The sequence below is a fragment of the Quercus robur genome, chromosome 4 (assembly GCF_932294415.1).
Source record: "Quercus robur chromosome 4, dhQueRobu3.1, whole genome shotgun sequence".
Classification (NCBI taxonomy): Eukaryota; Viridiplantae; Streptophyta; class Magnoliopsida; order Fagales; family Fagaceae; genus Quercus; species Quercus robur.
Window position 1 is genome coordinate 61436530 of NC_065537.1, and position 71760 is coordinate 61508289.

The 71760-nt window shown below is 35.8% G+C and overlaps 4 protein-coding genes, 1 long non-coding RNA gene and 1 pseudogene across 6 annotated transcripts; 4 read left to right on the plus strand and 2 right to left on the minus strand.

The window, feature by feature from the left end:
- Positions 1–11942: 11942 nt before the first annotated feature.
- Positions 11943–14986, minus strand: LOC126723234 (uncharacterized). The gene is made up of 2 exons (XR_007654196.1): positions 14957–14986; positions 11943–12519 (listed from the first exon to the last, which is right to left on the minus strand). It is a non-coding gene; the product is annotated as an uncharacterized LOC126723234 (long non-coding RNA).
- Positions 14987–15114: 128 nt separating this feature from the next.
- Positions 15115–21699, plus strand: LOC126723235 (protein mago nashi homolog). The gene is made up of 3 exons (XM_050426555.1): positions 15115–15452; positions 18282–18458; positions 21399–21699. The coding sequence occupies exons 1-3, from the start codon at positions 15222–15224 to the stop codon at positions 21456–21458; spliced, it is 468 nt and encodes a 155-aa protein (XP_050282512.1). The 5' UTR covers positions 15115–15221; the 3' UTR covers positions 21459–21699.
- Positions 21700–23162: 1463 nt separating this feature from the next.
- LOC126723236 (8-amino-7-oxononanoate synthase-like) lies at positions 23163–38923 on the plus strand. Of its 2 annotated transcripts, XM_050426556.1 has the most exons (19): positions 23169–23480; positions 26160–26271; positions 26395–27158; positions 27255–27345; positions 27517–27915; positions 28184–28978; positions 29079–29166; positions 29314–29618; positions 30523–30594; positions 30746–30846; positions 31060–31144; positions 31336–31408; positions 31853–31908; positions 33988–34226; positions 34313–34369; positions 36631–36718; positions 37061–37194; positions 38307–38689; positions 38869–38923. In XM_050426556.1, the coding sequence occupies exons 9-18, from the start codon at positions 30523–30525 to the stop codon at positions 38371–38373; spliced, it is 972 nt and encodes a 323-aa protein (XP_050282513.1). In that variant the 5' UTR covers positions 23169–23480; positions 26160–26271; positions 26395–27158; positions 27255–27345; positions 27517–27915; positions 28184–28978; positions 29079–29166; positions 29314–29618; the 3' UTR covers positions 38374–38689; positions 38869–38923. The 2 variants fall into 2 exon arrangements, 1 of the variants encoding a protein (XP_050282513.1); XR_007654197.1 differs by lacking the exons at positions 34313–34369; positions 36631–36718; positions 37061–37194; positions 38307–38689; positions 38869–38923 and adding exons at positions 32732–32820; positions 33240–33340; positions 33467–33579 and having other exon boundaries at positions 23163–23480; positions 30523–30611; positions 30746–30850; positions 31340–31408; positions 33988–34125.
- LOC126722322 (glycine--tRNA ligase, mitochondrial 1-like) lies at positions 38409–44128 on the plus strand (annotated as a pseudogene).
- LOC126722323 (factor of DNA methylation 1-like) lies at positions 41164–43693 on the plus strand. Its single transcript, XM_050425476.1, has 3 exons — positions 41164–41187; positions 42701–42892; positions 42995–43693. Exons 1-3 carry the CDS (start codon positions 41164–41166, stop codon positions 43691–43693), a joined length of 915 nt encoding a protein of 304 aa, XP_050281433.1.
- A 2184-nt stretch (positions 44129–46312) lies between the features above and the next one.
- Positions 46313–48376, minus strand: LOC126722324 (uncharacterized). Its single transcript, XM_050425477.1, has 2 exons — positions 47924–48376; positions 46313–47881 (listed from the first exon to the last, which is right to left on the minus strand). The coding sequence occupies exons 1-2, from the start codon at positions 48374–48376 to the stop codon at positions 46313–46315; spliced, it is 2022 nt and encodes a 673-aa protein (XP_050281434.1).
- Positions 48377–71760: the final 23384 nt, after the last annotated feature.

The window sequence follows — 71760 nt, forward strand, 5'->3', positions numbered from 1 at the left end:
CAATTTCAGTCCAATCAACCTTAATCAATGGCCAGCAATTTGCGCACTAAATGATAAGCAGTTATAAATAACACAAAATTTTATGAAGAGTTGCTTAGTCACACTTTTGGAATGCCATATCAGTAGATGATGTGGATGTTTTACAATTCATATATTCTCAGCCATTTTACTTCACATAATAAACAAGTTTCAAGCAGAACCAATCATGCTTAACAAGTACTGTAACCAGCACTAATATCATAATTAGCAAGCACTCTAAAAAGATTTGGAGTCACTGAGGAATAAACACATACTAGTTTATTAACCTCTAATCCCATAACAAGAAAAATTGGCTTCCTCTTATTACAACAATTTACAGTCATTCACAAACATAAAAACAAAAAAGTTAGGAATTAACACACAAAAACAAAGAAATTAGGAAATGGTATTTATATATTTCAAACTTACCTTGAGAACGATGCATGGCTTTACTATTTAATTCTCTTAAACTCTTCTATGTTATTAAAGCATCAATGTACCTGTGTACATATACAAGAGATTCAACTAAAAAGTTTTGTTCACAAAAAAGATTGTCATTTTTTGAATGGCATGATCGACCTATCTATATATCAACATGTCTATAATATCAAAATAATATTCATGTCTACAATATTCCTTTATGATCAGCCAAAAAGTAATACAAAATCATTTGTTCAAAATCCACAAAGAGTCCTCATTTATCAACAACACTACCCTGAATATATTAAACCTGAATATATTAAACACATCTTATTAGTAGTACATAACAATGCATTGCAATAAACACGTAATTTTCATTAAATTAAATGCAACATTTTTAATACCTGAGAAGGATATGAAAAATGCATAAGTGGGCGAAATTGGGCAAACATTTCTTTCTTGTGCAACATCATTTCTGTCATTTGCTCTTGATGCTTTGCATTTGATTGGGCTAGTGCTTTGGCGAGTTGCTCTTCATGCCGCGCATCTAATTGGTGGCAACAATCAAGAGTATTAAACTTCCATATACTATACATATATTGCTGATTGACCACACAATCAATGGATATTAGGTACAACATGTAGCAAAGAAGATTCTTTATCAGGAACAACTGCTGTCGAGAATAGCACAAACTTCACACTAAAAGTTCGAAGCATTTGAAATTGATAATTATAATGTTGTTTGGAAAGTGATTACTAACTGTCTCATAAAAGTAAAACCACGCATCTATATTGGATCCATTCATTCCTTGGTTCTTTCTTTCTTTTTTTCTTTTTTCTTTCTTTTTTTTCTTTTTTTTTTCATTTTTAGATAGCAAGTGCCATATTAATAATAATAATAATAAAAGATGTATGTTATGTGTTTGGTATATTCGTGGGGTTTTTGTTTTGGTGTTTTGAGAGTTTTAAATATCATTTTTAAATCCAAAAACTTTGTTTTGCAACCAGAATAAATTTTTTACAAACATTTATTTTAAACTCAAAACACAATTTTTGAACACCTTATACAAACATACCTTAATATATGAAACTATATATCATGAGAGCAATATATATATAAATGTAAATGTAATAATTATTGATATAGTAGGGACTAGGGATTGCTTTCAATGATGTAAACCCCTAATCATTATTAAAGAGCTTGAAATTTCAACCTCTACCAAACATGAAATGCTGCAACATGTCACCTAGCTCTAGCTGTCTAGCACACCTTGAACCTTAATGAGGGTTGGATGATACTTTTACATGAAGAAACAATCCTAAAAACTCCATAAACAAAGATTGGCCAAAAGGGACAATATATGGAGAAAATCTGAGTTTTGTCTAATGGAAAGTTCTCCAACTAAACAAATGCAAGTGACAATTATTGACTTGCGGTCCACCTCATTTACTACACATCCATTTCTACTTACATACCTTTCTCACTTCCTTTTAGGCTTCAACTACCACTAGAAAATGTGGTGCTTAAATAAGAAACAATTATTGACTTCTAAGAATTATTGGAATAAAGAAAACAAAAACAAACAAAAAAAAATTTGAGGGGGAGGGGAAAGCGATATTTCAACACAGAAAAAAATATTGCTAATGCATTTATGAAAAAAGAGGTTTAGAAGTAATTCCCCCCCCCCCCCCCCCCCCCCCAAAAAAAAGAAGAAAAAAGAAAGTAAAGAACAATGTTACATATATGACTTTTTACAACTAAGTTGACAGATTTTTATTAATTTTTTTTAGTTGAGCTTATTATTGATATCATTTTATTATCTATAGATAAAATGAGAGTTGTAAAATATCTTTGTGAAAAACTTTATGGACTCATGAAAGGAGTAGCAAAAGCCATACAAACAAGTAGTGAAGTGCACTATCAAGAATCTTGTGGCCATTAAGGTAGCACTGTTTGGTCTCTACCCTCTCTCATCTTCTATTTGTTGTAAGTAAAAAAAAGCACACACAATTTTAAAAAATGCAGAGAAAGAAATGTGTACGCACACACTACAGCTCTCTCTGCTACTTTATATTTTGGCACATGTTATGGGAATAATATCTTCCCCAAAACAAAAAATATAACAAAACATTTTCCTTTTTCATAATACTTTACATAGGAATCATCAGTTTTTGTCCATTGCCACATAACTATCGCACTTAATAGCAATTTAATAAAGATTAATACCACCAAAAGCACAAAACAACGTGGTAAAACTTTTTTTTTTTTTTTCACAATATCCATCTCAATACCCATCTGGAACGGGATTTTCACAATACCCATCTCAATACAAAATCATTAGAACTTTTTTTTTTAAAGAAGCAAAAATTGATTAAAGGGCGATCAAAACAAAGAAACCCAGAAACCAACATTACATTTTTCAAACAAAGATTAAAACTTTAGATCAATCAATCACTACTAAGCATGCGACATAAATACATACATATAAATAGATAAAAGTTCCAGAGAGAAAGAGAGGCTCACCAATTAAAGAGAGAGAGAGAGATGAGGATGAGGAAGGAGCTCGGTGATGGTGATGGACACAAAGAATGATGAGGAAGGAGCACAGTGAAGTGGATCGGAGCTTCGCCAGGGAAAGGAGCTCGATAGCTATAGGCAATGCTAGAGTTAGAGTGGTGACTGAGAGTGAGAGCGACAGATGAAGGGTGAGAGCTTCAATTCGGAGAGTGAGAGTGAGAGTTCTGATCTGCGATGGGAGCTAAAGGTCAGCGTTTGGTGAACAAATGGTTTGATTAGATTTTTGTGTTACTATTTATACCAACCCTAAAGCCACATTTTTAACCTGCAGCTATAGGTAAAGCTAATGCCACATTTTAAAAATATGGCTATAGGAAAACTAAAGCCATGTTTGAGAAATGCGGCTACAGACTAAATTTATAGCCGCATTTAAAAAACGCGGCTATAGGTAAGCTAAAGCCACATTTTCCAAACACGGCCATAGGTCAGATTAAAAAAAACAAAAACAAAAAAAATTTTGATTTGGTTGGTCCTATAGCCATGTGTTTAAAACGCGACAATAGCTCCTAACCAAAAAAAGGTGGCTATAAACACCTAAAAACGTGGCTGTTGATGTATTATATAGCCGCGTTTTAAATACACAGCTATTGTTGAATACTTTAAGCCGCATTTACTTAAAACACGGCTATAGCCCGCCTATTGTCACGTTTTTGCAAACGCAGCTATAACCCACGTGTTTTGTAGTGTATGAACATTATATTTTTTATACTAGTACCATGCTCATGCAATGTGTAAATTAATTAATAAATATAGTTATTAATAAAATCGACAATAAAAAGGAAACCAAGAAGGGTACCCTTGTCCCCTCCATAAATATTCATGTGCATATAGCACAGGAAATGGTGAAATCATATTATACGACATGTAACACTTATGCAAAGTCAGATATCACAAGCAAAACGAATAAGACTCATATTTTTATTATTTAAGCAAAAAAAATGTTGAATGTTTAAAATAAAATATATAATTGAACTTAATTATCTTGATTTATAGAGACTATTGATTAATCGGAGTAGTTTTTTTTGAACTTCTTGAAACTTTGCCAAGAAAGTATCATTTCAAGCAAATTGTGTTAATAATCTAAATACATTTTAACCAAACTATTTTTGAAAGAGATGCCTTGAATGTGATATCATCACTATCTCTAGCCCCAAACAACCATTGATTGGTCTACCACTCATACTTACAGGGCTAGGAGATATAGCTACTTTCCTTCTTGACTCTCAATGATCTTCTTTAATGAGCTAGTAGTTGAATAATTTGTTTTTATCTTTCTCTTTGGTCAAGTGCGAAATCCTCCTATAAGCTAAGCTTAGCTCTGGTTTGGAAGCTTACGTTTGTGATTAATTTCAAGGCGTAAATGCTCTTTTTGTCCCTACATTTTGGGGTCATTTCTATTTTGGTCCCTACATTTCTATTTTACCACTTTTAGTCCTTAATCCAATTAACGCTTGTTATTTTAGTCCTTTCCGTTACTCAACTAACAAAAAAAGCTGACGTGGCAAACGAAGTGCACTGTTGACATAGTAAATGTTGACGTGACGAATAAAATAATAATAAAAAAATAATTTATTATTTTATAAATGCCAAGTCAGCATAAAATAATAAAAAAATAATAATAAATGTTACCTCAGATCCATGTCAGTTTAGAATTTTAAATTTTAATTGATCAACACAGAAGAGCACAGAAGAGCACAACCCAGAAAAAATCATACAAACCTAGAATATCAAACACAAAGAACACAAGAAAATCAAACTCAGAAAAATCATAAATGAATATTGTACAAAACAAAATCAATCCACATATATACATAAACCAAATTAATAAATAAATAAAACTTGAATTCAGATCTGGTAATTCGTTAGTTTCTCCATTTTCATCTCTCTCTCTCAAACATAGAAAAGAAACAAAACAAATCTAAAGTTGGGCTTTGAATCTAACAACAACCCATGAATACAACAATTACAACCAAATCTGAACAAGGTGGAAACCCAGATCAACAAAATCATAACCCACAATTACTGAGTGAATCGGGTGAGTCCTGGACCAAGTTAGGGATCGGGTTGAGGAAAAGCACAGACTTGGCCGCCACGAGCTTCTTCCTCTGGGGATAGCGCGGGCCGTAGATCCTGCCGGAGAAGCAGGGGATACCATCGGTGAAGGCGTTGATCGAAGTTTGTTGAGCGGCAGCGTTGGAGGACGGTGGAGATGACGTGCAATGGAGAGAGATGGAGGAGGATAGGAGGTAGAGCGAGTTGAGTCGGTGGGCAGTGATTCGGGAGTCGCGGATTTGGGCTAGGGCACCGGGTTTGAGGTACTTGTGGAAGTGGAAAGGCTCAGATTTGGTTGGTGAGAAAGAGGAGAAGGGTTTGGTAGATGCTCTGATTCTACGGTTCATGGTGAATGAAGAGAGAGAGAGAGAGAGTGTGGGGCATTGAGGAAATGGAGTAGTGAAAAAAAATTGGGTTAAGTTTTGGGTTTGGGTTCTGAAATTTTGTCTAAGTAATTGTGGGTTATGATTTTGCTGATCTGGGTTTCCACCTTGTTCAAATTTAGTTGTAATTGTTGTATTCATGGGTTACTGTTAGATTCAAAGCCCAACTTTAGATTTGTTTTGTTTCTTTTCTGTGTTTGAGAGAGAGAGATAAAGATGGAGAAACTAACGAATTACCAGATCTAAATTCAAGTTTTATTTATTTATTTATTTTTAATTTGGTTTATGTATATGTGGATTGATTTTGTTTTGTACAATATTTATTTATGATTTTTCTGAGTTTGATTTTCTTGTGTTCTTTGTGTTTGATTTTCTGGGTTTGTATGATTTTTTCTGGGTTGTGCTCTTCTATGTTCTTGATGAAGAGGATGTTAGATCTAAATTTATGTGTTTTTTATTTTTAATTCTGTTTTTTTTTTTAAATTGATCAATTAAAATTTAAAATTCTAAACTGACATGGATATGAGGTGGCATTTATTATTATTTTGCTAACTTGGCATTTATTAAATAATAAATAATTTTTTTATTATTATTTTATTCATCATGTCAGTATTTACTGTGTTAACAGTGCACTCCATTTGCCACGTCAGCTTTTTCTGTTAGTTGAGTGACGGAAAGGACTAAAATAACAAGCGTTAATTGGATTAAGGACTAAAAGTGGTAAAATAGAAATGTAGGGACCAAAATAGAAATGACCCCAAAATGTAGGGACGAAAAGAGCATTTACGCCTAATTTCAATGAAGGTTTATTTTTTGAAATCCACTCCCTTTTTTTTTTAATGAGAAATACTATGTCCACAACATTTTTATAACACTTTCACAATAAATCCTAAGTAATAGGTTGTTATTAATTGTTACGAGTAGACAAAAAAACAATTAAAAGTATGGATTCAAATTAGAACTAATAACAACTTAGAGCATCCGCAGCCCAAATGCTATATGGCATATGTTGAGATATTTTAGCATTTCAGTCTTCAAATGTTGCTCCAACCGGACTTGCAAAAACTTCCAATTGTAAAAAATTTTACAATACTGCTACAGTACCATCTTATTTCTAAGATGGTACTGTAGCAACATTGTATAATTATAAATTATGATTATATTATCTAATTCTTCTCTCTCTTCCTTTCTTATTCTTTCATTTTCCTCTCTCTTGTTTGTTCTCTCCTCTTCAGACCCAAAACCATGGTGGACATGAACGCCATCACCAAACCACCATGGCCGGACTCACTGTCACAGGCCTTACCGCAAGCCACCTGACCCAGCCTCTCTCTTCTCTCTCACCCCCTCTCTCTCTTGCCATCGCTGCCAACGCCAAGCTTCTCATCTTCTTCGTGGATTGTGGTGGATCATCTTCTCCGTGGATCGTCTTCTCTGAGTTCTAGATTGGGGTTTTTTTTTTTTTTTTTTTTTTTTTTTTTTGGTGGGTTCATGGTGGTGGAGTTGGGGGTTGTCGTGGTTTGGTTTGATTTTGATTTTGTGAGTTGCCGTGGTTGCCGGAGTTTGTGGCTGGGGTTTCAAGAGAACAACAGTTTGGGTATGTTCTAGTAGCAGGTGGTTGTGATTTGGGTATTGGGTATTGGGTTTTTGTTTTTATTTGGGTTTTGGGATATATTATTTTATTGTGTGAAAATATTATTTTAATGAGTAGGATAGAGAAATAAAAGTTGGGATGTTGGGAGTATTGTAAAATTGAATTGTATAATCGATAAAGTGACTTTTTGGGATGGTAAAATAGGATAAGATGAGAATTCCGGCTGTGGATGCTCTTACCACTATGATTAGTTGTAAAAATATTATAATAATGCTGTGAATATATCACTTATTTTTTCCAATTGGACTTTGTTGTCCACAGTTTTGTTAGATGGGCCCTTTTATGTAAGAGTAAATGTTCGGTCAGGGCGTGGCGTAAAACCAATGTTTTTCGCCAGCCAATAGGAAGCTGCCACGTCATCTCTTTTTAAATAGCCCTCAGACCGAAGCTTGCCCGAACTCTCTCTCCTCTCTTATTTTTCTCTCACTCTCTCACTTCCACCAGGGGTTTTTCTCTCTCTACCTCCCTTTTCCTGACGCTCCTCTCAACCCCAACTGTGCCTCCAGTAGGGGCGAAGCCACGTAGTGGCTTGGGGAGGCCCCGACCCCTGCAAAAAAAAAAAAAAAAAAAAAAAAATTCCATTAGAGTAGGTAGAAAAAAAAATTGGGCCCCCCAATATTGGACAACTGCCTCCCCTGCCCAATTCTCAACAATTCTCCCAAGCCCAGCTTTAGTTTTAGGCCATATAACCTTATGTACTCCAAATAAAACAAGCTGGCCCGCTCAAGTCCAAACACTAAAAACAAAACTTCACTTTCTCTTCATCTCAAAAATCCACCCACTGACCCACGAAATCCCTTTCTTTACTTCTTATTCTTTTGTTTTGTCTTCTTTGATACACTTTCATTTGCATTGGTACCATTGCCTACCTACCAGCCCCCAAAACTCCAGTCCTCTATACTCACAGTCCCACAAAAAAAAAAAAAAATCCTAACCAATTTTTTCTTTCTTCATCAGCTCTAGTTTTGGAACTTGGTGACTGGTGAGTTTTTTTCTCTTTCTTAAGCATTAGACATTCATCTCTTTTTAGTGTCTTTTTTATTTATTTTCTCAACTATCTACACCTAAATATTCACATGCTTTTTATATTTTCATAGATTTTTAGAGAAATACATGATTGAAGGCATGGGTAGATTGTTTGTGATGGGTCTTGAAGGGAAGATTTAAAGTTGAAGGCAGTCAGGCAGAGGCAGTAGGCATTGCCACACGGGTGACTCATTTTTGCACTTTGTGAAGACAAAGTTTCTAAAGTAAAATTGTTTTGTTTGATTTATTACATATTTTTAATTAGTTAGATATCATGTGGCTGTGGATGTGGCTGTGGGTGTTGTTAAATTGTTTGGTTTATGTTGTGTACCAATACTTATGTGTTTAATTTCTATTTTTGTTTGAGGGGTTATTATTAATTAAAGTCGTATTAAAAATGGGTTGTATGTTTAAATTATAGTGGAAATTTTGTTTTTTCTTGAGTATGAATAACATCCATATAACTAAGTAAAAATTTCTAATTAAAATTTTATTTTTTAAACTTCTTTTCAAGTTAATTTTTGAGTCATATTCTTAAAGCTAAAAGAATTATGAGCAAATGAAAAACAATTAATGCATTCTTTAAGAAAAAAGATGTTAGCAATTCAGAAATTAGGACATCTGTAGCTGTAGAAACAAATGTTAATACTTCAATGTCTGATGAACACCCTGACCCCTCCAAATGTTCAAGAATTCAATTTGAAGAGATAGATCGTGATCCAAGATCACATAAACAAATATGTGAATTCTCTATCAACAAACAAGATGAAATCCGTCGAGCTTATCTCAAAGAAGGTCCATATCAACCTAAAAATATAGACTATCCATACAACGATGATACTCATCGTCGTCGATTTCAACCTTCATGGTTCAAATCGGCCCTCCTATGTAAAAATTCATGGCTACGCCTCTGGCCTCCGGCACAGCCATTGCTCCGCCTCGCCAGTTTTGACAAGAGCCGGCTTGGTCTGTCAGATTACCCTGAAACCCACAAATCTCTTTCCCCACTACCGCCCACACTATGCTCTGAAATCTTCTAAAAGCAGTAGATGGTGTCAATCAACTGCTTGTTGTTTGTCTCCGTTGAAGTCCGACTGTTCTTGGAGTGGTTCTTGAGCACGCTACTCTGGCTATTCCAGACAACTATTTCCCTAAGGTAGTTGTTCTGAAATTCATTGTCAAAGAATCTATTTAGCGGCTTTGTGCGTGTGTTTTTGGTAATGGGAAATGTAATGGTTGCAGAATTATGCTTATTATTAGTTCTAAGTTTGGAATTTTATGAGTTTTAATTAAAATTCAGTTTTTATATTGCCTGCATTTTTTGTCTATTGTATCAAAATGCTTAAATCCTTGTAATTTGTATTCAAAGGGTTATTATTAGGTTTCTAATGATGAAAGTTAAAACCTTTGAACAAAAACCCAGTTAAATCCTTGTAATTTGTTTCACACTCTCTCTTTGAACAAAAACCCAGTTGGAGTTTTGTAGTTTCAAACCGCCAGATCTATCTCTACAGTGTTAGGTACGTGTAGTTCTTGTTTTCTCTATGCTTTTCACTCCAATGGGTGTTCTGGGTTTTGCTAAAGATAAGATTTTTTTTTATCAGTTTTTATCTGGGCTTTTCTAGTTGGGTTTTTAAACTAGGAAAGTTATGAATTTTCTCTGTTAAGTGCTGCACATTTGGTTAATTCAATTATTTTGTGTTGGTGATTTTACCTCTCTTTTCTTCATTCTTGTTTTGGCCTCTTTTGGGGGTTTACAATTTATATCTCTGGAAATGTGTAGCTCAATGTTTGTCCTTTATAGCCCCAATGGCTGCGAACTTCATTTGTTTTTTGCTTTTCTTGTTGGGTTGTTTCCTTTTTCTCTTTTTTGTTAATAAAAAAGAAAACTTGCAGTTTCTGGGAATGTGCTAATTTATCTTTGTTTTGTGTTCCACTAAGCTTTTCTGCTGGACTAGTGGGTTAATCTTTGCCGTGCTTTGTTTTGGTAACATTTTTATCTATTTGGTTGGGGTTTTTGACTATGTTTTTCCTTATATTTTTGTTTGTCTTAAAAAAAATTGCAAGAAAATGGGGTTAATCTCCAGAAAGATTTTCCCAGCATGTGAGAGCATGTGTGTTTGTTGTCCTGCTTTGAGATCAAGCTCTCGACAACCTGTTAAGCGGTACAAAAAACTGCTTGCAGAGATCTTTCCTAAGTCTCTTGTTAGTTTCTTTTTCTGATCTGTTGCTTAAATGTGTTAATTTTTTATTATTCCTATGGTTTAATTTCTGATAGTGTAATATAAGCCTATAAGGTGCTATGTTTATGTTATGGTTGAGCTTACAGACATCCAAGGTAGCTAAGCCTTGATTAAGATTAAATCTAACTAGTGGTTGTCAATGTGACTATTAGATTATGTAGTACAAGTGTCGCTGTGACTTATGCTCTTATTTAACAAAAGTTAGTTGTAGTGCCATTATATTCTCATGACTAGGACAATATGCTTCCTTCTTTGAAGCAAAGAATATGCATGTCTTTTTCGCATATCACCCTTGGAATGGCTTTTTTTTTAAGAAAAGCTGGCCTTGACCTTCGCTACCATTTGTTTGTTTTGGAATGCTAGCCCTCTGATTGGATCATTGGATCTCGGAATAGGATCTGAAACTGGTTAATATACTTAAGAATGATGCTAGTCTTTGAAGCAAATATGTGCGTTGTCTCATCCTTGTGTGACATAAATGTGTCTATATTTTATCTTTCATTATCCTTCTTTCCACAAGTTTTTCTTTTTTTGTTTGGTCAAAGAAAGCTTGAGTCTTTAGTCCTACTCTATCTTAGTTATATAGGAAAGTAAATTGAGTTTAAGTATTATGAGTTTGATACTTAGCTACTTGAAGTGTTTCTTAATAGATCTTTTGCCTGGAAATTTAGTCTATTTTACTATTTCCACCTATCAATAACTAGAAAAATGATCAAAATATATCGCAGGATGGCCCTCCAAATGAAAGAAAAATTGTTATGTTAATATGCTACAAAAAACCCGGTTCGGACCCCTAACGTATGGTCTCTAAATTTGTTGTTCTACTTGTGTGTCTCCCAGTAAAAGTGACTTTCATTGAAATTAGTGAGCCCAGTGCTGAATATTTTTGGTACTTTTTTTTAAACAGATTGCGAAGTATCTTGAAGAAAGGTGCTACAAAGAACTGCGAGTTGAGCACATCAAGTTCATCAATATTGTGTGGGAAAGGTTTACAGGACTGGCAGCTGAGGTGGAAGCTGCTAAAATTGAGAGGGACAATTTTGAACGGAAGCATTAGAGCGGGAACGGATAGCCAAGCGCAGAGCTGAGAAGTATAGAGTCGCAGCCCGAACTGCTGAGGAGAAAGTGCACAAGTTTAGGATTGCTTTGATTACGTCTTGGGTTATGATTGGGTTGTATTTTGTTGTTCTTGCATAAGTTCTACCATTAAGAAGTATTGTAGAAATATATTTTTCTTTTGGATACATAAACTTCAACATTTACCTTTAGCAGCCACTTGTATGATTCAAAAATTGTTTTTGAATGGAAGATTTTGCTTGGGTATTATCTTATTCATTACACTTCGACTTCAACTTGCATCCTTACAGAATTTGTGAATGCAAGTCTTAGGTTCCTATTGAGGGAAATAAATCATTGCCCATGACTATGTATTAATTAGGGCTCTTGTTCTAATAGCCTTGTAATCAAAGTACACATTTCAATAAAGTTTTGTTCATTATTGGATAAAACTCTTGCATCAATTCATGACTGTATAGGCAACATCAAAATTGTTCAATTTGAAATATAAAGGCACACAATCAATTACATTTTAGTAGTAAAACTAATATATAAAAAATAAATAAAGACTAAATTTTATTACATTCTTCTTGGTTTGTACTCTAAATCCTTGTAAAAGTTTTTGTAAATTGAACAATGAAACTACCCTAAGAGTCAAAATTATAAAATACATTCAATATTTCAATGATGCTTAAAATTAGCCTATTGACAACAAGATATGGCTTCAATACATCATGGAATGCTTGTAACAGGTTCTACTTTGAAAAAATTCAGTTACAACCGAAGGCCATTTTTGATAGAGCTACTATTTTCCTAGCAGAGTACCAAAACTTCATATTCTTAACAGTTTTTATGTCAAGATTTATTCTTGCATTCCAGATTAGACGTAGTGGGCCATTGTTCTAGCCCCCTTTTTGACAGTTTCTCCACCATCTGACCAAAAAGCTGGAAAAAAGACAAGCACTCCATTGCTGCATTAGCCTAGGTCGACTTCAAGATACATGGTGCTTCAATTGATCATGGAATGTTTCAAAAGCTTTTCTCAAAAGATACATTAAACTTTTGGCCAGTAAAGGCCAAATTTTTTTCCTATTAACAAGAAAATAAAGGACATATGATCATTACTCCATATAACATTTCAGCCTCAGTAAATGAAAACATAAAACAAACTAGGCTATTCATATAATCAAAATCATTCCAATTTGGTTAAATGTAGCAATGAAAACGTGTAAGGTGCACAATAGAGGACTCCAAATTAGCTTTTGCTTATAAGGGGGCGAGTCAAGATGGAAGTTTCTGCTGGAAATAATTTCTAGAAATACAAAGAGGAGCCACCCGTGTCCAAAAAAGCAACACCCACAACAAAGGAAGCACTGCTTACAACAAAAGGAAGGTGGTGGGTGCTGATTTGGTTAGAGAGGGAGATGGAGAGTGAAGAGTGGGTTTTAGTCTGAAATGCTACTGTCGCTGGTGTATCAGAAACTACCTGAAACTCCTGAAATTAACTGGTATAGTCCGTTATTTTAGGCAGCAAGAAACATAAGGTTGAGGTATACTGGTTTTGTTTTTGGTGTTAAAAATACTGGTAAAACGGCTGAATTATCTAAATTAGATATCTTGGCACATGGGTTCTCAATTCTCATGACTTTAGTGTTAAAGAAAGATATTGCTTGATAGAGGACAGAGTGCTTGTTGGATAGAAAGTTAACATGGGAAAATAAGGTGTTACACAACATGAAAACAGAAAACAATCTAAATGGACAAAGTGAGCATCCATTGATTACCATCCAAGAAAAAAAGTCAATTATGGGAGATCGTTTTCTGCAATGTCAGCAAAGATAGAGGAAAAAAATTTCCATACTTCATTCATGTGTTGGATGGAGGACTGAAATATAAACTGAAGATAAAATATATACGACTATTCAAGTGGGGAACATTTTGGGATAGACCAAAAAACGGAAAATAGAAAATCTAAGAAGTGAGTATTGGCTAATTGCATTGATTACAGTCCAATGATGTTCAGCCCCATGAGCAAAAAGTGAAAAATAAGAGTTCCATGTAAATGAATTAGCATGAATTTATTCCAGTAAATGAATTAGCACCTTCATAAAACCCACATACACAAATGGTCTTATTTAACTTAATTTCACATCACTAACCCAGTGCAAGTTCACCAAAGGCCACAAAATATGTATATGAAAATCAATAGTTTTAATACTTTTTTGTCAATAAAACTTGAGCAAAATTTTAAAAACCTACTAATATGAACTCACGCACAATAAACATAAATATTGTGGTAAACTTACATAATCTCTCAAATTAAACCCTCCAATATATAATTAAACCGCAGTCCAAATAACTATCAAACACCAACCATTTAATTTAGTCCTGCAACTTAAAGATCTGATTCCAGCTACTCTTTGCCCTCAAGATCCAATCTTTAAAAACCCAAATCACTTTTTAGAGCAGTTCATCCAATCACTTGAATCTTCATTACTTATAACCACTAAAACCCTGTCAGAGTTCTTTTCTTCTAATGAGAGCTAAAAAAACCACAGGAGAAAGATTTTAGACTGATCAAGCTTGCGGATTGGGTAGAGATTTTCTTAAGTAGTCCACTTCTTTACCAAGTTACCATCATCTATCAAATATAGACAGGTCAAGAAAAAGTTAGCTGACTAACCACCAGGGAATGTTGAACCACTAAGCTGTTCTTAGCAATGGAATTGAACGTGTGGTTACCCACTATGCTTTAACAGATAATCAAAGCCATTCATCAACCAAAAAAAAAAAATTTGAAATTTGAAATTTTTTTAATTAATGTTTCACTTTTTAATTGTGAACATGACAAATTTTTAGATCGGTGTTTTTTCCTATGTGTCACAACATCATTAATTGTAGGAAAGCGAAAAAAGAATTTCTATGTTTTTTCCTATGAATTCAAAATTCAGGGGAAAGCAAAAAAAGAAATACAAATCTAACAAAAAAAACTTCCAAATAAAAATCAAACGTAACCTAAATACAAAAATCAATAAAACATAAATCAATTCAAATTTCAGGGGCAAACAAAAAAGTACAAATCTAACAAAAATCTTCCAAAAAAAAAAAAACAAAATCTAACCAATACAATAATTGACAAAACATAACTCAAGAAATTGAAAAAAATAAATGGGAAATTAGGGTAATAGGTGGCCAAACCTTAGGCTTTATTTGGCACAAAAAATTAGTATTCTGCTATTGGAGAGAAAAAGATGGAAGAGAAACGAAAAAATTAATTGGGAAGATGGAATATAATTACATCAAAACACTACCACGTTTAGAATTTATTTAAAAATGAAAAAAAAAAAAAACCCAATCCCTAATTTAATTCGAATACCCCAAACTAAAGCATTCTTACCCAGATACCTTAATCAAAATCAAATTTAATCCAAACACCTAAATCCATATCAATCCGACCAAAATAATCAAATCTAAATAATAATTAATCCATAAATTTTAACAATGAAAAAAAAAAAAAAAAAATTACCTGTGGAGTTACAGGAGTCTGATGGTGGTGTACATCTAAAGTTTTAACCGGTTAATTTTTTTTTTTTAACCGTGGTAAACTTGTAATCAGAAAAGGCCCACAATAAAGCCCAGCCCAGCCCAGCCCGTATCTAGAAAAACCCGTCTAGTAACAATAGTAGGGCCTGTGTTTGCTTCACACTGTAATTGCATCGCCAATTCGATTTCTTTCTGGCGGAGAAAGAGAAGAAAGTAGAGAGGGTAGCAGAGAGAGAAGGTGGAAAAAAATGGCAGGAGTGGTGGGAGGAGAGGAAGAGTTGGAGGAGTTCTACGTGCGGTACTACGTGGGGCACAAGGGGAAGTTCGGGCACGAGTTCTTGGAGTTCGAGTTCCGCTCCAATGGCATGCTTCGCTACGCCAACAACTCCAACTACAAGAACGACACCATGATTCGCAAGGAGGTCTACGTCACCCCAGCCGTCCTCAAAGAGTGTCGCCGTATCATCCTCGAAAGCGAGGTTTCTCTCTCTTCTCTAACTCTAACTCTAACTCTTAACTCTCTTTTTTAGGGTTTTGTTTTTTTGTTGATTTTTTGGTTGTGGAGTTCTTGTTTGGTTGCTGAGAAAATTGGAGGAATTAGTTGATGTTTTACTTCTAGTTGTAGATGATTTAGCTGTTTCTGTAACATATTTTATTGCAACTTGAGCTTCGGCCACCACAGTCCACGGCTACGAATTTCTGCTTCTTACTCTACTCTACTCTTTTCTATTTGTTCACAAGCCGGAATGGCCGAAATTGACCGATCCAAGGTGGAACAGGGGTTTCTCGTTCAGAACATATTTCTTAGACGTATTTAATTATTGGGAATTGAGGCGGCAAGATCGAATCAATTTATCTCATGTCCTTGAGAAGATTCGATTGCTGTTATTAACACTCCTATACATTTTTTTTTTTTTTAAGTTCCTAGCCGATACCATCAATTACCCACCCACCATCACGAAGTCGGATATTTGCAGAGTTAGAATTAAGTTTGTTCTTAGAAGCACTGAGAATCTCTCTATTTTGATACTTCTCCCTAGCCCTTAGAAGTTGGAAGGCTGGCTACATTGATGCATTCTGGGCAGGATCACTTTCAGATAGGCAGGCTATCTCGAGATATTGTCTTTTTTCTGGGAGGAAATCTTATAACATGGAAAAGCAAGAAGAAGAAGAAGAAGAAGAAGAAGAAGAAGAAAACACAAAATGTAGTTGTTCCAGTGGTTACAACACTTTCTTTTCTTTTCTTTTTTTGGTGGGTTTGCTTGGGTTTCATTTGATTGTTTGTGGGTTTTGTTGGGGTTTTGTTCATTTGTTTGTGCGTTTTGTTTCATAGTATTTTCAATGATTTGTTTTGGGTTTGTCTTTATTTTTAATTTCTTTTATCTTTTTATGGGTTTGTAATGCAAATTATGTGTTTGATGAAATGCTTCTATGAACTATCTATGAGTTGTGAAGTAATAACTAATAAGTAATTGAAGAAGGTAAGCAAATTATGTGTTTTACTTGAGGTAGCTGGAATATTATGTAGAAACAGTTTCACGATTGTAAGAAAAGCATCCCATTATCCCAAGAGATCTGAATGGTATGCGTTCTAATGGAAAATCAATGTAACAATAAGGTCTTGAAGTGCTTTCATTGTAGAATGTCCCAATAAAGTCTTCACACCTGCTATTAAGCTTTTTATGAGCATGGCTTACGGATAGGATTGCAGTCAAACATGAATCATATATGCTTATGTGCTTGAATTTGTTGGGATTAAGTTTATAGTTCAGAATCCTTAATACAAAATTTTCAAATTCACAGTACTAGAACCTTACAAGAGTTATCTAACTGTTTCATCTTGACATGATTTCTTGGTGTTAAAATTAGATACATTTGACTAATACCTCTGTCATATTCCTGTTTCCTTTGTTTTCTTTATAATTTTTTGAGTTATGGGTTTTTTTTTACTATTAAATTCAGTGAAAAGGTAGAAAATGCAAAATGGAGGCTCAAGTGTTCTGTTCCTCCCCATAACCTTGGTGTACTATCTTTTTTCTTCAAAAATTACCAATGCACTAAGTCAATTTTTTTTTTGATAGGTAATAACAAATTTATTGATAATAGAAGTACAATGGATTTACGATAGTAAACTCATTGCACTGAAAAAAATACAAAAAAAAAAAGCTTATTAGTGCACTAAGTCAATGAAACTATAAGCCCATGGGGACATTTATACTAATGCATTCACTACACTGATTTGCTTAGACTATGTAAAATAATCTGCTATTTTTTTTTTTTTTTTACTTATTTAGAAAAATGCAAAAGCGGGTGCTTATAAAAAACCCATTCATTTAGGTGTCCTTTCTAGTTGATATAAAACACAAGATATTTTTTTTAGTTTGCTATGACTAAAAATATTTAGTCATCAACTTGTCAATTGGACTATCAATATTACCTCATGTATTTAAAATTAAAATACAATAGGATTAAGAAAATAATAATTAAAAAATATATTTTATTGATCTTAAATCCAAATCCAAATTTAGGTATCCAAACAATGAAATTTCAAATGATGAATTTCAAATCCTTCATTGTTTAAAAAGACCCAAACAAAGAATTTTAAAATCAAAGGATTTCAAATTAAGGCATTTTAAATCAATGGATTTCAAATCCAAATCCAAATCCAAATCCAAATGTTGCCATCCAAACACAACCTTGAGGAATTTGGTTGAATTTGATGCTTACTCTTTTGCTGCGTGGGGATTAGTGAAGAGTCTTAGCTCTTTCGATGCGTCTATGAAAAATAATGTCTGTGTTCTTTTAAGGATTGATTAGAGATGGAGGTTTGAACCCACTGTTTATGCTTATCACATTGTGCTACTTTTGATTGGTTTTTGTAGGGTTTAGGGTTTCTATTGTGTGTGTGAGAGAGGGTCTAGTGTGGAATGAACTTCAGGATTTGATGTGTTTGAGGAATATTGGTTGAATTCAATGCTTACTCTTTTGCTGTGTGGGGATTAGTAAAGAGTTTTAGCATTTTTGATGCGTCTATGAAAAATAATGTGTGTGTGTGTGTGTGTGGACATATGATTAGAAATGGAGGTTTGAACCCACTGTTTATGCTTGTCATATTTATGACTAGGCTTAAGAAATCGGGGTTTGAGTTTCAAGCATTTTGTGCCTTTATAATGTGTGAGATTTGGTTGTACTTTTGTCTTGTTTTTTATTCAGAATCTGATTGAGTTGGGGGGTTTTTGAGTTATCATATAAATTTGATTATGTTTACGTTTTCCGCTTCTGATCTAGTATATGTGTTTTTTGTTCAGATTCTAAAGGAAGATGATAACCAATGGCCAGAACCCGACCGCGTTGGGAGGCAGGAGCTTGAGATTGTGATGGGGAACGAGCATATCTCTTTTACTACTTCAAAGATTGGATCCCTTGTTGATGTGCAGAGCAGTAACGACCCTGAAGGGCTTCGCATATTCTATTACCTTGTTCAGGTCAGCTTATTAGTACATTTATTTTATGTTTTACGGTGCATTTCTCTTTTGTAGTTTGTAATGTATATGTTTTGATCTCTAAGTTTCATTTCCTAGCTTCTTTCTAATTGTGGTTTAAGTCATGAATTGGTATCTGATACTAGTTTCCAAATCCCAGAACATCTTCTTTGTTATCCTTAGTTTCTTCACTTGTCATGGGTCTATCACAATTTTGGGTTCAGTTCTAAGCAGTCATATCGAAGGACTTATTATAATCAAGTCCACTTCTGGACTTTTGTTGGGATCTTACATGGAGTGAAACAAGGTAGTTAGAGCCTTAAGATAACATGGGTACACACGTATGTAGGTAACAATGAGTATGATTTTAGATAGGATAGAGTAGCAGAAAAGTATACATATGGTTGATGTTGATTAGTTTTAAAAAGGCCATAAAACTGACCATAATTTAATTTGGATTCAGGCACTTGAATTGAGTTATGTTATTGTGCTTACCCAAAAGAATGTCATCTATATCTGTGGTTTATGTTTATTAAGTGGGATGTGTATATATTTACTTGGAATTTTAGTTATTCTTTAGGAAGTAATTTTTTATTACTCATTTTATAATTAGCACTTATCAAAGGAAGATTTGAAACGTGTCTTTAAAAACCATGTTGATGGCTAGTCAATGATGCATTTTGCAAACATCTCTACTTCTTTTCTACCTATGTACTTGGGCAATGCCCATTCTTAATTTTTAACATTTTTTTTTTTTGATAAATCCATTCTTAATTTTTAACATACCCTTGTTTGGGGTAAATAAAAGTATCTCTACTTCTTCAACTGTCAATTTAGAATCATAATAGTCGAATCTCATAGAGACCAAACTCTGTCTGACTACTAAGAAGTAAGAACTGTTGTTCCCCAGAGAGTTCTACAGTAAATAAAATTCTAGGGTATATCTCCTCCTCTTGATTTTTGCTTATCTCTCAGGCCCATTAGTGGATGCCTCTGGAATTGCTGCTTCTAACATTTAGATGGGGAAAAACTGGTCTACGATTGTTTTTGGCTTTTAAGTAGAAGGTTTTGCTTTTAATCTACAGAAATTGTTTGGACAAGTTTTGAGGGTTGTAACTTCTTTTAAAAGGGGGGGGGGGGGGGGATTTGAGGTTTGTACTTGCCACTTTTTATGACTTTCATGTTATTATTTTGTTGTTGTAACTGGTATGTGAATATTACATGTACTAATTGCTAATCATCAAGGCAGTACACTGTTATATTATTGTTCATGGTTCTACTATCAAATGGAGTCACTAATCGATAGAATTAATGCCATTGTTCCTTGAAAAGAAATAAGTGAAAAGAAAAGGTTTGTAGCATATCATACAGTTAATAGAATGAAATAATGTCATCTTGATGAAACTTTGACATGTATCAGATTTTAAATGCTGTGTGAAACTGAATGGTGTGGGTTTGTTTTGATTGGACATTCAAATATTTAGTTAAAAGATACAACAAAATACAACATGACTCATATATAATTCTCTTCATTCTTTTTTCTTTGTTACCTTCTTTTTTCTCATTTCTCTGATACTTTCTTGTACATAGTTCAGAGCTATATACAGTGGACATGGCAGTGAGTTTTGTGTTTTGATCTGGAGAGGTTTTTTCTTGTGACTGAGATGTTTGGTCAAAATAAAAAATGAGCCAAAACATCAATTTGATATGAAATCAACCAGTGACTTGTAGGTGTAGTGGGTGCCGTGGGTGAACTAGTTTGGATAGCATTGAGAAAATAGGAGTTTAAAAATTCCTTTGGGCATTTCAAAACATGAATTGCAGAATCATTCACTTGCACATAGGTTGATACCATGTATCCTTCAAGTGTTTTAAAAAAATGTTCAGAAAACTTTTGTTCAATTCTTCTACCCTACCTAATGACTTAAATCTATGGTAAACATGAGAATTGCAAGTTGCCAAGGTTGTTAAGTAAGAAAGGTAGATGGCATAGCTCAACCTCAAAGTTTCTTTAGAGCATGGAGCACCTTGAGTTATGTAGTTTTACATAGTTCTTATTTATATTAGCATAAATATTTGTATCACGTTTACTATAAAATAATAAATATTACATGAACTCTAGTTACAGTAATACCAATAACTACATTACCAACGTTGTCCTTTTGCCATGTCCATGTCAAACTTTAATCAAACTATGTATAAATTTATTTCTGGAGTAGAATCGCCCCAGCTGTATTACTTTAGAATTCAACTTACATGAGCCAACAGTTTATTAGAAGCCCTCTAAAGTAGTCAACATGATATACATGATGTAATGGTTCAAGAATCAAGATTGCAAAAATATGGATAAAATTCCTTATACATTACCAACTTCTGCTTGTGACTACCTTGTTAACAATTTTTTGCTTTAGATTTTTGAAACGGAAAAAATAATCCATATTTTCTAAATATCAGTTGTGTCTAAAGTGGAAACAACTTACCTAGGGCGTCAACAGTTATAAATTTTTCTCTTCTTCATCCCTCTACCCATTTTTTATTAGTCGGAGTGCATAATTTGTGCCTTTCTAGGGCTTGAGAGATGTTTTGCACGGTGAGCTTACAGGCTCATAATCGTAGGGGATTTGGCCAGCATGTTATTTTCAGGAGAAATTTAGTTTGTGGCCCATGATATGAAGGTGCAAGTTTCATAGTCAATGGGTTCTAATTACAGGATTACAGTAGCTATTATCCTTTTGGATTTCCTTCTTGTTGTTTTTGTTGTTGTTCTTATGGTTATTGTACTCTACTCCTTTCCTCTTTCTGTTAGTTGAGATCTGGTCTTCTTTCATTCTCTATTGCTCTTTGGTGTCTCTGTTTTCTGATTATTGGATATTTATGTCATTACTGTTTATCCACATTTTTACATCCCTCACCCTGGTTCTTATGGGTCTTTTGTGGTTGCAGGACCTGAAGTGCTTCGTATTCTCTCTCATTTCACTCCATTTCAAGATCAAGCCAATTTAAGACGATAAATCACTAGGGCCTGGTGTTTTCTATGCAATGTGCATTGGAGTTGTGTTTGCTACTGTAACAGTACCCTTATTTTTGCCATTTGATAGCTTAGTACTTCAATTGTTACCACCAGTATGTTTGTGGGGGTGATTAATTGGATTTAGGAATATGTGAACACAAAGGTTGGAATGTTACAATATGTTACCAAAGCTTCAGCTTTCTGGTATACTAATTGTTTCCCATGGTTTTGCTATTTTTCTATGTTGTGTGGGTGGGTGTTACTTTTTGTTCAAGATTAACTATGAGGTGAAAGGAAAGCATGGTGAATGCGAAATACATGATTATGGTAATCCAGAAGCATTTCTGAATCAGTAGCTTCTGAGAAGTTTTAAGAAGCATTATGCTTTCTAGTTAAGCTAGCCATATAAAGGTTGTAAATCTTTCAGTTTCATTGCTATAACTGCCTTCATGTAGATGGTTAACATCAGCAACAAGGTTCTACATGAAATTCTACTTGAAAGAAATATGTGGAAAATTAGTTGGATGCTTAGGATTTCAATTAGCAATTGCAGAATGTTTGGTTGGAAAAGCTACACATCTGTATTCTACAGGAGCAAGAGAGGGGCAAAAAATTGAAATTAGCCTTAGTTTGTGTTTGGTATCTCTATTTCTTCAGGTTTTGAGGCATTGCAATGCAACTTTTCAGTTTGTTTGCTTGCTCTATTTTGTTGTATATTTGGAGAATGCATGAACACCCTTTCCAATAGGGGGTGTGCAGAAAACCCACCAACCTATCAAACCCGACCCGTCGGGTTGGGTCGGTTTTTAAGGCTTGGTGGGTTGGGTTGGGTTGGGTTACAAAAATTTTTTTTATGGCGGGTCAGGTTGGGTCCCATATTTAATATATATTTAAAATATATTTTATATTTAATATTTTTTTTAAATCAATTGTAGGGTACTTTTATATATATATATATATATATATTTAAATATATATTATATATTTAATAATTTTTTAAAAAAAAACCAGCTGTAAAACAGCATTTCCTTAGTTCCTCTTACTAATACTAATTTAATATATATATATATATATAATATATTATATAATTAATAAATTTTTTAAAATAGTCAGTTCTTCTTATCCTATATAAAAATCAATTAGTTCACACAAATCTTAATAAATTATTATTGTTGTTTAGTCATTAGTGGTTTGTCTTTAAGGAGTTATATTGATACTAATCTTTAGGTTTTTTTAATATATTAATTTTTTTTTTCTACTCAATTTAATAATAACAAAAAAATTTGTCAAACCCATGGGTTCAACCTGACCCAACCCGACCCATGTGGGTTAGGTTGGGTTGGGTTGGGTTGGACTTATGTGATGGGTTGGGTTGTGTTGGGTTGAATTTTTTTTGACCCACCATGATGGATTGGGTCAAAAAATCCCTTCAACTTGACCCATGCACACCCCTACTTTTCAAATAACAATAATATTTTAACAGTTTCGTTAGTTGCCCGGTTTTGAAACAATGTGTGAAATTAGTATCTCGAGTTTTAGAAACTTGAGATTTAATTAGAACTTGAGTTTCTAAAGCTCGAGTTCATGTTTTTGTGCTATCCTTAGCTAGAAATCGAGTTTATAAGACTCGAAATCTGCAAAATAAAGCCATATCCACAATTTCAAACGGCTCATTACAAAATCTCAAAGTTCAAACACTCACTCACTCGAACACCCATTCACACCGCCCTCTGAAACTCACTCTCAAACTCACTCACTCATTCATAAAGCAAATCCATAGTCCAGTGCTGAAGCAAATTCGTTGCCCACTGTCAAGAAGGTAGTCTCTCAAGCAATCGTAGCTCATTGTCGCCGTTCCCATTCGCACCGCCCTCTCAAACTCACTCACTCACTCACTCATTCATAAAGCAAATCCGTAGCCCAATGCTGAAGCAAATTTGTTGCCCACTGTCAGGAAGGTAGTCTCTCAAGCAATCGTAGCTCGTTGTCGCCGTTCGTAGCCCACTGTGCCGAAGGTACTATCTCTTTCTTCTCAATACTTTGTCGTTTTTGCTTCTTAGATTCCTCTGTCTCTCTCTCTCGTTCTCCAATTTTAGATTTTGGAATTCCACCGTGACCTAGGGTTTTTCGGATCTTTTTGGTTTTTTTTTTTTTATGTGTGTTTTTTTTGTTGGTGTTCTGAGAATATGGTTATGTTTTGGCAATGACATTAGTTTTTATGTGATTGTTAGAATTGGAAAAAAAAAAAAAAATTTAAATGTGGTATTTCAAGGAAACCCAAGTACCCATTTTTGGATTTGATTCAAAGATGGCATTTTGGAACTTTGATTCACTTTTGAGGCAAATACTTTGCTGAAATATTGTTTACTAAGCTTATTTGGTGTGGATTACTTTGCTAAAATACTTTGTTGGAATTGATCTTACTAAAAGAAAATTTTCATTAATTTGATTGATAGCTTCATGAGTTTGCTCTGGCAGCAACGTGTATATGACTGGGCTCAATGGACAGGAGTTCCTCTGCCTCCCAGTGACCAAAAAAATTGTTACTTCTTGCACAGGATACGAAACACCCAGATTAATAGTTATACATGAATTCTTTTAACTATTTCTTTTCAACCTGGTTCTTTGAAAATCTATATCATCTTATCTTCACAAGAAAAAGGAATTATCTGAAAGTTGGAATTTGAAACTCTGGATGATAAAATGGGGTATATCCAATTTTGTCTCCTAACAATGGACTTTGTTGATTCTGAACTTTATGCATTTTAGTAGAATATCTTTCAATGGAATTTCAATTATTGTCAATAGTTTCAGTTCGATGTTGAAGTTATTTTTGTTCTTTGTCATAATAAAACATATTATGAAGTGAGAATAATGGCATAATATTAGAATACATAAATGTCTGTTCTTGTGGCCTGTTTGGTTGCTTAGAAAGTATGGGTTAAGATAAAAATATTTTTGATAATTTTTCTTTAGAATATTATTGTGTTTCTTAGGACTCCCTCTAGGCAGCAATATGGCATGGGGAATGACTATTTTTGCTACATGAACATTCGAATCCAAGCCAATGGTTTTACCTTTTTTTTCCCCTCTGGTGCAAAGCAAAAAACAAGAAGAGCAACAAGATTGACATTTCTATTTGAATTGAAGTCCTCCCCCCCCCCCCCCCCCCAAACTGTCATCTTGAAAATTCGATTATCCACCATGTTTTAAGTCTTACACTCAAAATATGTCCTTTATGAATGGTTCTATGGACTTGTTATAGTTTTAATCTTTTCTTGAATGTCCTCCATGATCTTCTTGTGACATTTGAAGATTTCATTTTTTGAAAAATATGAAACAATCTTTGAAATATGAGAGCATAGATAAGATAATTGTAAGTTTTAAGGGCATTTAAATTTCTTTATCTTCATTTGTTTGGATTTTAAAAGTGCAAAAATCTTTCCTTTTAATGGAGCCCATTACAAATCTATGAATCTATTGAGTTTCTATGAAAGGTAATTTATCTTCTTCTTTAGTTAACTTTTTTATTTTTATTTTTGTGGCTAAGGGCAAAAGCTAGTTACAGTTTTATAAGTTGGGTTGTGAATATGATGCAGCGTTAAAGCGAAAGAAGGGTTAGTGTATGACAAAAATCTAAAACACCTTGAATCCACAAGGTTGATATCTGCTATCCACCTAAAAAATAAAGAATAAAAGACTGATATTCTATTGATTGTAGACTTCCTTCTTCTTTTTTACTGCTTAAGGGTCAATTTAAGGAGTCCAAAAAACCTATTCTGAAAGGAAAACAATTTTCAACAAATCTTATGAATATACAATCATATAAAGACTCCATTTTGCCTAAAATTCTCCTAAAAACTCTCCAAAACAAGGAAATAAAATCCTTTGATAATGTGTTCAACTAAATTACTTAAGATCCTTTGATATTTTTATGTTGTGTCATTCACCACCCTTTAAAGAACAATTTGTTGCCTGATTATTGTTTAAATAATCTGTATTGCTTCCCATATTGGGATGGAAATCATCCAATAGTAAAAGTTTTTAATTGCTTTTAGCATGGAGACTGCTTGTATAATAGCTTATGCCTTTATCTACTCCAAATGTCAATGGAGAAAAATAATGTGCTTTATGTAGGATTTGTTAATGGAGAAAAATAATGTGCTTTATGTAGGATCGGTTGATTTCTTGAATTCTTTGGAAATTATTATCCTTATGATTTTTTTTTTTCTTTTGTTTTCTTTTTTTTACTGTTTTAAATGCTTTTTCTTCATGATTTAGCTGTGAAATTTCAAATCCATCTCTCATGTAGATATTTATATGTGTATGTGTGTGTGTGAGGGATATATAAAGACTCCTGGTCAAATCCATTAAAGCATATTACATGTGTATGTGTGTGTCAGAAAAGGCTAGAGAAATAAAGGATTCCACTTGGATTGAGGTATTATTTTTAAAAATAACTTACCAATTACATAGGAATAGCAAAGATCAAGGCTGGATTGAATCCCCAATTACAGCAAAGTACTCTATTTAATCACGAGTTATAGATGTACTTCTTCTTGCTTTCCATTCTTTTAGCATCCTTTTTTAAATAATGCCAATAAGCTGCTCTTCAGTATAGATTTTTCTTGCATGTCGAATAGCATTCCTTTGCCCCCACACTATTAATGATCTCACAGTAGCACTCTTTGCAGTATGGAGCCTCGAATCGATGAGGAGCTAGAGATCTTGCACCCTGGTCTGCTTGAGACGTCATTGTTGACGCGACAACCATATCATCGATCAGAGGCCATTTGGAATGGCGAGGTGAAATTTCTAGTTCTAACAACCGCTTTAAATTTTACGTTGTCTTTGACTTTTAGTTAGCAAGTTCTTTCAAAGTTGTATTTCTAATTCTAACAACCGCTTTAATTTTTATCGATTTTGTAGGACCCGGGCCCACTTACATGCCGTGGTCACACTAAGGAGATGGCAAACGTTCAGATGCAAGATAATCGGGTGATTAACATTATCAAATTGCTAAGGCTGGAAAGATTGTTTAGAGCCCCTTCCAGAGAGATAGATCATTGTCTAATATCGGCCCTAGTTGAGCGATGGCGGCCGAAGACTCCTACGTTCCATCTTCCACATGGTGAGATGTCAATCACCCTACAAGATGTGGAGGTCATTTTCGGACTTCCTATAGACGGTGAGGTCTTGGTTGGGCCGACTGCTATGGTGGATAGGGATTGGAGTCAACTGTGTATGGAGTTGCTTGGTTTTACTCCGGCAAATGACAATAAAACTTTGGTGGGGTAAAGAATTCTCATCAGCTGCCTTGTTGACGCCATTGCAGTGCCACTGCCTCATGACACAACGGAGATTCAGATACACCAGTATGCTCGGTGCTATATTTTAGCGCTACTAGGGGATAAACTTTTCATGGACAAGTTAGGAGATAGGGTGCATCTGATGTTCTTGGAGTTCATGCGAAACCTTCGTGATCCATCACAGTATAGTCGGGGTAGTGGTTGCTTGGCTTGGTTGTATAGAGAGTTGTGTCGGGCAAGCGAGAAAGGGGCATCGCAGATTGGTGGGGCATGCACCTTGGTCCAGTATTGGGCATGGGCAAGGTTGCCATTCTTGTGCCTGAGGATAGAGCCCCCACCTAGATGTGATTATGGCCCATGGCCATATGCTCCACTTGCATTTAAGTAAGTCTTTTCCTGATATTTAGTGTGTTATGCAATGTACTCTTCTTAGTAACTAAATGGTATTATCGTTCTTATGTTATTTGCTCGTAACTGTAGGTGGGTGCGGGTGCCAAGCCCGAAGAGTAGGCCATCCGGCACGGCCTTGATCCACTATCGCAAGCAATTAGTTACAATGCAGCCGGACCAGGTAATAATATTCAAAAATTCTGTTTGGTTATGTTAATTTTCCTTAAGAATATGATTGCTTCATCCTTTAACATCTCTTTTGTTTTAATTTTTGTTTTTCCCTTTATCTATGTATTCTCCCTTGTTTCACATTTTAAGATGCTATGATAATTGTTTTTTGTTTCTATTGTAGATTGTGTGGCAGCCATACGAGGCAGACTTCGGCCACCTTCCTGAGTTCTGCGTTACAGGGAGGGATACGTGGACAGCAAGGGTGCCGCTTGTGTGTTTTTGCATAGTAGAGAGACACCACCCGGACCGTGTCCTTCAACAGTTTGGGTTGGCGCAGGAGCCGCCTGAGGATGTTGTGTGCGATGATAGACTGCATAGAATAGACTTACGTGGGAAAGTGGAAAAGAATTGGAGGGAGGAGCATGGATGGTATATCATTTCATGGGATATGAGACGACAACAAGTTTGTCATGCACTTCCTCAGATTGGTGAGATGCCCCGCGATCATGCCTATTACCGCTAGTACCGTCCGGTCACTCGAAAGTATGTTGACCGCAACAGCGCTAAATTAGATATAATGGTAATGTGTTCTAATTAGATTTTATTGCCTACTTCGTTTTACTTGAGTACATGTATGAACGTAGAATCAATTTCTATGAATTTTTCAGCAAATCTGGTTTGATTTGACTGACATCCAATTAAAGAGTTTCTGTTACATATAGTATTCTAATAAAACTGTTAGTTCTTAGTTGAGTATTTGAGTAGATTAATAAGTACTATATTATCCATTCATTAATTGATACATAAATGTCTCAAATCTGATTGTACTGGTTCTTTCTCCGTTTCAGATTCAAAGCCATTTAGCACTGTTAGAGATGCTTCTTGAAGGTAGCCAAGCTCACAACCATGTCCGGCGCGTCCTAAATAATGTGGTTGGGCTTGGTGGTGGTCCTGCAGCCGATGGCCAGGCAAACAATGGGCATGACACTGAATCAGCAGCTACTGTAACCCTAAGCACAAGCGCAGCACCCGTAAGTACACCGACCCGTGGTCTGCGTGCTACTGCAAGTCCAAGTACAAGCGCCGGTAGGGGCCGTGGTCGGCCTGCTACAGCAAGCCCAAGCACAAGTGCACCTAGGGGCCGTAGTCGACCTGGTACAGCAAGCCCAAGCACAAGTGCACCTAAGGGCCGTGGTCGGCCTGCTACGGCAAGCCCAAGCAGAAGTGCAGCTACGGGCCGTGATCCGCGTGCAACAACCCCTCGGGTTGTAACTACTCCTTTAGCTGCACCCATCTCGCATGCATCTCCTCAGCCCGAGGTCCTTTCACCCACCCCACCTTCGCAGCCCAATTTTGATCTCGGTATTAATTTTCATTTGACCCCTCTTATACACCCCGAGACACCGTCATACCCACCCACCTGCTCCAGTGCACCCACTATGCCCATAGACCCACCTACCTCATCCTCATCTGACCCTCTAGGACCTCTGGTTGGGATTGACACTGTACAGCCAGCTGCCGATGTACCGAACGAGCATCCCCCTCCTCAACCCTCACCCCCACAAGGTAGACCGCAATGTGCTAGAAGAGCACCCACTTGTGGGACAGGTGGACACAAAATAGGAGGTGTAGGCAGCTCTATGGTATGATAAAATTAATTACAATGTAATAATATATTTTGTAGTTCACTTTATTCTTATCATTACACCGAATATTGATTCTATGCATCTAATGTCTTTGCAGCCTAAGGATGATGCCCCGCAGCCTCCTCCCCCGTCCAAACATTACACGAGGGTTAAAAAACGCAAAATTGGTGAACCTTGAAAAAGAGGTTTGTTAACTTTTGCCAAAGCTCTTTAACCTTTGTTTTTGTTGCTGTTGTTGTTGTTATTCTTTTGTGAAAATAAGTTTTTGATTGGATCTATCAAATCCGATACCAAAAATAATAATAACATGTTTGCAAATATAATTTTAGCAGGGTGATTATGTAGGGTCCTTTAGGAAAATGTCGAGCACCGCGGGGATTGGCATGGCAAAGAATGAGGAGGGGTTAAAGCTGGTGCTAGTAAATGGAGGTTCCCGTGCCCGCAAAATGGTGGGGATTTGGCTTTTTGGGTCTGCTGCATGGGTGTTCAGTATGGTGCTACTTGGTGGTGTTACCAGACTCACGCGCTCTGGCCTGTCCATGACAGATTGGAAATTCACTGGTTCCCTTCCTCCCCTATTTGAAGAGGAATGGTTGCGCGAGTTTGACAAATATAAGCAATCCCCTGAGTATAAGCGGTAACTACAAGCTCAACCAACATTATCTATATATATATGTTTAGATAATGTTGGGCAATTGTGAATAGGTTTACAATTCTTTGAGGCAATGGAGAATCACATTTAATTTCCTATGTGCTTTTTTCTATCGAGGTCCCTCACCATAAATTGATGATCAATGTTTCAATGTATTAGAGATGAGTAGTAAGCATGGACATGGTAATTGCTAATGTTTATTTTACATTAAAATTAGAGTATGCTAGGATCTTGAAAGATTGCAAATTTCATGAAAAATGTAATTTCTTGATTGTTTGCTTCATTCTTTGTGTGTATCCATTATGATGTTCTTATATTGTCTTCATCGTATTTTGTATCATTACATCATGTTAACGAGCAGCACAATTTTGCATAACTGATGTGCAGTTTAGATTTCCTCAATTAGTTGTTAGTTGTTTCAAAGAAAATTTATGCATGATTGTCCCTTTGTATCTTAATGTCTATTTCAATACTCTTACAAAATAATGTCTATATAGTAATGATGGAATATACAGTGCAACATATTTCAAGATAATGTCTATATTCAAACTGGCATCATCATCAATACTCTTACAAAATGGCTTCAAAAACCTTTCCATTTGCAGTTCTAGCACATGGGTGTTTTTTGTCACACCCACCCACCTTAACTTCTAATAATAAGTCCTTTACTCCACAACCCATCAAGCATTTACGCTATCTCTGTGTCCATCACAGGTTGTGTGCAAAAGATAATGGACATATGTTGGATTCAATCCATCATTATTATTTTCTGTTAGAGCTAAATTTTATATTTTAACTTGAAAACCATCATCATGTTTGCTTTGCCTTCACCATTGTTACTTCATTAATAGAAAAGTTTTGAGGAATTTACAAATATACTGCAATGCAGATGGATCTACTTTTGGTTACTTATGGCTGCTGGGTGTGGACTTTCATTAGTGAGGAGGCTTTAAATATTTGGGTCTGTCCTCTTTATTGGTACTTCTGTTTCACAACCTCAAGTTTTTACCTCTTTGGATTTAGTACTGTTTCTGGTCTGTACCAAGTACCAACAGTGTCTAATAATTTAGTGTTGTTTGAACTTCTGAGTGACCTTTGGATTTAAATTTTAGGTTGGCATAACTTTAGCACGGTTGCTGACTTTGGATGGGACATGGCACTCTTTTGCTGAATCTTTCTCGAGAAATGCTCCGTACATAATATCCAGCATTCTGTGGGTATACTGCTCTATATTAACCTTAAATTCTTTGCAGCCATTGTTACATAGTCGACTTTTTTTTTTTCAAAGAATTGACTCGGGAAGTGAAGCCTACCAGTATCGTCTACAAGAATGCTGCTCTGTGCTTTATTGTAGCAGTTGGTGGTTTTTTTGCTGTCTGTCTACTGCACTATTTTGTTATTCTGAAATGTGACAGTCACCTTTCAGGGAAGTTTGCATCAGTGATCTGATACCATTTTTTCTGGGGAAGCTTTTCAGGCAATCAGGGGCATCTGATGATGTTTGTTCGAGGGTAAGTTCAGCTTGCTTCTGAATTTTTTTCATTCCTCAGCATGATAGATAAATACATCCACAAAATCCCATACATTTAGTATTATATCTATGTGCATATGAAGACTTCTTATCTGCAACTATTAAAAAAAAAAAAAATTGATTTACTGTTCTCATTCTTTGGAAATATCACAATCCTGATTATGACTGTAGTTAGGGATTGGCAAAGAGGAGGCCTTAAACATTACTCACATGGTGCAAAAATATCACAATCTCTCTGGCTTTGGTGAGCTCTAAGAGCTTTGTTATATTTATGTGTGATTTTATTAAAATTTTCAATTTGCATGTGCAGTCTCAGGTATCTCTCATGAGGACATGTTACCTGATTTTATATCTTACAATAATTGGCATTTCTTTTATAAAATTTATATGGATAACAGATTTTTGTTGCATTGTAATTGGATGATTCAGCATTCCTGTTAGGCTTTGAGCCTTTGACGGTACCCTTGTACATCAATACAGGGTCCACAGCAATATAGTCCCTACTCACTTAGCTGTCAATTTGGTTTTTTCATGTTTTACTCTTTAAACATGATTAGCTACTGTAAAACACAGTGGATATGTTCAATCAAGCACTGCATATTGTCAAGTGAATGCAGTGTGTATGGATAATGAAGCTTCTTTGAGTCATATTACTAACTTGTATGTTCTTATTCATTTTGATCTGCAGTAGAACGATTTTCCCTAGGAGTGAGAAATCCAACAGCTTTCCTAGCAGGGGCCATGGTTAGTATCACTGTGAACTTCTGACCTGTTACAATCTTTTGAACTTTATGCTTGTTTTGATACTTTGATAATTTTTTCTGTGCTCAAACATTGGTTTTTTAATGTTCATCTCTTACCACTTTACCACTTTGTATGAGTTGTCTAGTCTGGGTGGCATGGTAGGCTTGTTTATGTTTATGGGTTTTGCTCTTAAAAAGCCATTTCTTGATGTTTGAGAAAACATTGACTGATATAAAAATACTTAAGTCTATTATGTTTTGGTCTTCACTTGCATCACGTGTGTTCTTGATTGGCCGGGCATGTCTTCAATTCCTTAAGCAGATTTGTCAAACAAATATCCAGGAAATTAGATCCTACAATTTTCTTTTGTTATTATGTAGTTATATCAATTAGATGTTTTGAAAAAAAATAATTAATCTCCCTATGTCCATATGGGATATGCAAGCCTGCGTAAATAACTATAAAGTTGTCAGTTAGTCAATAAAATAAATGGTAACATAAATAAATAAGATTATCTTTGAAAGAAGATAATGATTTAAAAAAATGGAAAAATGTAAATTATGTTGAAAAATATGGAATTGAAGTATTTAATGATGTTGATTTGATTTGTATTTGAATTTGTGATGACCACCAGAAGTGAATTATTTGATCTTTTAGGTGTTTGACAACATAGTGATGATAAACATGTGTCCATGTAAGATTTAGTTGTAAATGATGCTTTTCAAGTTATAATGATTCTATACTCTTACTTATATTAACAATGAGTTAAATAAAATATTAGTGTTGATCCACCTGATGTAATTAAGATTTCTCCTTGTGCCAGAATGGAGTGCTGGATAGGTGCATTTTAAGTTGCTGATTCCTTTCTGTTCCTTCTCAGTATAAGGCAACTATAGAGTTTAATATACTAGGGTAAGTCAATAATTTTCTCTAATTGTTTTTGTTATGGAATTTTGAACACTTTTTTTGTTTTTCTTAATTTTTTTTAAAGACTTGCCATTTGTTCTTACTTTTGAAATAGTGGTCAGAAGGGCACTTATATCTACTAGTTTAAAAAATGTTGATTTAGTTATGAGCTACCTATCAGAAAAAATGATGGTTTAGTTATGAGCTTTGCTGGAAAAAGAAAAAGAAAATCTTAGGACATGTTTCTACGGTGAGCACTGGGTTTATCCAGAGTTGATGTTGTAAAAGATTTTCTTAAATATGGTTTCTACTGATCTGTAATTGCAAAGGAAAAATACTTTTTAATTTTCTGGTTCAGTAGAGTTTTTAGCCGTAGTTCATCAGTGAAACCTTTCCTAATTACAATATTTTCCTCATCAATGAAGAAGGAGCCCATCTTCAGCAGTTCAAAAAGCTACTTTTGTTCTGTGGAAATGATTATTTGGGCTTGACCTCACATCCAACAATTAAAAGGGCTGCTGTGAAGGTGTGCTTGATGATATTAACTTTATCAAAGTACACTTTTGTCACATTCATAGTTTTGTTTTGAAATGAAAATTCTCCTTTTCCCTAAACACACTCCTAAGCAATTATGAACATTATTGTAAACCAGGCAGCCCAAGAACATGGAATGCCCTTGGGGTTCTGCTCTAATTTGCGGCTATACTAATTACCATAGGCAACTAGAATCAAGTTTGGCAGATCTACAGAAGAAAGAAGAAAGAGGTAAGAGGTGTATTACAATATGATTACAAGTTTGGCAGATCTACAGAAGATTTTTTTCTATATTTTTGTTTGTTCTTATATAAACGGAATTGATCACAGCTATAGATCCCAAAAGTATTTAAGGAATTCTTAATATGTTGTCATGAGGTGTGAAAGAATTTCAACTAGAGTGTTGGAATTCTACATTCATGTTGATCTGGTTCCATTGATGATGATTATGTATGAATTGCAATATGTAATATGGTTGGTTGAAACCACAGAGATTAATCATGTGGTTGATCTCAGTGTTTCCTTGGAGGTTTAGTACTTTAGGTTGCATTCTTTTGATCACAATTTGTAATTCATGTATGACCTTCCGACTATTTCAACAGAAAACTAATGCATTCTTGTTTAAAATTTATGCCATAGGATTGCCTTCTCTGTCCAACAGGGTTTGCAGCCAATATGGCATTGATGGTAACAATAGGAAGTATTGCCTCTCTTCTGGCCGTGGGCAGAAAACCTTCAGAGGAAGAAAGGATTGCCATATTTTCTGATACACAAAATCATGCATCAATAATAGATGGTATTTATCTTGCTGAGCGGCAACAAAGTGTGGAAGTGTTCGTCTATCGACATTGTGACATGTCTCACCTTAATGCACTATTGTATGTTTCCACATGTCCTAAACTTACAGTGTCCTTACTGTTAAGCATATATATTAAGTATTGCAATGCATTTTTGGTTTTGACAGATTGAAATGCAAATTGAAGAGGAAAGTCATTGTAACTGACAGGTTAGTCATGTTATAGTAAGTGTTATGCTTGGTTTCATATTTGACAAGCTCCATGTGGTTGAAAACAAAACAAAACAAAAATGAGATCTAGGAAATCACAGATAATGATTTTAATACTTTCTATGAAATTCTAAATTATCTTCTCTTTTATTGATTTATTAATTTTTCAAACAGGAATTTAAGAAACTTCTATCTTGGATTGGATTGAGAATCATAATCAACAATTTTTTTTTTCCAAATCCATAGTAAAAGAGTTACAGCACAAACAAACAGAAACAAGTGGCTAATCTGAAAAAACTAGAACACCAATAAAGATTATTATGACAAAACATAGCAACCTGAAAACAAAGCAGAGTTAAAACCCAAAATCAGCGAGAACAATTTGTTCTTAGTAGTTCTATTTATCTTCTGCATACTGCAATCTATTCCTGACATCATTAATGATAACTTTCAGAAAATTCTCTTCACTTATGCATTTTCCACAATGAATTTTATCATCCCTTTCTCTCCAAATATTATATAGAGTAGCCTGGCAATGATGCTTTTGAAATTACCACCATGAATCTTGTTAAAGATATAGATATGAGTTTATGTGTAATGGCCCAAGAGGATATATTGTAAGCCCATGTAGGGCTAACCATATCCCTTATATATACCCTACTAGAGCTCTTTGTAACATACAATGCTTAATAGTTAATAGTAAAGATTTAGCCGCTAAGGGCTTTATTCGTGGACACAGACTATCAAGCTGAACTATGTAATCCTTGTGTTCCGCTCTCATCTCATTTACACTCTCTACATCAATTTCATATTCTCTTCTTTTGATTTCAACAAAGCTTACTGAACTTCAACTTCCCAGCATCCCATCCTTTTGTCATACAAGTGCCTTCTAAGAATGGCTGAAAAATCCTTCTAGGGAAGGGCAATAAAAAATGGTGCTCTTTAGACTCATTTCTACTCTTGCGGAACTGACACAGTAGATCTCCATTGAAGGCCCACTTAGCCAGTCTTTCCTTGTAGCAATTCGATCTCAAATATTCAATCAACTGGTAAAGCATGTCTGGGAATGTGACCTGAAAACCAGACCAATATCCACTTTTCAAATATCTGTCCTTTAGCTCTAAGCTCCTCTTAAGCAGAATCACAATTGAATACCCCATTTGACGTAGCTGTCCATAAGATTTTATCCATTTTACCATGAACTTGAGGGCACCTGACTTTAAAAGAGAACCATATTATTTGATCCAGCCGAGAACCAAAACCAATAACCATTAAGCATGACAGAAGCTAATGGCCTCTATGTTACTTCCAGCTTCATAAATAGCTCTATGACCAAAAGTAGGGTACAAAGGTCCCTCGGGAGGCCGTCTATTATGCCAAAGGAAAACAGATTTTTCACCACCCACTCTGAACTCCAACAATTGCGTAATAGTAACCCTCAGCTGCAGCAGTTTTTTTCAAAGCCCAAGAGCAATCCTAGGAATAAACACAACCCAGAAACTTTGACCCTTTAGTAAATAGGTTTGAAACTTATGCTATATTTCTCACCATTATTTGCTTATTCCAATTGCTCACTTCCTTCGGCCCAAACCACATTCCTTCTTTGGGAGAGTTAGAAGATCCAAAGACATAAGGGAAAAAATACGGGACCAACTCCAAATAAATGCATTATAATAAAAAAAAGATTATAACACTCATATTTACTATGTTCTAAATTTCAGTTGAATATGACCCCTCTAGGAATAAATAGTCTTACCATACAACCCTGAACTCAATGAAACCAACACCAAAATGAGATTTTACCAAAATCTTCTCCTAGAGAAAACCCTAATTTTTTATTACTTTATGTGTGTCTCTTGGCTAAAAGAAAAGCTTTCCTTATTTTTTTTCTCTCTTACACATGCCGTGCCATACTATCCTTCTCTTTTTTAAATGACTGTTATTACAGCTACTGAATCAACGCATGACCTCTATTTATATATAAATACCACGCTGGCTTGCCTAATTTAAGTCAAATGGGAAATCTGACATGATGCTGCCTCCTTTATTTGTAGAGGCGCATGTCTCCAATTTCATTGTCAGTCACATGGAATAACAGCCTCTAGCATTCAGTCATTATATTATATTTCAATGCCTGCACCTTAACATAACCTATGTTTATCTTCTAAACTTTCTTGTGACCTCATTATCTGTGAAGCCAATGTTTCAAACATGTGTATGTATGTGCATGTGCATTGTTAACTTTGATGGATGACTTCAATATGTTTTTATTGCAGTTTGTTTAGTATGGATGGAGACTTTGCGCCAATGGTTGAAATTGCAAAGCTTTGTAAAAAGCATAAGTTTTTGTTCATTGTTGATGATGTAAGTCACTTTTCTATATTGATTCTTATGAAATCAAAAGAAGTTCTTTGGTGCCTGTCCTGTCCACATGGTACTTTCTTTGGATTGAAGTTAACCCTTAAATGTAAAGTCTATGATACTTATTTGACACCTAAGGCATAGAGATAATGGACTTGAGCAATTTTCAGACAATCAAATTTATTTATTTATTATCATCATCATCATCTTCTTTAACTTCCAACTTGCACCTTGGTTGAATATGAATATGGCACAGGGAAAAATGGCTTCTTGCTGTATACCTACTTTGATGCATGTGTATGCTTTGAGCATTACAGAGTTACTGTTGTTGAGAGTTCTTTTCAGGCTCATGGAACATTAGTTTGTGGTAAAAATGGGGGCGGAGTAGCTGAGGAGTTCAATTGTGAAAGAGATGTCGACATATGCATTGGCAGTTTAAGTAAGGCCACAGGCTGCATTGGTGGATTCATAGCATGCAGGTAATTGTTCTAGTGTCCTGCATTCTTCCTTTGTGGTATTGACCCAAAAGAATAAAAATAAATCAATAGAAGTAGGGCTCATCTAGACAACTCTAGGGGATATAAGACTTTTCATTGTATTGGACATAGCATAACAAACCATTTTTCTTATTTTCTAGAGCTAGCCTTTATAGTTTATATAATGAGTTCCTTGAATGTTTTGTTTCTTGTATGTGAAAATATGTCTGACTTGGTATGCTACTTTCTGAATGATATATGAACAGCAAAAGTTAGAAGCAACTCATACAATCAAGGGGACGCTCCTTTATATTTTCCACTACTATGCCGATCCCTATTGCATCAGCTGCCCATGGTAAACCTTAGCAATCTGTTTTGTTGGGGCTCATTTGATGAAACATTAAATCTCATTTTTTTGTTTGATAGTTTATTAATAAACAATTGTTCATGGTTCTGGTACGGATTAGGATCTGCTATATTTTTTATGATAACTCTATTGTGGAGTTCTTGAAATCCTATTCATTAATTGTTTGACATTGCAAGTTGGCTTCTGTAGAACTACTTGGGGTATTATGAGCATTTAAGAGTACATTATAAGCCCTAGACACACTATGGTAATTTCACATGTTTAAAATGTAGTTCTAGGCTTATGAAGCAAGGAAACTTTATTTGGGGTGACATACCTGTGTCATACTAGTATCATACCTGTCATGTTATGTTTAATTTTTATTTTAGAAATTGTTCATGTCGCTGTGTTGTATCCGTAACCGTGTTCGTGTCCATGCTTCCTAGGTTCTAGCTGGGGAGGGCTATGTGTGTGTAGCTGTTATAATGAAACTGCAATAACTCTATGGATGTAACTCTACTTCTGGCTGAACAACATAAATTTGGCATGCTTGTATTTGTGCCTGATATTTCCTTCGCTTATACTTTTATTGATCACATCTCGCAGAGTTAGGGTTATTTCTTACCTTCCCTATGGACGAAACTTTTTTAAATGTTTGTTTCCCCCTTTAGTTCTAACTTTCCAAAAATTTTATTTTAACCCAAAACACCGCCTTAAGTTGTTATAAATATTAGTTCGTTCACATTTTAATTTTGGGTTTTGTTTGCAGCATTTCGTGCTTGAGGAGAACATGCCGGAAGTTGATTGCCCATGTGTCACACCTGAGGTTGTACTGAAGGCATCTGGGCATGTTGATAAATTCACTGACCTTATGGTCAAGGATGAGAAAACGGGCACCTGCTACCGTGCTGACCACTTGCTCAAGGACTTTTGCAATGAGAAGCTTCAGAAAGACCTTAGCATAACTGCAGGGAAGGCAGCAGAACTAAAACATGTATTTGCAGTCTTGGATGATCTCTCATCTGAAGAGCTGGGTGCAAAGATCAAGGAGTATGGCATTACAGCTCCAGACACAAAGAATCCACTGTCTGATCCGTATCCGTTCAACTTAATGTTTCAAACATCAATAGGCCCATCTGGCTTGAGTCCTGGGTGAGTATTTGGTAGACATACCTATGTTCTTAGGAATTATTTTGTCCATACCAAATAAGTGGGGAATGCGCTCACAATGAGGTCCTTTTTTTGTAGGGTGGGGGGTGTTTACATCTGATTGTATTAAACTCTTTAGATTCTTTTGATTGACTTTGATCATCTCTTGAATTTGTGTGCAGAATTATGAGTACCTACCCTTGGAAGCAGAGTTATTAATTATTTCATTTTCTGCAGGTATATACGTCCTGAAACTGCACAAGGCATATTTGTTAATTTTAAAGACTTGTACTATTACAATGGTAACAAGCTCCCCTTTGCTGCAGCTCAAATTGGTCAGGCTTTCAGAAATGAGGTAATTCTCTCCTTAAAAGTGAAAAGCGTTTAACAAATGAGGTAATTCTTTCAGAAATGCGTTTAACTTATTTTTCTAACAAATTGCTTCCAACTTTTACTTGTCAAATAAAAAAGAGAAAAGCTGTTTTTGTGCATGTTGTGTGGGCTTATGGTAGTATTTCTTTATGTAAATTGCTATATTGTGTGGAACTGAGAATGTTTCTCAACTCCTATTACCTGGGTCTTGAGTGTCACAGAGAGAGAAAGAGCTAATGTGATTTTTCATATGGGCAGATTTCTCCTCGCCAAGGCCTTTTGAGAGTCCGTGAGTTCACCCTTGCTGAGATTGAGCACTTTGTAGATCCTGAAAACAAGTCCCACCCAAAATTTTCAGAAGTCTCTAACTTGGAGTTTTTAATGTTCCCAAGAGAAGAACAAATGTCTGGCCATTCAGCAAAGAAAATTCCATTGGGTGAAGCAGTTTCAAGGGTTGGTTTGAAGAATATCTGCCTTTTTCCCCTCTCCTTTTTGGTTTGGTGCACCTTGGCTTGGCTTCTCCTCTCTCAATTGCTTGGTTGCCTATTTTTATGTGACAATGCTGTGGTTAAATGTTTATAGGGAATTGTCAACAATGACACTCTTGGCTACTTTACTGGGAGAGTTTATCTGTTCTTAACTTGCCTTGGTATAGATGAAGACCATTTACGGTTCTGGCAGCATCTCACAAATGAAATGGCCCATTATGCAGACAAGGGTGGGGGATGCTGAGATTGAGAGTTCCTACGGGTGGATTGAATGTGTTGGTATTGCAGATAGGTCTGCATATGACTTGCGTGCTCATACGGTAAGAATTTGATTGGTATTATTTCAGGATTCTTACAATAAGACAGTAAACTAGATGTTTTTGAAAAATTATATGCTCCAATCACTTTAATGATGAGATGCCATGATTTCTAAGAATAAAATGGATTGTTTAAGTTCATTTAGCCACATTAAGATAAAAACGGTTAATTTTGTTCTACTTCGGTTGGTCTCTTAAGGCAGCATTTTGGTCTAAGCTAACATATGCTGTACTTCCAAACACTTGCTGCTATTTCTAATAATTTGTGATAGAATTTTTGTGAGTGAGTCCTTATGTTCTTTGCCAAATGTTTTTATTTCATTGTAATTTATTTATTATTTGGTGAGGTGTGCTGAGGAGGTTGTAAATGGTTTTTCCAACATATTGGAAATAGGTACTGTAAATTCTATTAGAACTTTAGAATCTTTATCTATTTTTAATGAACCTATTGTTTGTTTTCTTAAAGTAAATGATTGTAATGTTTAAAAGGAGTCATTGTCAATGTATGTGGAGGTCATTTGTTTGAATCTTCCATTCTCTTCCCCCTTGTGGCAAAAAACTGCGTGTTATCAGAAAGATTGTTACAGTTCAGCTTAATTGTTAAGAGCAATATGAATATGCTGTAGTTTACTCCAATCACACTCTTTTTCTATTGGTCCTCTTTTACTGCTTCAAAATGTTTCAGCAAATTTTGATTTTTTTATCAAGAAGAAATTTGCAGCGTTTGATTATGCCAACATTGATAGTTGGGGGTAGGGGGATTTGATGACAATATTCCTGCTAGGGAATTTGATAATTGAAAGTAAGTCTCAGTTGGCATTTAGAATTTTCAAAATTTTATTGTTTGTATCTTCATGTATTTTGTTATTGGAAAATTCTTGACTGGAAATTTTTTTGCTATATTGTTTTTCTTTAGTTTGTGAATTTTACAGAACTTATGTCAAAAAATGTTGCTCCATCTCGAAAGAGACAGAATTTTCCCTTACAGCCTTGATGGAAATTCCTTCTCAGTATAAGGCAACTATAGAGTTTAATATACTAGGGTAAGTCAATAATTTTCTCTAATTGTCTTTGTTATGGAATTTTGAACACTTTTTTTGTTTTTCTTAATATTTTTTAAAGACTTGCCATTTATTCTTACTTTTGAAATAGTGGCCAGAAGGGCACTTCTCCCGGGAGGGTTCCCCTACCCACACCTATCTATGGTACAACATCTTCCAGCAGTTCCACCAGCTTGAAACCTTCTTATTCTTCCAGCAGTTATGAACCGACACCTATCTAGTGGTCAGCATGCAAGGACATGGCCTATGGTTGTGGACACCAGGTAAATTTTCCTCTTCCATTTGCTCATTCTCTTTAGAAGAGATAAGTGAGGGAAATGTATTAACATTTAACAAATTTCTTCTATAAATGTCTTTGTATGCGGACATGTTGCGATTGTGGAGAGGACCTTCAGATATGCCCAATATATAGGAGGAAAATTGAAACCATAGTAAGGCTCTACTAAATAGTGTTCTATGTCTTTCCAAATTTATTGTCATGCACGAAATTCTTTGTAGTTAGTCAATTTCATCATCCTTTGTAATTAAACATTTTAGAATTCTAAAAAATGATTGTAAATTGATTTATCAATGCCGGAAAGGATATAAAATGTATTCCGGCTAGATCTTTGCTAGTGATACCTATTAGTCTTGTTGGGTGTGCAACTCTTTTTTTGGGGCTAAATTGGTTGGTTTCACCTTGGATTCTCATCCATTTTTCAGATTAATTCACAACAAATTTATAAAAATATCTTTGGAAATGTGGCCTTGGAATCATTGAGTAAATGTCTATGCTATCTTCGTGTTTGATTGCTGTCATATTGTCACCAATTGTACGTGGTCCAATGTGTTTCTGCATCTAGATTGGAAACTACGCAATTTCTTCATGTAGTGTGGGGAGTGTTATTAAAAAGGAAAAAAACAAAGAAAACAAAAGAAAGAAGAATGGCACATGTCAACTTTCTTAGACATGATCATTAATTTAGTTATGGATGTTGAAATGAAGGTCCCCGTATTCCTAAAAAGATGAGGAAATTGTTCATTTTCAAGATTTAATTTCCCACATGCCTTTGTCCATTGATGTACGGAGTGATGCACAACTTCTCATATCTTTTCAGTTCTAACTTGAGGGAACTGAGACTTATGCGATTTGTTATGGATGGGGCTTTCACTATGTATGGGGAGGTATTTTTCAAATTATTCTAAGCATTAGTGAGGTTAATTGAAATCAATCAAACATTGGTTTGGCTAAGAAAAATAATAGATAAAACATCGTATTTTCTATCAAAATAGATGGTCAGTGCGAGCTTGATCTAGTTCACCAATTAATATTTGGCCAACTCTAATTTACTCTCCCGCCCTTCTCTCTCAATCTACACAGTCCATAAAACTCTAGCTTGTGTCAATACCATTTTCTGGATATTATATTCCAGGAAAGGGGTACACGGACTGGAGGGTAACATTGATAACTAATAATAAAAAAGGATTATGTGAAAAAAAAATATATATATATATATATATCTTATAAAATATTCAAATTTGTATGACATTTTCTATGAAGGAACAGATAAATTTGTGAAGGAAGGAAGCATATCATTGGCTGAGCAAGTGTGATCATGGGTTGGCACCTTCCATCATGGTTTGGTAGACTATAAGCTATGCGAGAGTTGTGCCAGTGTGATTTCTAGCGTTTTTATTTTCACTTCGAAACTTTTTGATAATTTCTAGCGTTTTTATTTTCACGTCGAAACTCTTTGTTCTTCTAACACTGATTTTGGATTTATTTATAAAATTCAGATGGACTACAGTTCTGAAGAGTCAGATATCAGTGAATCTGAGATCAATGATTACATCGATAAACCATATGAGGAGCTAACAGCTGGAAAGTTTAAAGTCAAAGGTTTGAATGGCAACCTTAGATGTCCATTCTGTGCTGGGAAGAAGAAGCAAGATTACAAGTACAAGGACTTGCTTCAACATGCTTCAGGAGTGGGTAAGGGTTCTACCAATAGATCTGCACAACAAAAGGCAAACCACCTTGCCCTGGCAAAGTATTTGGAGACTGATGTAACAGGTGAACTGGACCTTTAGCAACGTCCAGTTTTGCGACTACCTGTTGCTCTGCTTCCAAAGCTTGATGATCTGTACGTATGGCCTTGGATGGGCATTGTTGTTAACATTGTACGTACCAATGAGAATAAAGACATTTTACTTGGTTCTCAACACTGGTTGACAAGGTTCAGGAAATTTCAACCGGTGGAAATTGTAGTATTCTCGGATGAGAAGGACCTCATGGGACAGGCCATTGTAAATTTTAGTAATGATTGGAGAGGTTTCATGAATTGTGCTGAATTTGAGAAATTGTTTGAAATTGAGCATCATGGCAAAAAGGAGTGGAATGCTCAAAAAACAAATCTTGGCCCTAACTGCCATGGGTGGTGTGCACACGTTGATGACTATGATGCTGAAGGGCCGATTGGTGATTTCCTTTGCAGTAAAGGGCAGTTAAGAACAGTTTTTGACATTGACAGGGAAGCAACACAAAGCAGAATCAGTGTTGTGGCAGACCTGGCCAATGAAATCGATATTACAAATGAAAATATGAATGAGCTACAGTATAAATACAATGAAAAGACCATGTCCTTAAGTAGGATGCTTGAAGAGAAAGACAGGCTTCCTCGTGATAATGTTCATAGGATATTTGAAGAACAAGAAAAACTCTTGGAGACCAAGAAGAGGAGACTTGATTCATGGAGCAAAGAATTGAACAAACTCTTGCAAAGACATTAACTGTAGCTCAGCTTGCAAGTGTGCGGGAACAATTCACATTATTAGGTCCTAACAAAAATGGATTCATCTCCATGCAGAACTTTAAGACGGTCAGCTCTTTTCCTAATCTTATATTTTCTTATTTTAATACTCTATGGAGCCATTATAAATATTGGTGGATTTAGCAGGGTATGGTAAAGAACTCCACTGATGCAATGAAGGATTCTTGGGCCCCTAGATTATGCCAACATGGTAATGCTGTAAAAAAATCATAAGTTTGTTACTACTGATTTCCTTAATTTAATTAATGTATTTCCTAAAAAAATATGTACTGATAAGAATGGTGGCTGATTATCTACTAGTACATGTTACAGATTAGTTCTAGTCAATACAGAAAATGGATTTTGAAGAATTTTGTTGTGCAATATATGTTCACTACGAACCATCTTCTTGTTATCTATGTTTCAAATACAAATTCGTAAAGTTAAAAAATTACAATGTGTCTTATTTATAAATTCTGGTCCCAATTAACTGGTTTCTATGGTAAATTTCTCTCTCCTTTCTTTTTCTTTTCTTTTTCTTCTATTTCATGTGCCATGACTTTTTGGCTAACCAGTATTGTGCTGAGAAACTCCAACCTCGTACTTGCATTCAATTAAGATGGTAATATATAATTATTGACTTCCAGCAACTGAGCTAATTATGTTTCATGAACTGTGTTTTTGTTGTCTAATGAGCTTTCCCCTTGCACCAAAAATTAGAAGGAAAAAAAGAAAAAGAAAAAGAAGAGGATTAAGATCTTAAAAACTCCATAGAATTTTTATAATCATATCCATTCATATAATTCGATTTCAGTGCAAAATATGCTGTTGGTTTATAAGTTTTAGCCCATTAGCAATTTTAGTCCTTAAAACTAAAAGTGATTACATTTAGTTCTTAACAATTTATAAATATAATTAAATCAAAAAGAGAGGTTCTTTTTGTATGCACCTAAATTTTAAAGGCTAGATAAGCTTCTTATTTTCTTTACTTTTTTTTTTTTTTTTTTGAGAGAAAAATAAGCTTCTTCTTGAACAATTTTAGAAGTTTTTTACAAATAACAATATCATGATCAATAACTTCAGCCAGATGTGATTTAATCCTTGAAACACCTCCATCAAACTTATGTTCACAATACTTACATTTCAAAAAAAAGCTCATTTGTACAAAAGGAAAAAAAATATGAGATTTAAAAAAAATAAAAAAAAATCACAAAAATAATAAAAGATCTCGAGTATTTAAAATTCGAGATCCTCAAAAAATATTTGGCAAAGAGTCGAGTTTCAAAGACTCGAGTTCCTCTGGGAAAATTTTTTTCCTCAATGCTCTGTTTATTGGAACTCGAGTTTTATAGACTCGAGTTCCACTAGGGAAATTTTTTTTTTAATCCCCTGGACATGCAAAACTGCTCAATAGGCAAACCAGAAACTGGGAAATTGCTGAGAATGTAATCCATAAACACTCATTGAGAGGCAGAGAAGCTGAGAATGTAAATGTACTTAAATTACATCAAAATGCGCTCTCAATAGGCACCAAACTATAGAAACTGTTACTCTGCATAAACATAGATTTACAATGCAAATGCACTTACATCGCAGCAAAAGGCATTCTCAATATATCAACATTCCAAACATGCCCAACCACACTTAATTTGCAGTTCTAACCATACTACTGAAATCACAATCTTCATAGAGGTACATTGGATAGAGAATTACAAGTACATTCAACAAAAACCAAAAAGTTCACATAGAGCCAATACAACGTAGTCACTTTTCCTAAGATCAGCGGTCCGCACGACAAAAACGTCGTCCATGGAAGCATGCCTGAAAAACGTAGAGTAATCACATTAGGAGACAAGATAGTAAACATTAGGTAAACATCGAATGAACAACAATTATTTAACTGATGCATAACTTTTTATGATATACCTACCTACTGTGGAACATGACCGCTTGTGGAAGCGCCACAGGACTGCGGACATTTTCTGTGGTTATGCCCGAAAGCATGACACAGTCCATATGTCTGCTTGGGTTGACTCTCTATCAAATCTGTGTCTTCCCTTAGCCATCCCGGTTCTCAATCCTTATTCCTCACTCCATCCATCTCATTCCTTATTCTCGACTTCACTAGTCGACCTTTGGCCCGCAACAATGCTGGATTAGGCAACCACTTTGGCCCCATGGGATCTCTCCACAATGACTATGACTTAGGAACCACAAATGCATGCTCATAAGTGTTAAGGGTATTGTTCAAACCATAACATGGGTGAATATATGTGGTCAAATCAATATGTAAATAGTCACATACTCTAATTGCATGTGAACACGGGATCCCTATGTTTTGCCATTTCCCACAACTGCATTTTCTTTCTTGTAACCGAACTTCATAACTGTGGTTTCCCCCTCCTGCGCTACACGTGTTGAGTTGGGTAACTACTTGAAATATCAGCTCTTCATCGCTAAATGGCTTGAGATAGTGTTTCTCATATTTACGCTTATTTCCATCCCACGTGGAGAAGGCATATTCACTCCATTTCATACCCTCTGACAACTCATAATGGTATTCTTTGCGCCGGTCATGGAAATATTGAACAAGTTTGTTTCAAGTGAACTCAACCAACACGGCAATAGGAAGGCCCCGTGCACCTTTCAATACACCATTGAAGCACTCTAATATATTGGTTGTCATTGCCCCAAAACGTCTCCCACCATCATGCGACTGGGTCCACATATCCACAGACTCCCTCATTAGGTATGTGTATGGAAGATAATTTTGATTCTTTTCCTTGCCATCCTTCCCCGTCACCTTCTTCTTATTTCTAATGGCCTCAATTTCCTCCTGCTTAATGGTCTCCATTATGGTATCAAATTTAACTACCTGAGTAGCATATCCCGCTTTCAACACCGCTGACTTTAGAGTCGAGTTCTGAAAATGTGTGTTGAAGTTGCTAACAACATGTCGAAGGCAATATCTATGAAATACCCGTGTTCTTCCATCATCCCTTCTAGGCCAGTTTGCAATGGCGTTTTTTATACCGAGATATCGGTCAGAAATTATGCAAATGCCTTCGTTAGGTATCACGTGGCCAATTGCATCTTTGAGGCATTGTAAAAACCACCTCCAACTGGACCCTGACTCAGAATCCACAATAGCAAAGGCAAGAGGGAATACCTTGTTGTTAGCGTCGGTTGCCATTGCAACCAACAACTTTCCCTGATATTTACCATACAGATGGGTCCCATCAATACTGATAACCGACTTGCAATATTTGAATCCATCAATGGTTGGACCAAAAGACCAAAACACATAATTCAAAAATACCGTGTCATCTTCACCAATGGATGTGGTACGATAGAACACCTGGATAGTCGGATCTTGATCAATATATGCCATTAGCAACTTTTGCAACCTTTGGTAAGACTCTTTCCAATTCCCAAACATCTTCCCAATCGCCTTTTGTTTCGCATCCCATACCTTGTAGTAAGAAGGCTTATGACCCTCATATTTCAACTCTATCATAGATCTAAGATGCTTAATTGGGGTAGTGTGATCCTCACATAACTTCTTAAGGATGTCTTCTGCAATAAAATTACAACTCATCATTCTATCATTATTTCGCACCCCAATCCATATACACGTGTGAGGACCCTTGTACACGGTGACCATCCATAGTCTGTGGATATTGGGCTTCATGACTGCGCAGACATACCACTTGCATGACTCATCCACGCATTTCGCACAAAGTTTTGTCGTGGTCGACCTACTGATCATAAAATATTTATTTTCCTTGAGGGCACACTTTGTTAATACGCGCTGCACCTCCACTTTATTGGCAAAAGTCAAGCATTTGCACAAATTCATCCCCTCTCTCCAAGTAGACACAAATGGTGTCTCAATATGTGAAGGATCAACCATATTTTCCCAAGTATTTGCAGAAAATGACAAGGTAGGAGGTGCGTAGGCAGGAATTGTGTCCGTAATGTTTTGGACACTAAGAACATTGTCTGCATCAAGTTCACTACCGTCCAATGTCTCATCGTCATCAATGTCCCTCTCAAAGTCCCTAAAGTCCCCTTGTTCAATCCTGTCTTCAATTTCATCTCTATCGACAAAATCTTCACCATCAATGGCAATACTCTCATCAACATAGTCGTCATCATCATCATCATCCTCATCCTCATCATCATCCTCATTATCATCATCGGCATGAACATCATCATGCTCTATATGTGTAAAATACTCATATTGAGCATCCGGAACTGTAACTTGTAAACTTGTTTGTGTTTGTTGGATTTCCTCAATACCAACTTCTGCACGCAGCTCCAACTGTATGTACAACTCAATGTTAATTACTTCAGGTATTCTCTCCAACTTGTCAAATATGATCTTCACATGTTTGTCTGTTTTTATCGCCATATACTTGTAATTAATCCGGTGCTTCAGGATTTCATTTGGCATATGAAAAGTAATTTGTATGTTGTGCACAGCAGGATTCTCACACAACTCTTCTATAACCATCATCTTCAATTCGTCAAGGGTCTTCAACCTACGATTAATTTGGGTATAATAGCTCTTTATACCTGGCCCTTCAAATGGCAATCCCTTGTTTGCATTGGCATTCTTCAACAAACTACCGTGGTATAAGATTATATCAATTTCAGGCATTGTGAACCTATTAAAGTCAAGTTACTATGTTAGTTAAAAAACATTTTGAAGTTCTCTGATCTAAAAGAAACTTGAAGCAAGTCTTTAACTTTCTAATAAAAAGAAGCAGCCAAGAAATTTTTTTAATTTGATTTTCATGATACAAACTAAACATTTTTTTTCTAAAATTTTGGCTGTAGTATGACTATATTTAACAATTGGACATATACAAATCCATCTGTCCTTCCTATATACAAGAAGCTAATTACAACAGGATGGTATGAGAGGGAAAGACATGTAAAGCAAAAGATAATTGCAAACACAATTTTTTGTAACACATACAAAATTGCAAAAGATAATTGGAAAAGATAATGGGGAACTAAATAATTGCAAAAGATATATCATATAATTTTGTAACACATACACAGCCAAAATTTTTTGTAACACATACAACCCCCCCCCCCCCCCCAACAAAAAAGAATCAAGACATTTTTAGTATTTCCAACATATTTCATGCTTAAGACATCAGTATCAACTGAAATCCCAGTCAACCGTTTTATAAGATTCCAAGACTAGCTTTAATAACCACATCAAATTGGACCTTTTAGCCTAATGAACACACAGTACACACTCATTAGAAATTAAATCTGTTTCAAGATTGTGACTATTCTCAACAAAAGCCCCTTCGAAAAAGAATAAGGGAACCTCTGCTATTCTGTACAGAGCACTTTGGTAATGATTCCGTGAAAAGTCGTTACAAGATTAAAGTCCATAATATTTTTTTCACACATACACATCTATATTAACTTGTACTAGAAGTAGATAGCTTATTTTCTAACCTTTTATCAAAAAGAAGTAGAGAGCTTATTATTGAACAAAAGGAAGATAACAGAACCTTGATTACCTTAAAGTCTATTTTCTAACTTTGCTATTGGACAAATATTTACTTCTTACATGCTTGAAAGCAGGTTAAAGTTGATCTTAAGAGGAATTTCCAATACACTAAGGGCTAACTCACTAAGAGAAAACAATCAAAAGTTTTCCAATACGCTAACCCAGTATATTTTGCACTTCATGTTGTTCTTTTAGCATCACCTCTCCAGCCCAGAAAGATTTAACAAAATTAAAATTTTAAAAATAAATAACGATAGCAAATAAATAACGATAGCAAGTTTGCAACTGCTATGGAAAAGGCTGGCAGCATGTTTAACCCATTAATCAAATACAAAGAACCATTTGGTAGAAAACTACAACTAATACCCATGGACTGAAAGACACTAAGAACCATTGGAAAGTTTTCTTAGTGGCAAAACCCATAGACAACTAATACCAAACTACAACAACAATCAAATCAAAAAACCCTTACCTGAGATATGAAATTGTTGAGAGGGAAGAGTAGTGAGAGAGGCAATGCGGTGAGTGAGAGTGAGAGGTGTGAGAGTTAGTGAGACTTAGTGTATGGGTGAGAGTTGAGGATGCTCTATTTTTGGGTTAGAGGTTAGTGAGGCTGAGTGTAGGACTCTATAAAATTCTGTAGAACGCATGTTTTATTGATTTAGTCTCGGAGAAACTCGAGTCTTATAGACTCGAGTTATATTCAAATTTTAATTAAGAACTACGCGTGTGTTTAATTAAATCTCGAGTCTTAAAGACTTGGTTTTTGCTATGTAAAAATCGAGTCTTTAAGACTCGAGATCTACGTAGCTCGGTTAAGCCAACTCAGCAATTCATAGCAAGTGCAAAGCGAGTTTATAAAACTCGATTTTTAATTAGATCTCGAGTTTTTAAAACTCAAGATGCTCTTTTTCTTAAAATTTTCAAACGTTGCCTATCTTACTACTTTGAATCTCTATTAACTGCTACTCTGCAAATTCCCTCGAGAATGCATTCTTTCTAACCTCTACAAAATTTAGAAGGGAAGCTTTTCAAACTCTCTACTTTCGTTCTTGTTATGGCTAAAATTCAATGTGGTTTGGCAAAAATGGCCAAATACCATCTTTGACATGTAACTCAAGTTTCAAAAACTCGAGTTCTATAAAAAAAAAAATTGTTACGGTGGCATCTGCTGATCTGGATTATTTTAATTAAAAAAAGTCACACGGAACTCAAGTTCTTTGTAATGTGTTACTCAAGTTTATAAAACTCGAGTACCATGAAAATAAGGTCCATATCTCAAAAATTTAGGTCCTCATCTTTAATGGTAACATCGTAAATTTATCATAAAACTTTTTCTTGCCAAAGTGGCCGAATAGCCTTCCTTTTCCTTAGTCTATTTCTTTTTCTTCTTTATCCTTCAACTTTTCTTCTTTCACTTCAATGTGTCCCATATGCATAATGTCACATCTCATTAAGAGATGTCTAACATGAAGTAAAACTTGTGAGACAAACTCGTTAAATGAGTCTTTGACTTGTCTACTCTAATGGCCACACTTGCTCTTGAAAGATGGTGTGGTTTCAACTAAAACTTGGGTAAAGACAATGAAATGGGAAAAGAAAAAAAAAGAGGTATCAAAAGCAGATTGAACTAATCTTCCACTTGTTCAAATTTTTAAAGAACTCGAGCTTCAAGAGCTCATTTTAGATTACAAGGAACTTGAGTTTATAAAACTCGAGTTTCAGGTGGACTTTTAAATTATAAAATGTCAGATTAGCTTTTGCCACCATGTCACATTTTTTTGGAACTCGATTTTCATAAACTCGAATTCTCTAAAAAGAGTGCTAGATTGCTAAACAATGGTAGAGATCGAGTTTCATGAGCTCGAGTTCTGTGAAAATAGTGGTAGAACTCAAGCTTAATAAACTCGAGTTTCAAAATAGTAATAGATTGCTAAATATTTCGCAAACAGTAGTAGAACACAAATTATTTCAGCTATTGGACCATTTTTGTCCAACTTTTTCTGCATATACGCGATTTCATTCGTAACTACTCTACTTCCATGATATTTCTACCAGTGTGGAACCTCCCCAACAACCAAACTACTTATTCCATCACCACTCCACTTCTGAAATGCAGGTCAACTATAGGGTTTGAGTTTTAAATGTTCTAGCAAGAACTTGCACCATTGATGTGTGCATAAAATTGAATGCATAATTCTAGTTGTTACATTAGTTGTAATAGTGACTAAATTTGCTTTTGTTATATTTTAGTTGTTTGATAATCTTCTTTTCAGAACTCAGTGTGGCATTTCTTGTTCCTTATGTAAAAATCTATATCTATATATATCTAAAAGCTGAAACGTAACATTTATTGTTGCTGCGCTCCAGTTGAACCACATCAGCATCCATGTCATTATCCTTTTTCTTTCCAATTTTCCTATAATTTTTTTTTTAACTTTTTTTTTTTTTTATAATTACACTTTCTCCAACCTTTCTTCTTCACTTACCTTTTCATCTCCCTACCACCCTTAATCTTAATATCATTATTCATCTTTCCCTTCATCTTCCTTTATTTTGTCTCTTCATCTTTCCCTCTCTTACCTTTCATCTCCCCACTATCCTCAACCTTAAAATCACTATTCATCTTTCTCTTCATCTTCTTTTATTTTGTCTCTTCATATTCACATCATCTTACTATAAATTTTTGTCATTCTCCCTTCCATTTTTTGCATAGTTTTCCTTCACAAAAGTTTCTTACTCTCTTTCTCTCTCTCTCTCTCTCTCTAGATATTTTTTAGAGTATTTTTTTTTCCTGCATCTCTACTTTAAGTTGATAAATTTTGTATTTGTTATAACTCTATTTTGGGTTGATGCGATTTAATTCTATATTTTAAGTTTTTTTTTGTCCTCTTTGATTGTTAAATGTTATCCTATTGCATTATAAAAAAAATTAAAGATAATATATATGAATATAATATATATGAATATAATATATATTATTCTATTACATAACATGATTTGGGTAATTTGGTGTTTATTTTTTATTTTTTTTACATTTTTTTTTCTTTTCATCTTATTTTATTCAATATTTAAACTCAGCCACATCCTTCATATAATTAAATTATTTATATTTTCTTTTTAAAAAAAATTAAACATATAATATGTTATTTAAATTAAAATAAATAAAATTGTACTCATTTTTTTAACATTTACACTTTCTCTAACCTTTCTCATTCCCTTTACATTTTCATCTCCCCATTACCCTCTATCTTAATATCACTCTTCATCTTTCCCTTTATCTTCCTTATAATTGTACTCATTTTGTTTCTTCTTATTATCATCCTTTTAGTATAAATTTGACATTCTCTCTTCCATTATATGCATAATTTTTCCTCACAAAAAAGTTTGTTTCTCTCTCTTTCTCACTCAATTTTTTGGTGGATTTGTTTTGTTTTTTATTTTTTTTTTTTATTTATTTATTTTTTTTGCATCTCTACTTTAGGTTGATAAATTTTTGTGCTTTTTAGAACTCCACTTTAGGTTGATGTGATTTAATTGTGTTTTAAGTTTTTTTTTTTTTTTTTTTTGTTCACTTTGATTGTTAAATTTTATCATATTGCATTATAAAGAATTAAAGACAATATGTAAGATTATAATATAATTGTATTATATTACATTGCATGATTTGGATAATTTGGTATTTATTTAGAGATAATTAATTTGGTGTTTATTGTTATATATATATTTTTTTTACTTTTTTTTTTCTTCTCATATTATTTTATTCAATATATTGCATTATAAAAAATGATAAAACTAATTAGCTACTATCATTATGGAGTAGTAGTCTATGGTTTTATATATATAAAGAAATGGAATATATAGAGTTTATATTTATATATATATAAATTCACATTAAGGAAATAATATATATATATATATATATATCTAAAAGCTGAAATGTAGCATTTATTATATATATATATATATATATATATAAAGGTTTAAGAAAAAGTATATGTATGGTTTCTGTTAACTTAAAAGATAATGAAAAACTAACTATTAATAAATAATAAATAAAACAATAATATTATCACGCGTAACGCGCGGGTCTGCGACTAGTTAAAAAATAAAAATAAAAAATAAAACCAACCCTCAAACTGTTCTTCATGCTGTTAGAAATTGTGCCTGTGCTAAGAGTTGTTGGATAAGTTGGGCCTTCCTGGCTTGTGTAGCTCCTTTTTTACTGCCAACATCACAACATGGAAATTGCAAGTCAGATGACAGAACTTCTCTATGTTACTTGCCTAGAAAACTTGTATTTCCCAATTAGAGTATGGGCGTTATGGCTGCACAGAAACACAAGTGATGTTCCAATTTCAAAGGCAAAACATTAATCTTCATTGTGAGATTCTACAGAGGGCGGTAGAGTTTGCCCCTTATGTGCAGGCACTAGGATTGGCAAGACATTACTAGAAGAGTGAGATGTTAAAAGCCTCATATGGGGTGGTTCGACTTGAATTCAAATGGGGTCAATCTGTGGGTAATCTAGGCTTGGCAGGTGGTGAAGATTTGATCAGAGATGCAATAGGGGCTTGGGTTTGAAGTTTTTTGAGAAACAGGCAACGGAGCTTTGGTCTTTGAGGAATGGACCATTGATCTACTAAAGCTATTTTTTAAAATAATGGTTAGAAATTTCCTAAATCTACACCCCTGCCCTTGGGCTTGGGGTCTTGAACTTGAGATCCCTATCTCACCTAGTACCTAGTGTGGCTGTGTAGATACCTACCCGACCCATGCGGGTCCATTAGGTGAGTGGTTTGGATTGGATAGGTTAAACCCCCAAATTAGCAGATTGGGTCAGGTAATGGATTGAGAAATTACCAACCCACCATAGTTGACCCGATCCGCCCATTCTAGGCAAACCATAAAGTAAGTTCCCTTTTTCTATCTTGTATTGTATAATGTTGTATTTATATTTTTATTGAGCATGTTGTTTGTCTTTTTGTTTTGAGTCCCATACATTCTTGTATGTCTATGAAATGGTGTACCTTTACTGAGTCGAGAGAGATTAAAAAATATTTATCATCATTTTTTTATAGAATAAAGTGATATGTTCTAAAATCTTATTCTTAGTCTTAGATTGGATCCGTTTTATTTATTATAAAAATTGTTATGGTATTATTATATTTAATATATATATATATATATATATATATAATAAACATGTGCCCGTGTATATTAAAATAGATAGATAGTACACGGATATACATCAAAGCTTTTGAGACCCTACAAATCATTTTGAAGTTTAAGTGTTATGTTGGTATGTGATTATTTTAAATCTTTGGTGTGACTTGGGAAACGTTAAGACTTTGGGTTTGTTGGTTTAATTTTCTTTAGTTGTAACTTGTAAGGCTAAAATTTTTTTATAAAACTTTTGTGGAGACAAGGTCTGTTACAAGTTACAAATGATATATCACTCTTTTTCATTGACCTTATGTTGGAATTAAGATTTGTAATTCAATAAAATAAGCCATTAATTTTTTTGTGTGCATGAGTTATATATTTGAATGTAGTTTATTATATGGTAGTTTGAGTGTTGCCAATAAAAAAAAATTGTAGTATTTGATCATTATTTTTTTTTTTTAAAAGAACAATGTTTGCCTAACTCGACAAGTTGAAAGCGCCAACATTCAACTTGTGGGAGGGGTAGAATCTGAATGCCAATTAGCGCCAAGTAAGCCCAACCCAAGGAAAAGGGTGTCTCATCCTCCCAATGTTTCTAATTCAGTACGGCGATAAGAGACCAATGTTGAAATCAAGGAAGCCAACCATCCAAGGAGTCCGAAGGGCGAGGTTCCTCGGAAGGTTTTATATGAACCACCGAGAGTGAGGGACAAAATGCCAAAGAAGAAGAAGGAAGAAACGTGCAGGTAAAGAAGAAGGAAGACTCCCAAATAAAGTATTCATTACCTCCGCATTCAATGCACTGCACCAACTCAGCTAGCCGCATTAATGGCAGGCTGACCCCTGAATAGTACCCTCACAGCTTGCAGCACGTTCCACCACCTTCAACAAAACCCTGATGGGACAAGTATCAAAATGATGATCCCTAGCTATACAAGTTGAGGGCTGAGATGCATCTCAAATAAATATATAAGGAAAGGGAATTCCTCTAGAATAGAAGGAGGACAAATTAGAAAGAAAAAGAGATACTATGTATCAACATTCTGTAACCAAGACTTGAACAATATATGAACTAAATATCTTTGGATTAGCCCGAGGAAGAGTTAAACATTAAGGACATGTTTGGTAGACTGTAATAGATGTTGTAATGTAATAGTTATTCCTGTAATTTGGTTATGTTTTTATTACAATGAATAATCATTCCTTATGAATAGCTATTCTTCAAAATGAGGAATAACTATTCCTCTTTAAAAGGTTGTATTAACTATTCCTTAGTAAGTGCAATAATTTCAAAACTTAATATATTTCCCAGTAAACAAACTTTCTATATACATCTAACAATTATAAAAATAAAAAATCATAAAAAATAACACATATCTCTCTTAAATTTAAAAATAACAATTTTTAAGGAAATATAATTGTATGAGTAAGAAATTTCCAAAAATAAATGTTAAGTTTCAATCTAATGTTATAACTCACAACCAAACTAATGAATAGGTTTAGTTATTACATTACAACATATTTTATTCCTAGTAATAAAGATTACAATTCCTGTCGTAATTCTCATTCAGTGTACCAAACGTACCCTAAAATCTTCTTCTTTCTTTTAGATTATTTGTTGTTTTTACGATTGAACATGAAACTAGACCATTAAAGTGTGTGCAAGCTGATCTCGAAATCCCACTCTTTACAAATTAATTGTATCAAACTATATCATATCAACTTTCTGCCTATTTAGGCTTTGCAACTAATATTTGTTCTTCTACACAACTGATCTGCCAAATTTAGACTTTGGTGGGTTAGTGATGGATTGGAATTTTTCCAACTTGCCAATGGCTGATTGGATAAAAATATTGACCTTCACCCCACCTAATCTGACCCATGCACACTCTTGGTACCTAGGAATGTGCTATTAGACCATTAAGTTCGTTGGCAATATACAAAAAGCTTAAAATTAAAAGCAGTGAAGATTGAAATTGATGTCAAAGTTGTAGTGGACCTGATTTCCAACTCTAATGAGTTTTAAGAAAAGAAAAAAAAAAAAAATCCTTTCTATCTAATAATAATAATAACCTTTCCTTTCTTGTTGGTATGTGTGAATCATTGCTACATAAACGCAAATAGATATGCGGATGCGTTTGGGAGAAAGGACACGAACCAAAGCAAAAGATTTTGATATATATAAATATATAAGATTTTTATTATTTATTTTTGCTGAATAAAAAAAAAAAGTAGAATCTTGAGAGCAAGTTACTTTCTAACATGTTAAGTTAAATCCCAGCACTAGATGACCTCACCAACCCCGATACTAATGCGTCTCACATAACTCGAATTAGGGGTGGTAAAATTGGACACGACCTACGAACCCGACACGATACGACATGAAATTAACAGGTTATGGATTAAGGTTCAATGAGTTTGTGTTATATTCGGGTTGATATGATTGGCCTGTTTAATAAATGGATTGGGTTAGTATTCAACATATAGAATCCGTTTGACCCGTCTAACCCGTTTAATTAAATGATATTTTACCAATATGCCCTTCAAACTCTAGGTATATAAACTTATTAGTTGTTGTGGTTTATTTTCTTTGACATATTGTGGTTAATTATTTGTGATATCGAGATATGCTTTAGTTTTGAATGATTATTTGTGATGCAGTTACTCGTTAATTATGAATTTTATATTAAATTTTTTTTTTCATAATTTTTTTTTTCATTTTGATAAAATCTAATAAACAAGTCAAAATGACTAATTAGTTTAATAAATGGGTCGTGTTAGGGTTGAGGAATCTTGACCCGTTTAATAAACATATCAGGTTAATGTTGACTTATATAATCGAATACTCATGAATTTACATGACACAAACCCAACACGTGAACACGAATTACCACCCCTAACTCAAATCCAAGTGTTAAGGCTTTTTTTAATTTTTTTTATAATTCAATAATTACAATAAAATATGGGAGTTTTGAAACTCTAGGCAAGATTTTGAGATTTTTTTTTTAATCCTCCTATGGATTTATGTTTTGTTTCTAATCCAAATTATGTTAAGTTTTCCTGCCTACACCAAAAAAGTCAAAAACCAATTGAGTGTCTTGATTTTATAATAAAAAGTAATTATCTTGAACAAATGCTATAAATTGAAATTCTCTAAAGAAAAAAAAAATTAGGGCAAATTACACTTTGCCCACCTATGGTTTGTCCAAAAAACACTTTACCCACCTAGGGTTTAAAAAATGGCACTTTACCCACATGTAGTCCTATTTGTTAACAGTCCGTTGCCCACTTGTGGCCTTGCCGTTACTCTAACGCCATTTAACTTAAAAACATATGTTGGTGCAAACACAATAATAATGAAAATAACACAAAGAGAAACTGAATAATAATTCTGAATATTATTTATTTGAGATTAGAAAATACACAACACTATTTGGACTAAGGCATAACACTCGCTTTACTCACTCTCTTTAAGGAGATTCAAGCCCTTGGTTGGCTAATCTATGCAACCGGTGCAGACATTTTCTGACTTATCTTCCCCAAGTATAGTATGACTAGAATAACCACTGCATAAAGTGTTGAAATTATATTTTGAATGCATTTAGCCCAATATTTGAAGCAACACATATCAGCCCATTAATCACCACAATTAAAAGGAATAGTTCCTCTCATTTTCAATGTGGGATTAAACATTCCACTAACTCCTTATCTTCCATATTAACTCTCATATCTTTATATATATATATATATATATATTATCATATTATTCATTTTAATTAAAAAATATTAAAATGCTCCAACAATATACTATAAATTGAATCAAACACATGAAATCCTAGAGAAACAAACCCAAGGCCACCCCTTCAATCTCTCTCTTTGATTTAGCCACTCCATGAAGATCATCATGTGAAATTTCCATCATTGCCATTCCAATCAAAACCCCCGTGACAGAGTTTGAGGAATTTCTCTCTAGAGTAAAACTTTAGGAATTTTCCTACGAATTGAAATTTGAGGAATTTGTACAGGACTAGCAATAGCATGTTGATCTTGTAAGTCGTCAAGACTGAGGTAGTCTCTTTTAGGAGGGACTTTTTGAACCAAACCCATCTGGTAGGGATCAAAGTAAGTAGAAGCAAATAATTAGTTTAATAGACCCTCTGGTAGGGATTAAATTATTCTCTGTTTGAAAATTTTAGCAAAGGTAGCAATTTTTTTTTTTTTTAATAGTTTATTTTGCATTGCAATTCTTAAATTGGTGTGTTCTGGTCATGAGGTCTAAAATAAAATCCATAGAGAATTCTGTTTTTGCAATTTTGTTTAGCTTTCTAACTTTGTTTTTGCAATTGTTTTGTAGATATTCGTCTATGGGATATTACTTCTAGGTAACTCACAAAGCATTAAGCTAGAATTTACTAAGCTTTATAGACTACTAAAGATTTAAAACACACACATTTGTATGCTTGCATGCATGAATTTGTTGTGTTTAAATTTATTGGGCAAGTTTGCCATATGTATTCTGGTCCAATTTCCTTATCTTGGTCCCTTATTATCCTTCTTAAGAAATTTGAGAAACTCAACTCTTGTTCTTGTTTTTTTTTCTTTGTTATTTATTTATTTTTTTTAAGAGTCTTATGTTTCAGTAATTATTGTTAAGCTTAAATGGACCAAAAGGTCCATTAAACTAATGGGGATATTTTTTTTGAAATTGCAGTAATTTCAGTGAAGGTTTCTTGGGCAACTTATGCAATGTCTTCATCGAGTGGCACTTTTTTTACAACAACCCATTTTTGTCGTGCTTTAGATGGGCATTTATGTACCCATGAGACTTGTGTCTTGCAAACAAGTCTAAAAGTTGGCAACTTTGGAAGGAGATTTTTGGGTCGTAGCCAATTCAAGGTAATCAACAATTTTGTATTTCGATTTTATTTGAATTGTATGTTAATGGTTAGTGGTGATGGATTGTGAATTGTAAAATAACATGTTCTAAATTCTAGGGGTGTAAAATCAATTCTCATGTTGGTCCCAAATGTGGCTTCTTTCAGTGGGTGGATAACCATACTTGTAGGCATGGAAATGAAACTACCCCACTTGTCATTCAAAGGACCAATATGCTTGAGAATGAATTGCAGCTTGCAACTTAGAGGGAAAGGATATCTAGGGAAAGAAGAAAAAGCTACTAAGAGGGAAAGAAAAGCTCATGAATTGTATGTAGAAGTTAGGGAGAAAGCAATGAGAGCAAGAAAGAATGTGCAAGCTTGCACTAGTGGTATCATGGGGATTTTTTGTGTTTGTAATGTTGGTTTTGTGTTTTGCCTCAATAAAAAAAATAATAATAAAAAAAAAACAAAATTTAAGAGATTGAGTCTGACATGATGGTTATGTGTTTGTAATGTTGTTTGTTTTGTTGAGGTTGGCTGGACCAATGAGCTTAATTCAATGAGTGGTTATTCACTATTTTGTAAGTTGAATGCTCAAATGGTCATTTTGTAAGTTGTATTGTAACATAACAACTTTAATAATAGAACCACCTGATTTGATTGTTGGTAATAAATTGTTGGCATTTGTAAATTGATGGCACACAACTAACATAACCAAACAATGTAAATTCATAACAACACAATAATTGTCGTGGGTAGGCCAATCGCTAGACACCCGCAATCAACCTGCCAGGACAGCTGACTCAAAAATAGTTTAAACCTCTATTACGGTCTCCCAAGTAGGCTAGTAGCCATGAACCTGCCACTCAACTGTCGAACCTATTACCCCAAAAGTACATTTTAATAGCTAGTAGTGGTTTTCCACATTACTTATAACTAGAGTTTTCCAAAATATTAATCATCTTGTCATAACAACTAACAACAGAATAACTTTGTCATAAATGGCACATGTCAAGACTTGTCACAACAATATATTACCAAAATATTAATCATTCTGTCATAACAACTAACAACATATCCTCTTGTCATAAATAGCACATGCGAAAACTTGTCACAATAATATATTACTAAAATATTACAATCTTTCCACTAGACAATTCATTGTTTTTTGTATGCCACCTTAATAACAAACTTACAACCAAAAGAAAAAACATTGTTTGACAAAAGATAGACAAACGCGTCTTCCAACCAAAACATAAAACATTGATTTTTGCATTTGACCATTTAAACTACTAATTACACTAGGCATGTGGACCACAAAAAAAAACAAAATATCTAGTCTAGCTTCTTTCTACTTTGTTGGTCTTCATTTAGTGCCTTTCCTACCTACTGGTTGAAACTTTGCTGGTCATGATATTTTGTCCTTTCCACCTACTGGCTGAAATTTTGATGCTCTTGATATACTGCCCTTTCCTCTAGTACTCATAATAGTTCCTCCACCATTTCTTTGACCTGCTACACCAGCAACAATAGCAACACCATTGCCCCAACAACACCACTTATAGGCTACAAAGTGAAGACCACAGTCAAGTCAATGTATAGTACAAGAAAAATAGAAATTATATAAATACACGCTACAATACTTGGGATGATGATGGTCTAGAATCTCATGTCTATCTAGGTACATGAAAGGTTGGCTGGCTAGATGAAGAGTACCAATGGGCCCTGGTGGCAGCTTGTGGAGTTGAAGCTCTATTAGTTGGTTGTGAGGATAAGGGCTGAGATCTAGATGTTTTAGCAAAAGGTTGACATACGGGTTGGGATGCAAGTTGAGTTGTGGGCTAGGGACTTGCTTTAGGAGAATTCTTCCTAGTTCTACTTGTAGAATTACCTCCCTGTATCTATACCACAACAATTGAAGTTACAAACATATTAATACACATGTGAAGCAAGAAACCAAGTGACTAGGGTTGAAGTCTAAAAATACTAACAACTTTATCCTTTTAAAGCCTCTGTCTCCTCTGCCATGCTGTCTCACCAGTAATGACTGCTTTGCAACCTCATTGTGTCATTCTCTATGATACTTTCCACATTGGCGTAAATGCACTTTTGGTCCCTACATTTTGGGCCGATTCTCGATTTGGTCCCTAAATTGATTTTGCTCCTAGGTCAGTCCCTAATTTCAAAAAATTGTTTTTATTTTGGTCCCTGTCGTCAACCTAGTAACAAAAAAATTTGAGGTGGCAAATGGAGTTTATAGGTGGTATGTTAGATGTTGATGTGGCTAGCTAATAAAATAACATTAATAAATACCACGTCAGCATCCATGTCAGCATTTTAATAAATAAAAAAGCCATCTCAGAAAATTAAAAAATAAATAACGAAATAATTTTTTTAAAAACACCTTAAATCTTTTTTTTTTTCCTTTTCATTATTTTTCAGAAGAACATTGTTCTTCTTCTTTCCCAGGACATGAACTTCATGCTTCATGTTCTTCCCCAAATCAAACCCAATAAATCCAAGAAATCAAACCCATAAACATCCAGTAAATCAAACCCAATGAAACCAAGAAATCAAACTCGTAAACCACCCAATAAATCCAAGAAATCAAACCCATAAACATCAAGTAAATCAAACCCAATAAATCTAAGAAATCAAACCCATAAACATCCAGTAAATCAAACCCAATAAATCCAAGAAATCAAACCCATAAACCTCTAGTAAATCAAACCCAATAAATCCAAGAAATAAACATACAAATCCACATAAAAAAAAATAAAAAAATAAAAACCACAAACACGAAACCAAACTCACTGAGACATCTCCATCTCCAAAACACAAACACGGCCACACTGATCTCCATGGCCACACTGATCTCCACCTCCAATACCAACCACCCACCCCTACAGAAACCCAGAAAAACCCCACCTACAACCAAACCTGTAAACAAAAATCCAAGACCCATACCAATCTCCATGGCCACACCGATCTCCACGGCCACAACCCACCCCCACTGAAACCCAGAAAAACCCAGCCATCTCCATCTCAATCTCCAGACAAACCCATAATGCAAGACCCAGGGCCACACTGATCTCCACCCCGACCACTAATCCACCTCCATTACCAACCACCCAGCGGAAAACTAGAAAAACCCAAAGATGATCTCCACCCCAACCACCGATCCACCTCCATTACCAACCACCCAACGAAAAACTAGAAGAACCCAGAGATTAGAGAGTTGGGTTTAGAGAGAGAGAGGGATCGAAAGCTTGAACAAAGAAAGAAGAAAAAGAAAGATACAAACACAAATACACACCAAGCTTGAAATAGTTGCTAAAAATTGTTTCTCAATATTTAAAATTGGAAAAAGTTTTTTTTTTTTTTTTTTGATTTTGAATATTTTCAATTTAAATTAAAAAAATTTATTAATTAAAATGCTGACTTGTCATTTTTAAAAGCAAAATAAAATTTTTTAATATTATTTTATTTGCCACATTAGCATCTAACATGCCACCTAGGCACTCTATTTGCCGCCTCAGATTTTTCTGTTACTGGGTTGCTGGCAAGGACCAAAATAAAAACGATTTTTTGAAATCAGGGATTGACCTAGGAGTGAAATCAATTTAGGGACCAAATCGAGAATCGGCCCAAAATGTAGGGACCAAAAGTGCATTTATGCCTTCCACATTTGATAGTCTTGTTCAGTCTAAAAACCCTATATGTGTTCCTTGGCTCATCAAGAGCAAGTTGTCTAGTTTGAATCCATTCTGATTGGCCAGGCATTGGTTGAATAATCTCTTGGTAAGTTTGAAGATATGTTTCAAGGCAAGGATATACATAATCCCCACCTTCTCTAAGTTCTTAAAAATAGTAGCAATGCCATGTTTGCAAGGTATTCTTGTTAAATCTCATATCCTACAGCTGCATGTCCTATTTGTCAAATCAACCACATTCCTTTCGCAATCATTATCAACTTCATACATGAACCTACCAGATGGAGTAGCACAAAAAGGTATACACTCTAGTTTCAACTCTCTAACTTGTCCTGAATATTTGGACACACCTCCCTAGCATATTTCTCTATACCTCTCCTCTTTGTATAGAGTTTGGTCATTAACTTAACTCTAATCCATTCTAACATTGCTAAGATGGGCTTGTCCCTAGCAAGCAAAATCATGGAATTGAAGGATTCACTCAAATTATTAGCTAAACAATCAGTTAAAGCCCTATTGGTAAAATGAGACTTAGACAATTGTGCAAAGTTGATGTGAGCAAGATACTCCCAAGCCCTGGGGTCTAGATCCTTCAATTGTTGCATTCTCCTCTCAAACTCCCTAATAGTGGTGACTCCAGCACATCTTCATAATGCATCCTTCAACTCCAACCCCTTGTGGTCAAATTTGAAGTTATTGTAAATATGCTTCATACAATACCTATGCTTCACAGTTGGAAACAACATCTCAATTGCAAGTATAAGTCCTTGTTTCACATCGAATTTAATATAAAACAATATTAGTAATATGAATAACCAAAACACATGCATGTATTAGTAATATGAACATACAAAGTTTATACCTTCTGCCTATTACTAATAAAGATAAGATTTAATTGCTCTAGATTCCCAATGTCATATGAAAACTATTGAAAGAACCAAACCCAAGAGTCTTTGTTCTCTTGTTCAACCAAAGCAAGGGCAACTGGAAAAAAATTATCATTTCCATCCTTAGCTGTGGCAAATAGTATTTTCCTACCAAATCTTCCTTTTAGGTGGCACCCATCTAATCCTATGATTGGTCTACACCCTTCCAAAAAACCAACCTTATGTGCATTATATCTTATATACATCCTCCTAAATTTTGGTTGGGAATTTTCATCCTCCGTTTCAGTTTGCAAAATAATCTTACTTCCCACATCATTCAACCTTATCATCTTTGCATAGTCTCTTAGCTTCCCATATTGCAACTGCTCATCCCCAGTAATCAAATCAATGACTTTCCTCTTAGACCTATATAGGTGACTCACACTTATGTCAATAAAAATGTTAGACCTCACATGGAGTTGCACACCAGCTATAGTCCAATTACGGTTCTTTCTAAAATCTTGCATGTACTTCTTGACAACATAACAACATAAGCTGATGTCAATTGGCTGTGTTGGAAGGTTCTAGGGTAGGTGCACTCAGGTATCCATGTCTTTATTTAGAAGGTCAACTCCTTATAGACTTTAGATGCATAACACCTCCATCCATACTCATTCTTGCAATAGACAAATATCATGTTCTTCTCATTCAATTTGAACCAGATATCCACAGGTTTCTATATAGCACATTCCCTTAAGACCTCCTTAAACAGCTTAGAGTTAAGAAGCATTATTCCCTTTCTTAACTTTGGTTTTTTCATATCAGTCTGCACATTAAACACTAGCATTGTTGAACCAGCAGCTACTGGTTCATCATCATCAAACCCTACCAAACTTTCCATGTCAATCTCAACAGGTGGTTCAAGCCAACCATTGACTTCCACACAAGCATTTTCCCTTGCATTATTCATTTGGGTTTCACACAAAATTGCCACCATAATTAATCTCAACGGAGAAATTCAAATCAGCCATCTACATAAAAACAATTGCTTAAATTTCAAAAGTGTTAATAAACAAAAGAATAAAACACAAATATAGCAAAAACAGACAAAAGTGTTTGTTTTGTTTTTTGGAGACAACCACATGGGAATGGACCACAAAGTCCACATCTATACATGTTTTCCTTAATACAAAAATATTCTTAGGGTCCACACATAACACAACACAGAAAAGGACCAAATCAATAGCAATCAATATATAAATTTTAGCTGTTGAAAATTTCTAACATTTCCTACAAAAATGTGCACATACATAAAAAAAAGTCATTGTTTTTTTTTTGGGAGACAACCACATGGGAATGGACTGATATGTTTGGGACTTATTATTATTACACATTGAACATGATCTAGTAGTGGTAGGTGGGGTTCTTGTCTCTTGTCTTCGTTAAAAAGAAAAAAAGAAAAAAAAAGAATATATATATATATATATATATTGTGGGAGGCCATTCGATCAATAGGTCCATTAAGGTCAGGATTGTTGGGCCTGTGGCCCATCCGAGGATGCATATCCATCTGAGGAGGCCAAGTCCGGTCATAAGGTAATTGCTGAAGGGGGTGGTGGACAATATCACGAGGGTGAGATGCTGTATTCATCCGAGGACGCCATACTCCTCGGCACTATGCGTCCGAGGATGAGCAGGGCGCAGTCTTGTGGCAGCCGGGCCTCAGAGTTACGTCACCAATGCTGATAAGATTGCAGACCAAGGGTAAAAGGGAAAAGATAGACAAATATCTATAATCACAGCTGCCTCCGCATTAATGACTTCTCAACCAACTCTCTGGCTGCATTAATGTGGAGGTAATACCTGAACAGTAAGGAGGCAGCCTTACAGCTGCCCATAGGAAGTTCCAGGAGGTGCTGGATGGGACAGAAAGAAATCCTCCGAACCCAACCTACACGTGTGCGGTGAGGATGGAAGGCAAAGGGTGGTATATAAACTGAAAGAAGAACATACGAAGCGGAGATCGAAACAGAAAAAGAAAAAAGAGAAAAGCACAAAGAAAAGAAAAAGAGTAAAAGGAGAGAAAAAGAATTGTATTGATCACCAAAGAAAATGATTGTTATACCAACTTTAGACCTTTAATATACGTGAGAGTGAGTCTTTTTGAGATACCGCAGTTAACCTAGTTCTTTACACCCACGCTCTACAAATCATATTGTTTGGGCATTTTTACGTGCGAACCCAACACTGTTACGATTCGTTACGAATCGAGTCCTTACAATTGGCGCCGTCTGTGGGGAGAGCTTGTGTTAGCGTAAAGTACTTCTGGTACAACGTTTCCGATGGAAGGAGTGGAACCACTTCACCCCGCAGCGGGACCGCATTAGGAGGATGTCAACCTGCATCAGGCGGAGTCAAGGGGCTCTCAGCATGGTGGTCCTCGAAGGAGTCATGAGCGGAGAGAAGGCCGGGAGGGGAGTGTACGTATAACTCATGCCACCAGGAGCCACTCTCGGGGGAAGAGTCACGTCTCCCACGTGAAGCATGATGGGAATCTGCAACTTGAGATTGCAGATTTGAAGAGGGAGTTGCGCCATGCACGGCGGGAACGTTCCCCACCTTGCTCCGGACCATCATCTGAGGAGTCAGATGGAACTAGTTACAGGCGGAGATCGAGAACTCCGCAAAGCGAGACCTTCTCCTTTGAAGAGGAGCATCGCCATCGACGTAGGCGTAGAAGTCCAACTAGTAGGGGATAGGGAAATGATGCCATGAACAAAGCCCTGAGTCAAATTTCCAAGTCACCCTTTACGAGGAACATAGACGATGCTATCCATCCTCGGTGGTTCCATCAGCCTACGTTCTCTTTGTATGATGGCCATTCAGATCCGGTGGAACATGTAAGCTATTACAGCCAGAAGATGGCTATTCACTCCAGAGATGATGCTTTGATGTGCAAGATTTTTCCATCAAGTTTGGGTCCGACGGCGATGAGATGGTTGAATGGCTTAAGGGCCAACTCTGTTGGATCTTTCAAAACGGTGACTCGGGCTTTTGGTGCTCACTTTATTACATGCAGCAAGACTCCTCGGCCTTTGGGATCCTTGTTGACTTTGTCTATGCGAGAGGGTGAGACTCTCAAGAGTTACTCGGATAGGTACTAGGAAATGTTTAACGAAATCGAGGGAAAGAATGATCCTGTGGCTATAACCACTTTCAAAGCTGGTCTCCCAGCTGATCACGATTCCTTGACGGGTAAACCTGTCACTAGTGTGCGCCAGCTGATGGACAAAATAGATAAGTACAGTAGAGTAGAAGAAGATCAACTACAGGGGAAAGGAAAGGCCAAGATGATCCCTCAGGAGAGGAGGGATTTCAAGTCGGATTGTTATAATAATAGCCGACCAAGGAGGGACTTTGTTGGGCAATCGGGCTCGGCGGACGCCCAGGTTGTTAATGCAGTATTTCGGGAGCCTGCTCAGCAGGTTTTGGAGAAGATAAAGAACGAGCCATTCTTCAAATGGCCGAACAAGATGGCGGGAGAGCCTAGAAAACGCAACCCGAGTTTGTATTGCCATTACCATCAGGATCATGGGCACACGACAGACAACTATAGGAATTTATGGGACCACTTGGAGCAGTTGGTCCGTGAAGGGAAATTAAAGCAACTCTTGCATCACTCCAGCGGAAGGGCAAGCCAAGCAGGTTCCGAGGTGCGTGGGGACGCTTCATCAAGGCTCCCCCTTGGGTACGATTAACGTTATCTTTGCAGCCCCGGGAAGGACTGGATCTTGCCCCTCTAGAGTGTTGTCAGTGTCCCGATCCCCGGCCGAGGATCATTCTCAAGCATTGAAGAGAGCCAAGAGGCGTGTCCCCTTGATTTTGGGTTTTTCGGATGAGGATCTGGTTGGGACCATACAGCCCCACGAGGATGCTTTGGTGGTAACGTTGAGGATTAGCAGGTATGATGTCCGAAGAGTGATGGTTGATCAGGGAAATGCTGTGGATGTGATGTATCCAGATTTGTACAAGGGGCTAGGGTTGAAACCAGAGGAATTAACAACCTATAACTCCCCTCTGGTAAGTTTTGAGGGAAGGTTGGTCATTCCCATGGGGCTAATCAGGCTGCCCGTGCAGTCAGGCACGAATGTGGTGAAGGTGGACTTTATTGTCGTAGATGTTTTTTCTCCGTACACGACTATTGTGGGCAGACCTTGGCTTCATACCCTTAAAGCGGTCTCGTCTACTCTCCATCAGAAGGTGAAATACCCATCCGGAGACCAAGTGTTGGAAATAGTAGGGAGTCAGGCGGTTTCCCGACAGTGCCTAGTAGCGGCTATACAGCATCGGCCAGAGGCAGAAACCTCGGCAACGGCCGACAATGAGTTATAGCAATTAAAGTCCCCAGTATCAGGCTCAGACGTGCTAGCCAATGGGGTAGAGTGTGAAGATCTGGAGAAGATAGTTGTTGCTGATGATCCAGAAAAATTCTTCCAGGTTGGGGCCAAATTGCCTTTGCAAGAGAAAGCGAGTTTCCTGGAATTCCTCCGAGCCAATGTGGACATTTTTGCATGGGACCCGTATGAAGCCCCAGGGGTAGACCCGAATTTCATTTGTCACCGACTCAACGTGAACCCTGCCGTGGTGCCCAGGAGACAACCTCCTCGGCGACCATCGAAGGAACATGCTGAGGCAGTTAGAAGCGAAGTTGCTAAACTCAAACAGGCCGGGGCTATCAAGGAAGTTTTTTACCCTCAGTGGTTGGCCAATACGGTAGTAGTAAAAAAGAAGACTAGAAAATGGCGGGTGTGCGTGGACTTCACAGATCTTAATAAGGCCTGCCCCAAGGATCCATTTCTTATGCCGAGGATCGACCAGTTGGTGGATGCGACCGTGGGTCACCCCAGGATGAGTTTCTTGGATGCCTTTCAAGGGTATTACCAAATACCGCTGGCCACCGACGATCAAGAAAAGACTGCTTTCGTGAACCCGATTGGGAACTACTATTACAAGGTGATGCCCTTCGGTTTGAAAAACACCGGGTCTACCTACCAACGCATGATGACGAAAATGTTTGAACCACAACTGGGCAGAAATATTGAAGTTTATATCGATGATATGGTTGTGAAAAGTAGAGTAGTGTCCGAACATGTGAAGAACCTCACTAGTATCTTCGGGATACTGAGAAAACATAAGTTGCGCTTGAATGCTTCGAAATGCTCTTTTGGTGTAGGTTCCAGGAAGTTCTTGGGGTACATGGTGACCCATAGAGGAATTGAAGTGAATCCAGATCAGATTAGGGCCATTAACGATTTGCAAGCACCTCGGAATCCAAAAGAAGTGCAGAAGCTGACTGGGATGACTGCTGCGTTGAATCGGTTCATCTCCAGGTCGGCTGAGAGGTGTCGTCCTTTTTTCCGCCTGTTACATAAGTGGCAAGGATTCGAATGGACCGCGGATTGTGCTGAAGCGTTCCAGCAGTTGAAAGAATACTTGTCCAGGCCGCCTATCATGTCTAGCCCTGAGGTGGATGAGGTGTTGTATGCCTATTTGGCGGTAGCCCTTCATGCTGTTAGTTTCGTCTTGATACGAGAAGACAATGGCGTCTAAAGGCCAGTTTATTATGTAAGTAAATCCCTCCATGAAGCCGAGGTGAGATATCTGTCATTAGAAAAAGCCATACTGGCGGTGGTCCATGCAACACGTAAACTTCCGTACTATTTTCAAGCTCACACTGTGGTTATTTTGACCTAACTGCCTCTTAAGTCCATACTCAGAAGTGCTGACTACACCGGAAGAATTGCCAAGTGGGGCACGATTCTGGGTGCTTTTGACATCAAATACATGCCCCGCACCTCTGTAAAAGGTCAAGTCCTCGCCGATTTGGTGGCTGAATTCGCTGAGTGCCCCGAGGAAGTTAGTAGGAATCAAGATCACATGGATGAAAAATCGGTTGGCCTAATATCCGCACAAGGAAAGTCTTTATGGAAAGTGTACGTGGATGGGGCCACAAACCAACGGGGAGCAGGATTGGGATTGGTGCTGATATCCCCCGAAGAGGTCATCATCGAGAAGTCGTTAAGACTAGGGTTCTCGGCTACTAACAATGAATCAGAATACGAAGCTTTGATAATGGGAATGAGCATGGTCAATAAAATGGGTGGAAAGGCAGTGAAATTATTCTCAGACTCGAGGTTGGTAGTCGGCCAGGTGACCGGAGAATTGGAGGCCCGAGACCCAAGGATGCAAGGGTATCTGGACCGGGTTAGGCGTATGCGAACGGAGTTCGAGTCTTTCGACATATTACATATTCCTCGAGGTGAAAATACCCACGCTGATTCCTTGGCAACCCTTGCCACCTCCTCAGTACGAAATTTCTCTCGGGTGATCATCGTCGAAGACCTGTGTACTCCTACCTCACCAGAAAAGGAGGTTTGCCAAATCCATCAAGCTAGTCTGTCGTCAAGTTGGATGGATCCCATATTAAAATTTCTTGAAAGTGACATATTGCCCGAAGATAAGGTGGAAGTTGAGAAAATACGAAGGAGAGCTCCTCGGTACTGGTTATCTGAGGATAAAAAGTTATACAGACGGTCCTTCTCTGGGCCATACTTGCTCTGTGTGCCTCCTGAGACGGCAGAGTCAATCCTGGAAGAATTGCATGAGGGCATTTGTGGAAGCCATACAGGAGGAAGGTCTCTATCATGCCGAGCCCTCACACAAGGTTATTGATGGCCAAACATGCGGAAGAAAGCGCAGGAGTACGTTAAGAAATGCGATCAGTGCCAGAGATATGCTCCGAACATCCACCAACCGGGAGGAGTTCTTAACCCTCTCTCTAGCCCTTGGCCTTTTGCGCAATGGGGGCTGGACATTGTCGACCCTTTTCCTAAAGCCATAGGAAACAAGAAGTACCTGCTGGTCGGCACAGACTACTTCACTAAATGGGTTGAAGCTAAGCCCTTGGCGAACATCAGGGACGTAGATGTGAAGAAGTTTGTCTGGAGGAACATTGTTACACGATTTGGAATTCCCCGAACTCTTGTCTCAGATAACGGACTCCAATTCGATAGCAATGCCTTTAGGGAATATTGTTCAGAACTGGGAATAAGAAACAGATATTCCACTCCAACTTATCCACAAGGCAATGGGCAGGCTGAAGTTGTTAACAAAGTAATAGTCAACGGGCTTAAGAAGAGACTGGATGACACGAAAGGAAAATGGGTGGAAGAATTGCCACATGTGCTTTGGACATATCGGATAACACCCCGACGTTCGACGGGGGAAACTCCCTTCTCCATGACCTATGGGGTTGAGGCCATCATTCCCCTGGAAACTGGATTCCCGACGTTAAGGACCAGTACATTCTCTTCGGGTAATAATGATGCGATGTTGGAAAAAAGTTTAGACCTGATTGAAGAACGAAGGGAAAGTGCGATGGTTCGACTAGCTTACTACCAACATAAACTCAAGCAGGGCTATGATAGCAATGTGAGGATGAGGCCGTTAGCCATAGGAGATTTGGTGTTGAGGAAAGTCCTGGGGGCCACTAAGAATCCAAATTGGGGAAAACTGGGACCTAATTGGGAGGGGCCATATCGGATCACTTCCGTAGCAGAAATAGGAGCCTACTATCTAGAGGACCTAGATGAAAAACTTGTACTCCATCCTTGGAATGTAAATAATCTCAAGAGGTATTATTATTAATAAAAGTGTTTCAATTCAAATATTTTCTTTTTTAACTTATGTCAACCATACATCCTGCATTCCTGTATCCTATGATTTGTATTGAATTGTTAAACAGAAACTAAGTTATGCCAGGTCCTCGGATCGCAAACTTAGTGGAAATTAACATCCCATGTTGTATATTGAAATGTTAAACAGAAACT

What these genes read in the sequence shown, in the direction of transcription:
- LOC126722323 (XM_050425476.1), top strand. Translation starts at nt 41,164, where the DNA reads ATGGCCTATGGTTGTGGACACCAG. An exon ending in CCTATGGTTGTGGACACCAG is followed by an intron (nt 41,188 to 42,700) that starts GTAAATTTTCCT and finishes TATAAAATTCAG; the next exon opens with ATGGACTACAGTTCTGAAGA. An exon ending in TGCTTCAACATGCTTCAGGA is followed by an intron (nt 42,893 to 42,994) that starts GTGGGTAAGGGT and finishes CTGGACCTTTAG; the next exon opens with CAACGTCCAGTTTTGCGACT.
- LOC126722324 (XM_050425477.1), bottom strand. Translation starts at nt 48,376, where the DNA reads ATGCCTGAAATTGATATAATCTTATACCACGGTAGTTTGTTGAAGAAT. An exon ending in CACATATAGAGCATGATGAT is followed by an intron (nt 47,882 to 47,923) that starts GTTCATGCCGAT and finishes GATGAGGATGAG; the next exon opens with GATGATGATGATGATGACGA.
- LOC126723236 (XM_050426556.1), top strand. Translation starts at nt 30,523, where the DNA reads ATGGATCTACTTTTGGTTACTTATGGCTGCTGGGTGTGGACTTTCATT. An exon ending in CTGATGATGTTTGTTCGAGG is followed by an intron (nt 31,145 to 31,335) that starts GTAAGTTCAGCT and finishes TTATGACTGTAG; the next exon opens with TTAGGGATTGGCAAAGAGGA. An exon ending in TTTTGTTCATTGTTGATGAT is followed by an intron (nt 36,719 to 37,060) that starts GTAAGTCACTTT and finishes AGTTCTTTTCAG; the next exon opens with GCTCATGGAACATTAGTTTG.
- LOC126723235 (XM_050426555.1), top strand. Translation starts at nt 15,222, where the DNA reads ATGGCAGGAGTGGTGGGAGGAGAGGAAGAGTTGGAGGAGTTCTACGTG. An exon ending in GTATCATCCTCGAAAGCGAG is followed by an intron (nt 15,453 to 18,281) that starts GTTTCTCTCTCT and finishes TTTTTTGTTCAG; the next exon opens with ATTCTAAAGGAAGATGATAA. An exon ending in TATTCTATTACCTTGTTCAG is followed by an intron (nt 18,459 to 21,398) that starts GTCAGCTTATTA and finishes TTGTGGTTGCAG; the next exon opens with GACCTGAAGTGCTTCGTATT.